Genomic DNA, 72,089 nt, shown 5'->3' with positions numbered 1-72,089 from the left:
GTTGTGTTTTTATGCAATCAAGAATTAGCATTCAGAGGACATGATGAGGGTAAAGAATCAGCTAATAAGGGAAACTACTTGGAAATACTGGATTTCTTGGCTGAGTATGACAGCACGTTAAACTGCCATTTGGCTACGGCTACCATGTTCACAGACACTTCCAGCAAAATCCAAAATGACCTGATACACACGGTCGCGAATGTAATGACAGATGTTATGAAGGAAGAATTTAAGAAAATCATTGTAGCCCAAATGTCTTATGTGTTGCGTTACACTACCGACGGTGGTGTGAAGGAAAAGTTTTTCAAATTTGACGATATAACTGAGGATAAACGGGCAGAAGCGGTTGCTGCCCAAATAATCATCTTTTTAGAGGAGTGTAAATGCACGGCCAAAGTTGTGGCACAGTGTTACCATGAGTCATGGCCTCTGGTATAAACGGAGTACAAGCCAAGGTGAAAGAAACTATCCTGCAAGCTCTGTTCATTCATTGCTATGCACACACTCTTAATCTGGTGATGTCACAAGGTGCTGGTAAACTAAAAGAATGCAAGATTGTTTTCTCTCATCTTGGTGGCCTAGCAGTGTTTTTCTCAAGATCTGTCAAACGAACAAAACTACTGGATGAAATATGCCAGCGAAGACTACCCAGAGTGGCGCCAACACGATGGAACTTATCCTCACGGTTGGTTTGCACTGTGTATGAAAAAAAGGCGGAACTCATTGAACTATTTGAATACATAGTGGACCATCCCGATGACTTTGATGAAGACACCGTTCACAACGCAGATGGATACATGATGCACCTGACAAGCTTTGAGTTCTGCTTCCTGCTATCCACGTTCTATTCCATATTTCTATACTCCGACGTGCTGTTTGGAATATTGCAGAACAGAGAGTTTGACATGCAGTTCTGATTGTCCAGGGTGGATGACTTCTGCAACACCACTGAAAGGGAAAAGGAACATTTGATTCCATCTCCGAAGACACTGTGAGTGAGACCAGAGTTCCAAGGGGGCGCGGGACACATATGCGGGCAGTACCAACAGCTACACAGTGCGATCATCGACAACATTGTCACTCAGCTAAGAAACAGGTTCAACGACCATGAAAGGCTCATGTTCCTTGCCCTCCTTGACCCACAAAAATTGCCAATATATAGGGAAACGGCAAACTTTCCAAACGCTGAGTTCTCAAGTCTCGAGGAAAGCTATGACCCTAATTTTGATTTGCCGCTGCTTAAAACAGAACTCACCGTACTCAATGTACTCAATGTCTGAGTTCGAGGGTAAGAGCTCGGCTGATCTTCTCCACTTTCTTCAGCAGAAGAGACTAATTGATAGTATGCATCAATTATATCTGCTTACCTGTCTATTTTTGACCATTACAGTGTCCACTGCAACAGCAGAAATAACATTTTCTGCACTAAAAAGGATCAAGACATATTCCAGGAACACCACTGGACAGGCCCAACTTTCAGCCCTGGCTTTGATCTCAATCGAAAATAACTTATTTCGGATTTAAAATCAAAAGACAAGCTATATGAACCTGCCATTGCCCATTTCATAAAGGACAGGAGAATGGACTTGGTTTTTAAATGATAATCATAATGGTGAGTGGACTTTGTTTTCATCTACAGATTATTTTTTGTTGCTATCTCATTCATATAATTTCGAATACAATGTGTAAAATATTATTTCAACTTTAGATCACTGGTTGTGTGGTAAAAACAAAGGCAATGACGTTGCAATTGGAAGTACTGGGTACATGACATTTCGTGTTGTGGTGCATTCTTTTTATGTTACAGGCTGGAGATAGAAAAAAGTTACGCTGTATTCGATGTTCTCTTTGACAGAATATACTGTCCGTGGTCTTGAAACAATGTGAGTAGTTGTGTGGTTGATTTTATTACGCCACTATTTGAGTGACTGTTTGTTTTGGCAAATGTTTCTTTGAAATGACGCAACCGTATTTTCTTGTAACATGGTTCCTGCTATCGATATTTGCAACCATTGTGTACGTGTGCTGCTTCTGTGAGCCACAGCCGAAGCGTGGCTTAGGACCGTTTGACTCTGTCATCAAAGAATTGCTTCTCCTACATAGGTCTGCAAAAGAAAGATCTCAAGTCATGCTCTGTATACACAGGCATTCGAGTTCTCTATCTATATGTATGACGTCAGATATTTTTCCGCAACTGAGCCAACTCAGGGCCTAGCTCCAATAGTCACGGTTCGCCACTGCTCGTTACTTATTTCAACAGTAACACGTTACTTTACTTATTACTCCTTGGCAAAAGTTTACACTTAAGCAATATAAGGCCCGAGGGGGTGTGGTATATGGCCAATGTACCACGGTTAAGGGCTGTTCTTAAGCACGACGCAAGGCGCAGTGCCTGAATACTGCCCTTAGCTGTGGTATATTGGCGATATGCCACAAACCTCCGAGGTGCCTTATTGCTATTATAAACTGGTTACCAACGTAATTAGAGCAGTAAAAATAAATGTTTTGTCATACCCATGGTATACGGTCTGCTATACCCCGTCTTTCAGCCAATCAGCATTCAGGGCTCCAACCACACAGTTTATAATACTTGTTATATTACTTTTGCTTAACACCCCAAAATGTTGTGCATCCACAATCAATGTAAATGTCAATGTCTACTCCATACCCAGCTACAAGCTTGTTCAGCTCTCCCTGGGTTACAGCCTGTCCTCCTCAATGATTAAAATCAAGCCTTGGATATTTGGATGAGGTAGGCCTAAACTAATCTTCAGCAGCAGTGGTCAGGCCTCGGGGGTCTTTTGCTACAAGTTTTGTCTTGGTGTGTTGCTTTTGCAGGTGCTTCAAGAGATTGGAAGTTGTGATTCTAGTAGTGGAGAGATGTTTCTCACCTGGGCAGTTCACATTTTACAGTTTATTCTTGTAATCTTGTCCTCCTACCGAATCAAAGTAATGGGAGTACTTCCACATTGAGAAACTCCTTTCCTCTTTTGTTCTCTATTGTTGAATTTGTAGGTTGTTTACCACAAACATCTGTGAATAATCATCAAATGCTGTCTCGCCACACGTTTTCCAGCGGCTCTGATTTCCAATTACTTTTCAGGGAGTATCCACATGTGGTTAGTCTATTTCAGTCTTCCCATCATAGTGCGCTATGTACTAAGAATGCTTCAAACATGCCTTCCAGTCCCTTTGTCACACATACTTACTTTCCATTATAAAATGGCAGTAGCGTGAACTATGACCACTGGCAAAAAGATGTGCTTGTCATACACAATAAAATCCGCCACCTTCCTTCCAGCTCCATTGAGACAGACATTAGTAGAGAGGCACAAACTTCTGAAGGATAATGTTCGCATTAGAGCTTGATTCATCGAATGTCCCCCATTCATTGCCCTCCGTGAAACAAAGTGAATATCATAGCACAAGAATTACATCCTGCATTAGACAGGTCCCCTTTTATAGGGAACAAACGCCCAGCATACATCACCAAACAAAGGCCCTCCATGAAAGACCTTGATTAGACTGTTGATTATTCTCTATTGAAAGAGCAGACTTAGTCCAATATGAATAGCACTATTAACCTTGGGATTATTGAACATTTTTATGAGGTTATTGTTACGTGAACACACTTGATGTCACATGGACATGGACATTGGTCCAAAGATGGCTAGTGGAAAACAGGCTACGGGTACGTGTTCAGGAGGAGGGGCAGCCAACAATGTAAACTGTGAATGTGTTTTAAGACACTAGAATCTAATGGTGTTTTCTCACACATACACTTTAGCAGTGTCGCCACAGTACACTATATGCAAAATATACTATATGTCAATTTCGTCACCACTACAACAGTTTGTGGTAGGATCACAACATTCCTAATTTGACAATAGATATTTGTTCCTGTGGAAATATACAGTGCCTTGAAAAAGTATTCATCCCCCTTGGCGTTTTTCCTATTTTGTTGCATTACAACCTGGAAATGTAATTGATTTTTATTTGGATTTCATGTAATGGACATATGTATATGTATTCACATATGTATGAAGCCCCTAATTAAGATCTGGTGCAACCAATTACTTTCAGAAGTCACATAATTAGTTAAATAAAGTCCACCTGTGTGCAATCTAAGTGTCACATGATCTGTCACATGATCTCAGTATATATACACCTGTTCTGAAAGGCCCCAGAGTCTGCAACACCACCAAGCAAGGGGCACCACCAAGCAAGCAGCACCATGAAGACAAAGGAGCTCTCCAACCAGGTCAGGGACAAAGTTGTGGAGAAGTACAGATCAGGGTTGGGTTACAAAAGAATGTGGGAAACTTTGAACATCCCACGGAGCACCATTAAATCCATTATTAAAAAATGGAAAGAATATGGCACCACAGCAAATCTGCCAAGAGAGGGCCGCCCACCAAAACTCATGGACCAGGCAAGGGGGGCATTAACCAGAGAGGCAACAAAGGGACCAAAGATAAACATGAAGGAGCTGCAAAGATTGGAGTATCTGTCCATAGGACCACTTTAAGCTCCACAGAGCTGGGCTTTATGGAATAGTGGCCAGAAAAAAGCCATTGCTTAAAGAAAAAAATAAGCAAACACGTTTTGTGTTCACCAAAAGGCATGTGGGGGACTCCCCAAATATATGGAAGAAGGTATTCTGGTCAGATGAGACTAAAATTTAGCTTTTTGGCCATCAAGGAAAACACTACATATGCCACAAACGCAACACCTCTCATGACCCCGAGAAAACCATGTTTTTCATATTTTTCAAATACACGGAAATCTGTTTCAGTCTTCCAGAGATCTGAGACTGGGGCCGAGGTTCACCTTCCAGAAGGACAATGACCCTAAGCATACTGCTAAAGCAACACTGGTTTAAGGGGAAACATTTACATGTCTTTGAATGGCCTATTCAAAGCCGAGTTCTCAATCCAATTGAGAATCTGTGGTATGACTTAAAGATTGCTGTACAACTTGAAGGAGCTGGAGCAGTTTTGTCTTGAAGAAGGGGCAAAAAATCCCAGTGGCTTGATGTGCCAAGCTTATAGAGACATACCCCAAGAGACTTTCAGCTGTAATTGCTGCTGTTACGGATACAGGTATCCTGTGTATGTATCCGGTGTGTGTTTTCTTGTCTCTCCTTCTCCCCTCACAGGTGACAATCATCACTCCCCAATCAGTCATCAATCAGAAGACACCTGTTCCTTTTCCCTCAACCTATCACAGCCCCTTTCCCTTGGTTTAAAAACCCAGTCAGTTGTTTTCTCCCCAGATCAATCTTTGTGTTCATTCTCTCTGTTCAATCTCGCTCTCTGACCCTAGCTCTACATCTCTGTGTTGATCTCTTTTGTTTTGAAACCTCATGTCACATTTGTCCGGTAATCCTGTGAGTATTGTTTTGTTGTTTGGTTGTTTGTTTGTTTGGTGGGAAAAGGGGGTACCAAGACAAGTCGCCCATGGGCATACATTACCCGTAGGAATACTGTGTCTAAGTACCCTAGTTAGAACTGGGCGGACCACCCTCTGTATTTTTGGTTAGTTAGCTAGCTGTTACTGAGGTAGGCTAGTCTAGCTTAGGGGTGTTTTTGATTATTGTTTCTTTGCTTGGGTCCAGCTCAGCCCCTTTTCTCACACCCCTTTACCGTGTGTTTAAAATAAACCTTTTGAGTTTGACGGTAGATTTCAGTTGTCTGTGGTTTTTGGTTCTCACTGTTCTTTATCACTATTATAATTTGCATGATTTATGTTACGGTCTCGTTGCCATCCCCCCTAGACTGCAGGGCCAAAGGGATTCGTAACAGCTGCAAAAGGTGTCTCTACAAAGTATTGACTTTGGGGGAATGGTTATGCACACAAGTTTTCAGTTTTTTTTGTCTTATTTCTTGTTTGTTTCACAATAAAAACTATTTTGCATCTTCAAAGTGGTAGGCATGTTGTGTAAATCAAATGATACAATCCCCCCAAAAAATCTATTTTAATTCCAGGTTGGAAGTCAACAAAATAGGAAAAATGCCAAGGGGGTGAACAGTTTCATAAACCACTGTAATCTTACCCAGATTTAGATTGACCTACTGTAAACTAGCCTTGGGATATTTTTTTAAGTTGTTTTATTCCACCTTTATTTAACCAGGTAGGCTAGTTGAGAACAAGTTCTCATTTACAACTGTGACCTGGCCAAGATAAAGCAAAGCAGTGTGACACAGACAACAACACAGAGTTACACATGGAATAACATGGAATAAACAAGCCAATAACACAATAAACAAGTCAATGACACAGTAGAAAAAAAGAAAGTCTATATACAGGGTATGCAAAAGGCGCGAGGAGGTAGGCAAGAAATAGGCCATAGTAGCGAAGAATTACAATTTAGCAGATTAACATTGGAGTGATAAATGAGCAGATGATGATGTGCAAGTAGAGATACGAGTGTGCAAAAGAGCAGTATGGGGATAAGGTAGGTAGATTGGTTGGGCTATTTACAGATGGACTATATACAGCTGCAGCGATCGGTGGCTAGATGTGCCAAGCTTATAGAGACATACCCCAAGAGACTTTCAGCTGTAATTGCTACAAAAAGTGGCTCTACAAAGTATTGACTTTTTGGGGGGGGGGGGGGTAAATAGTTATGCACGCTCAAGTGTGGGGGGGGGGGGGGGGGTAAATAGTTATGCACGCTCAAGTTCTCCGTTTTTTTTCTCTTATTTCTTGTTTGTTTCACAATAAAACATATTTTGCATCTTCAAAGTGGTAGGCATGTTGTGTAAATCAAATGATACAATCCACCCAAAAATCTATTTTATTTCCAGGTTGTAAGTCAACAAAATATATATAATATTTTTGCTAGCCACTGTACCTTATATCTGCCTTCAGGAACAGGAACCCAGTGTAGTATGTGTAGTAGACGATGAAGATCTAATATGGATGTTATTTTGAGATGAGATGAGTCAATGAGCAGTTGGTAGAGTATTATTTGAAGAGACGGGAGTGAATCACTTTTTGGCTAATGATCCAAAACTCCTTACTGATGTGTGGACGTCAAGTGGCACAGCCAACCAAGAAAATACATGAGCAGAACAAAAACATTGTTTACAGAAGGAGTAGATATTACATTGCTGGTAACACTTTGCATCAAAGTATCATTCACAAAGGATTTATAAAGGGTTAATATGTCACAAATGACACTGACTCGTGCTAAATTAGACTGCCATTCTACCTTGTATTTATATTATCCGCAAGTTTATTGTAGTATTTATTTTGCTCTCATCCCGTATTCTACGAGTGCCTTTCAGTCATGTGTGCTGTGTTGGTTACAACTATTGCCTTCACTTAACTTCTGGCATTCTCACGTGTGAAATTGAATTGCATCAACTATTTGCTTGCTTGCATGATGTGCTGTGATTCCTCAGATTGGCATGGACTACATTGACGAAGAGACAGATGTTGCCAATTCGCTTTCAACTCCTCGAACTAATTACTAAATGCCCTCAGAAAACTCTGCACGGATGGATGTCTGACTCCTCGCTGCTCCTCGACCACTGTCCCTCTCAGCTGATCACCTGTGCCTGTGGGGAAAAATACTAATTTACAAAGCTCTCCATAAAGGAACTTATTTTGAATGTGTGAATATGACTCACATTGTAGATAAGTACATACTCTCATGTATGTTTTTTGTCCCCTGTGACTGTAGACATAGGGGACACGCTCAACGCAGCTGCGAAAGGCTATCGACAGTACAACACAACCCAGCAGGCCCGTTCGCTGAGCGAGGGACAGCCGGCATCCATCGAGCCATCTAGTTGATGGCTACCATACAACGCTTGCTGTAGCACTAATAAGCGTGTGAGTGTGAATCCAAGTTGTAGATCAGTACATGTTCTAATTGTATGTTTGTTGTCCCCCGTGACTACAGACATGGGGACACATCCGGCTCAGCCAGGCTTGGAGTGGAGGGGAAGAGAGCCCATTAGCCAGCCATCGACTACCGGACCAGCCATCGACTAATGATCCCAGCTGGGGAGGAAGAGCCGAACCCTGCTCGGGTAGAGACGAATGAATGAAACTTGCTTGGGTAGAGCTCAACGAACGAACCAACATTGGCCACTGCTCTGTGAATGAAGCAACTTCTGTATTAGTTTTGTCCCTGTGCTCATTGTGCTAGTCTGACTTACAGTCCTAACTCCTAGCCTCCCTATATGTTTTTAACTGGGCTCTTAGTAGTTTTAAATCAAACCATTCAAACAAATACTTTTTACGCTATTGTCACCTTTTGTATACTTTGAATTTAATAAAGAACCTTTGATTGTACATTGGCCTGTATCTGTTGTTGTTTGACGTGGGATCTTAGAACCAGTGGTGTAAAGTACTTAAGTAAAATACTTTCAAGTACTACTTAAGTAGTTTTTTTTGGTATCTGTACTTTAATTAACTATTTTTATTTTTGACAACTTTTACTTTTACTTCACTACATTAAACAATGTACTTTTTACTCCATACATTTTCCCTGACACCCAAAAGTACTTGTTACGTTTTGAATGCTTAGCAGGACTGGAAAATGGTCCTATTCACATACTTATCAAGAGAACATCCCTGGTCATCCCTACTACTGTACCTCTGATCTGACAGATTCACTAAACATAAGTGCTTTGTTTGTAAATTATGTTTGAGTGTTGGAGTGTGCCCCTGGCTATCCGTAAATAAAAAAAACAAGAAAATGGTGCCATATGATTTGCTTAATATAAGGAAGTTTTTATTTATACTTTTACTTTTGATACTTATGTACATTTTATCAATTACATTCACTTTTGATACTTAAGTAAATTTAAAACCAAATACTTTTAGACTTGTACTCAAGTAGAATTTTACTGGGTAACTTTCACTTTTACTTAAGTCATTTTCTATGAACGTATCTTTACTTTTACTCAAGTATGACAATTGGATACGTCTTCCAACACTGCTTGTTTTTGACAAATACACTGTTTATAGTCTTATTCAGGAACCATTTCTGATTACTTTAAACTGGGCTGTGTTAGTTAAGGTATGCAACAGACAATGTTTAAACATGTTTTGCAATAGAAACTGGAAATAAGTGTTTGTTGTTGGACAAGTTCAGGTTACTACTGCTAGTTTCAGTCTGTTTTCTTCTGTTTTGTGCCTAATAAACACAACCCTGGACTCATGCAAGCTCTGTCATGTTGCCTTATATTATTAGCTGGTTCATATTAGGTTAGTTCCAGTGGTGATAGTAAACTCAGCAAAAAAAGAAACGTCAACTCACTGTCAACTGTGTTTATTTTCAGCAAACTTAACATTTGGAAATATTTGTATGAACATAAGATTCAACAACTGAGACATACACTGAACAAGTTCCACAGACATGTGACTAACAGAAATGGAACAATGTGTCCCTGAACAAAGGGGGGGTCAAAATTAAAAGTAACAGTCAGTATCTGGTGTGGCCACCAGCTGCATTAAGTACTGCAGTGCATCTCCTCCTCATGGACTGCACCAGATTTGCCAGTTATTGCTGTGAGATGTTACCCCACTCTTCGACCAAGGCACCTGCAAGTTCCTGGACATTTCTGGGGGGAATGGCCCTAGCCCTCACTCTCCGATCCAACAGGTCCCAGAAGTGCTCAATGAGATTGAGATCCGGGCTCTTCGCTGGCCATGGAAATCACGCACAGAACGAGCAGTATGGCTGGTGGCATTGTCATGATGGAGGGTCATGTCAGGATGAGCCTGCAGGATGGGTACCACATGAGGGAAGAGGATGTCTTCCCCGTAAGGCACAGCGCTGAGATTGCCTGCAATGACAACAAGCTCAGTCCGATGATGCTGTGACACACCGAACTAGACCATGACGAACACTCCACCTCCAAATTGATCCCACTTCAGAGTACAGGCCTCGGTGTAACGCTCATTCCTTCGACAATAAATGCGAATCCGACCATCACCCCTGGTGAGACAAAACCGTGACTTGTCAGTGAAGAGCACTTTTTGCCAGTCCTGTCTGGTCCAGCGACGGTGGGTTTGTGCCCATAGGCGACGTTGTTGCCGGTGATGTCTGGTGAGGACCTGCCTTACAACAGGCCTACAAGCCCTCAGTCTAGCCTCTCTCAGCCTATTGCGGACAGTCTGAGCACTGATGGAGGGATTGTGCATTCCTGGTGTAACTCGGGCAGTTGTTGTTGCCATCCTGTACCTGTCCCGCAGGTGTGATGTTCGGATGTACCGATCCTGTGCAGGTATTGTTACACATGGTTTGCAACTGCGAGGATGATCAGCTGTCCGTCCTGTCTCCCTGTAGCACTGTCTTAGGCGTCTCACAGTACGGACATTGCAATTTATTGCCCTGGCCACATCTGCAGTCCTCATGCCTCCTTGCAGCATGCCTAAGGCACGTTCACGGAGATGAGCAGGGACCCTGGGAATCTTTCGTTTGGTGTTTTTCAGAGTCAGTAGAAATGCCTCTTTGCTGTCCTAAGTTTTCATAACTGTGACTTTAATTGCCTACCGTCTGTAAGCTGTTAGTGTCTTAAAACCTGTTAGGGCTAGGGGGCAGTATTGACACGGCTGGATAAAAAACATACCCGATTTAATCTGGTTACCACTCCTACCCAGTAACTAGAATATGCATATACTTATTACATATGGATAGAAAACACCCTCAATTTTCTAAAACTGTTTGAATGGTGTCTGTGAGTATAACAGAACTCAAATGGCAGGTCAAAACCTGAGAGATTCCTTTACAGGAAGTGGCCTGTCTGACCATTTCTTGAACTTCTTTTCCATCTCTATCATTTACTAAGGATCTCTGCTCTAACGTGACACTTCCCACGTCGTCCATAGGCGCTCAGAGCCCGGGAAAAAACAGAATGTCGTCATTCCAGCCCCAGGCTGAAACACATTATCGCCTTTCTCAAGTGGCCGATCAAGGGACACTGGGCTTAGGCGCGTGACCCGACCGCCCCCGCCTTTGGGATTTTTTCCTCTGTTTGCCGAAAAGGAGATTCCCTGTCGGAATATTATCGCTTTTCTACGAGAAAAATGTCGTAAAAATTGATTTTAAACAGCGGTTGACATGCTTCGAAGTACGGTAATGGAATATTTAGAATTTTATTGTCACGAATTGCGCCATGCGCGCGACACTTCTTTACTATTTCGGATAGTGTCTGGAACGCACGAACAAAACGCCGCTATTCGGATATAACGATGGATTATTTTGGACCAAACCAACATTTGTTATTGAAGTAGCAGTCCTGGGTGTGCATTCTGACGAAGACAACAAAAGGTAATCAAACTTTTATAATAGTAAATATGATTATGGTGAGTGCTAAACTTGCCGGGTGTCTAAATAGCGAGCCCGTGATGCCTGGGCTATGTACTTAGAATATTGCAAAATGTGCTTTCACCAAAAAGCTATTTTAAAATCGGACATATCGAGTGCATAGAGGAGGTCTGTATCTATAATTCTTAAAATAATTGTTATGCTTTTTGTGAACGTTTATCGTGAGTAATTTAGTAAAATGTTAGCGAATTCCCCGGAAGTTTAAACTGGGCTGTGTTATGCTAGTTCTGAACGTCACATGCTAATGTAAAAAGCTGGTTTTTGATATAAATATGAACTTGATTGAACAAAACATGCATGTATTGTATAACATAATGTCCTAGGGTTGTCATCTGATGAAGATCATCAAAGGTGAGTGCTGCATTTAGCTGTCTTCTGGGTTTTGGTGACATTATATGCTGGCTTGAAAAATGGGTGTCTGATTATTTCTGGCTTGGTACTCTGCTGACATAATCTAATGTTTTGCTTTCGTTGTAAAGCCTTTTTGAAATCGGACAGTGTGGTTAGATTAACGAGAGTCTTGTCTTTAAATAGCTGTAAAATAGTCATATGTTTGAGAAATTGAAGTAATAGGATTTTTAACGTTTTGAAAATCGCGCCACAGGCTGCCAGTGGCTGTTACGTAGGTGGGACGCAAGCGTCCCACCTAGCCCATAGAGGTTAACGACCATTCCACAGGTGCATGCTCATTAATTGTTTATGGTTCATTGAACAAGCATGGGAAACAGTGTTTAAACTCTTTACAATGAAGATCTGGGAAGTTATTTAGATTTTTACAAATTAGCTTTGAAAGACAGTGTCCTGAAAAGGGGCCGTTTCTTTTTTTTACTGAGTTTACATGACTAGTTTACATACTTCAACAAAACCCATGAATATTCAAGACAAAACTAACTCTTTAGCATGTTTCACAAAATCTACAGAAATTCTACATCCATTTCCATTATCCAAATCCTATTGTATAGATCACATATTGCGCTAGTGAGAAATCTGCACTTGATTTTGCCTCCCGGTGGTATATTTGTTATTATTACCCAAGCCTGTGTATCATAGTAATGCAAGAACGCAAGTTTCTTATTTGCCATCTCTCCTTTATATCTTTGTGTAATGATATTCTGTCAATGTGAAAAATTAGCAGTCCATTATACCACTGATCTTCAGTATGAAGAGCAAACATTGTATTAATACCTAGGGTAATTAAAGGTGCATAATATCCAGAGGGGGAGAAAACCATAATCTATTCATATCATGACTTGCTGAGAGGCTACTTACTACAGCTTTAACACTATTGGGGAACAACATTTCTTTAATGGTGCATTGAGTGGAATGACCACGGGCGTCAGTTTTCATAAGACTAACGGACTGTTATACCTCAAGTACTGATACTCAATTGTATGTGTGTGTGTGGCGCAACTGTGTGTGTGTGTGTTATGCAGAGACTAGGCAGAGAGTGAGATGATTACAAAATAATGTTGGTAATCAGCAGAGAAGACACAGACAGATTGAAAGATAACAAGAGACACAGACATAGACAGAGAGGATAGTGTAAGACTCAAGGCAAGACTCAACACAACAGTCCCATATCTGCCTTGGCGGTGACTGATGGACCCTGGGCTGGTGTCTGAAACTCCATTAAAGATTAACCATCATTAAGAGTTTCAGACGGTCTTAAGAACATTTCCCCCCTTCTTTTTTTTAAACTTAATTTATTTAAACCATTGATTTACCTATTGATCAAAGCACTCTGTTAGATAAAGCCTCTCTAGATTCCCTCTAAGACTTTGATTCCCTCTTTTCGCCACATGAAGACGACAGATCTTCAATTCAACAATTCATGTCTTGAAACACCTTTTTCTCTTTTCTAAATTAAAGTTTATTCATACTGTAATTTACATAATTTGAACATGAACATAATCCGCTGATATACTGCCTGGATAGTTTTGAGTAAGGCCTCTTGACCACATTGGCTGATTAATACATGTTACCCCGACTTCATATCTAACCATTATGTCTCTCTATATTACAAATAACAAAATCCTGCTGGAGTGAATTAAATAAACAAGGATTTCGTCAGCATTGAGTATTCATCAATCGCCCATCCTCTGAATATTAATTTAAGTGCTTTGATGGAGGGAATCACGTGGATGAAGCAGACAGGTTCAGGTTCTGTGAAGAAGAGTGGTCAGAAACTTTGGACATCACCCTCAGATGTTTCCATTAACTTGTCCAATGATTTTTTTTTTGGTCTACATTTAGAAAGTTCGCACAGAAAACGGATGCGACAACTGACTGATAGGGTGTGTTTCCATTTAACTATCTTGTGTTGATAAAAATAGCTGGATGTAATATCACACCAAAAATAAAACTACAGTGTCGAATAGAAATGTAGTGGTTGAAGTGTCTCCATTTAGGCAAATTCTGCAAATAATTGGTGACAGCATATATGACATCACGTGCCCCACGTATCTTTGAAAGTATTCGGCAATCATAATGCAATTAAAAAACAGTTTCCATCATCATTTGTCGCAATAATGAAACTTGGACAAAAGAAAAATCCACCCCTGTCGAACGGGATAAATATATTGTCGCACTTTAGAAAATGTCATCTTATATCTGCCGTTTCCATTACACATTACACAATTATTTTGTTGAATACATTTTGTTGAATAAACCTAGGTCAATGGAAACCTGCCTAATGTCTACACTGATAGCTTGTTATACCATCAATGCTGCTTATTTTTTTTATAGCAGTTTCACTGATGTATGAAAGATTTCATGAGACTTTTAATGTGTTTGCAAGTATAAGCTAAATTAATGGAATAAATAAATTGTGCCAAAAAATATTATATTTTTAAGTGTTTATTAATTAATTAACAGTCCAGGTGGTAAGTCACTACAGGAGTCCTCTAAGGACATTTCAAATGCTAGTATGTAAAAAAACATTAATCGAAAATAAGACTTACAAGAGCGAGAACCCAAGGAGAATAACCAAACAAGACAATCAATATGCAACAGAATATTTACCAGGTGCAATCAATAAAGCATTAATAATTCAGGTTAATAACCAGAAGTCTAAGAGAATGCAAAGTTGGTGAGATTATACTACCATGACTTGAGAGCAAGGTCTTCACTTGTTTAAGAAATTGTTTTTTGGAAAGAAAAGCAAGAACATGAATGTGAGTTTAAAAAAAAAATCTATTAAATGTATGTTTTACTTTTTTATCAAATATGTTTGCTTTTCTTCACACTACTGTATACCAGTGTTCAATAATATCCACAAGTAAGGGTTTATAATACATCCACGTAATTTACTCTATTCCGCAACTCAGTTAGCTAATTATACTCTACTCCTGAAGATGTATTATAGTATTTTGTTTACCTATTACTTTTAGATTGTCATAGTGCGTCACAACGTCAGCCAGAGTACCTGTAGGGCTGAGCATGCACTGTTTCTATCGATTTTCTTCTTAAGTAGCAACGGTGTACAATTATAGCACCAAAACAAAATTAAGGCGAACGGATGACTTGTGTTTAACAACAGTGTGCCTCATATGAAAATGTAGGTCAGTCTTAAGTTTCCCACTAACAACTATCAAAAGGGGAAATCAATAGACAATTTTGGGGATAGACTAGAGTGACTAGAGACTATATCCTGGACCAGGCTATCTATTTGGGAGCCCTGAGGAGGCCTGGTAAAAGGATTAGCCTTCTACAATGGAGCTCCCTAATCCATAATTGTCTTTGAAGAGTGATGAAGATGACAAGCAGGAGCATCATGGTGTCATCCAACCCTGTCATCAGATATCCTTCAGAAAATCGATATGTGCTAAAGCTGTAACACCACAACTTGGCTGCCCATAACTTATTTACAGCATGTTTTAGATTTAAATGATGTTTTGCAATGTGATAAAGGAAACCCTGGTGTCCAAGCCAAAATCCCATATCCTGGCCCTCATTCAAAATTACACTACCTACAGTGCCTTGCAAAAGTATTCATCCCCCTTGGCTTTTTCCTATTTTGTTGTATTACAACCTGGAATTTAATTAGATTTTTATTTGGAATTCATGTTATTGTCACGGGTGTGCGTACTGGTAGCGAAGTCAGGTGCAGGAGAGCAGAGAGTTGTGAACAGACGCACACTTTATTTAGGCAGGAGCAAACAGCAGACGGACGCAACTGAGTCAAAACCTCCAGCAAAAATGGTAAAAGTGCAAAGCGCGAAAACAGTCAAAAAAGCTATAGTTTACCAAATAATCATACTTCGTGAAATAAACACGGATCATGGAATATCAGCCTGGCGCGTCACATAAAACAATTCCACACAAAGACATGGAGGGGGAACAGAGGAATATATAGCAGTGTAATTAGGGAATGTAAACCAGGTGAGCAGGGAACAAGACAAAACAAATGGAACAATGAAAAATGGAGCGGCGATGGCTAGAAAGCCGGTGACGTCGAACGCCACCTGAACAAGGAGAAGAGCCGACTTCGGCGGAAGTCGTGACAATAATGGAAGTGGTGAAGTGCAATGAAAAAAATAACTTGTTTCAAAAAAATGTAAACGGAAAAGTGGTGCATGCAGATGTATTCAACCCCTTTGCTATGAAGCCCCTAAATAAGATCTGGTGCAACCAATTACCTTCAGAAGTCACATAATTAGTTAACCTGTTTGGGATAGGGGGCAGTATTTTCACGGCCGGATAAAAAACATACCCGATTTAATCTGGTTACTACTCCTGCCCAGAAACTAGAATATGCATATAATTAGAAGATTTGGATAGAAAAACACTCTAAAGTTTCTAAAACTGTTTGAATGGTGTTTGTGAGTATAACAGAACTCATATGGCAGGCCAAAACCTGAGAAGATTCTATACAGGAAGTGCCCTGTCTGACAATTTGTTCTCCTTCTAGGGCACCTCTATCAAAAATACAGCATCTCTGCTGTAACGTGACATTTTCTAAGGCTTTCATTGGCTCTCAGAAGGCGCCAGAAAGTGGAATGAGAGCTCTCCAGTCTCTGGGCGAAGGCCAGCAGGAGTTTTTGTGAGTGGTCCTGCTGAGAACAATGACACTGGAGCGCGCGTGCATGAGACGACTCCATTTTTTTCTTTCAGTGTTTGAACGAATACAACGTCGCCCGGTTAGAATATTATCGGCATTTTACGAGAAAAATAGCATAAAAATGTATTTTAAACAGCATTTGACATGCTTCGAAGTACGGTAATGGAATATTTTGACATTTTTTGCCATGAAATGCGCCGGCGCGTCACCCTTCGGATAGTTACTTGAACGCACAAACAAAACGGAGCTATTTGGATATAACTATGGATTATTTCGAACCAAAACAATATTTATTGTTGAAGTAGAAGTCCTGGGAGTGCATTCTGACAAAGAACAGCAAAGGTAATCCAATTTTTCTTATAGTAAATCTGAGTTTGGTGAGGGCCAAACTTGGTGGGTGTCAAATTAGCTAGCCATGATGGCCGGGCTATGTACTCAGAACATTGCAAAATGTGCTTTCACCGAAAAGCTATTTTAAAATCTGACACCGCGATTGCATAAAGGAGTTCTGTATCTATAATTCTTAAAATAATTGTTATGTTTTTGGTCAACGTTTATCGTGAGTAATTTAGTAAATTCACCGGAAGTTTGCGGTGGGTATGCTAGTTCTGAACATCACATGCTAATGTAAAAAGCTGGTTTTTGATATAAATATGAACTTGATTGAACAAAACATGCATGTATTGTATAACATAATGTCCTAGGAGTGTCATCTGATGAAGATCAAAGGTTAGTGCTGCATTTAGCTGTGGTTTTGGTTTTTGTGACATATATGCTTGCTTTGAAAATGGCTGTGTGATTATTTTTGGCATGGTACTCTCCTGACATAATCTAATGTTTTGCTTTCATTGTAAAGCCTTTTTGAAATCGGACAATGTGGTTAGATAAAGGAGTGTCTTGTCTTTAAAATGGTGTAAAATAGTCATATATTTGAGAAATTGAAGTTTTTGCATTTGAGGTATTTGTAATTCACACCACGCTATGCCATTGGATATTGGTGAGGCGTTCCGCTAGCAGAATGTCTGTCCCTAACAGGTTAAATAAAGTCCACGTGTGTGCAATCTAAGTGTCACATGATCTGTCACATGATCTCAGTATATATACACACCTGTTCTGAAAGGCCCCAGAGTCTGCAACACCACCAAGCAAGGGGCACCACCAAGCAAGCGGCACCATGAAGACAAAGGAGCTCTTCAACCGGATCAGGGACAAAGTTGTGGAGAAGTACAGATCAGGGTTGGGTTACAAAAGAATGTGGGAAACTTTGAACATCCCACAGAGCACCATTAAATCCATTATTAAATAATGGAAAGAATATGGCACCACAGCAAACCTGCCAATAGAGGGCTGCCCACCAAAATTCACGGACCAGGCAAGGAGGGCATTAATCAGAGAGGCAACAAAGAGACCAAAGATAACCCAGAAGAAGCTGCAAAGCTCCACAGCAGAGATTGGAGTATCTGTCCATAGGACCACTTTAAGCCGTACATGTCGATGGCAGTATCATGCTGTGGGGATGTTTTTCATCGGCAGGGACTGGGAAACTGGTCAGAATTGAAGGAATGATGGATGGTGCTAAATACAGGGAAAGACTGGGGCCGAGGTTCACTTTCCAGAAGGACAATGACCCGAAGCATACTGCTAAAGCAATACTCGAGTGGTTTAAGGGGAAACATTTAAATGTCTTGGAATGGCCTAGTCAAAGCCCAGACCTCAATCCAATTGAGAATCTGTGGTATGACTTAAAGATTGCTGTACACCAGCGGAACCCATCCAACTTGAAGGAGCTGGAGCAGTTTTGTCTTGAAGAATGGGCAAAAATCCCAGTGGCTAGATGTGCCAAGCTTATAGAGACATTCCCCAAGAGACCTTCAGCTGTAATTGCTGCAAAAGGTGGCTCTACAAAGAATTGACTTTGGGGGGAGAATAGTTATGCACACTCAAGTTTTCAGTTTTTTTGTCTTATTTTTTGTTTGTTTCACAATAAAAACTATTTTGCATCTTCAAAGTGGTAGGCATGTTGTGTAAATTAAATAATACAATCCCCCCCCAAAATCTATTTTAATTCCAGGTTGGAAGTCAACAAAATAGGAAAAATGCCAATGGTGGTGAACAGTTTCATAAACCACTGTAATCTTACTCAGATTTAGATTGACCTACTGTAAACTATCCTTGGAATATTTTTTTTATTTGTTTTATTCCACCTTTATTTAACCAGGTAGGCTAGTTGAGAACAAGTTCTCATTTACAACTGTGACCTGGCCAAGATAAAGCAAAGCAGTGTGACACAGACAACAACACAGAGTTACACATGGAATAACATGGAATAGACAAGCCAATAAAACAATAAACAAGTCAATGACACAGTAGAAAAAAAGAAAGTCTATATACAGGGTATGCAAAAGGCACGAGGAGGTAGGCAATAAATAGGCCATAGTAGCGAAGAATTACAATTTAGCAGATTAACACTGGAGTGATAAATGAGCAGATAATGATGTGCAAGTAGAGATACTGGTGTGCAAAAGAGCAGAAAAGTAAATTAAAACACTATGGGGATGAGGTAGGTAGATTGGGTGGGCTATTTACAGATGGATTATATACAGCTGCAGCGATCGGTTAGCTGCTCAGATAGCTGATGTTTGAAGTTGGTGAGGGAAATATAAGTCTCCAGCTTCAGCGATTTTTTCAATTCGTTCCAGTCACTGGCACCAGAGAACTGGAAGGAAAGGCGGCCAAAGGAGGTGTTTGCGTTGGGGATGATCAGTGAGGTATACCTGCTGGAACATGTGTACAGGTGGGTGTTATCGTGACCAGTGAGCTGAGATAAGGCAGAGCTTTACCTAGCATAGACTTATAGATGACCTGGAGCCAGTGGGTCTGGCGACGAATATGTAGCGAGGGCCAGCCGACTAGAGCATACAGGTCGCAGTGGTGGGTGGTATAAGGTGATTTGGTAACAAAATGGATGGCACTGTGATAGACTGCATCCAGTTTGCTGAGTAGAGTATTGGAAGCTTTTTGTAGATGACGTCGCTGAAGTCGAGGATCGGTAGAACAGTCAGTTTTACTAGGGTAAGTTTGGCAGTGTGATTGAAGGAGGCTTTGTTGCGAAATAGAACGGCGATTCTAGATTTGATTTTGGATTGGAGATGTTTAATATGAGTCTGGAAGGAGAGTTTACAGTCTAGCCAGACACCTAGGTATTTATAGTTGTCCACATATTCTAGGTCAGAACCGTCCAGGGTGGTGATGCTAGTCGGGCGGGTGCGGGCAGCGAACAGTTGAAAAGCATGCATTTGGTTTTACTAGCATTTAAGAGCAGTTGGAAGCCACGGAAGGAGTGTTGTATGCCATTGAAGCTCGTTTGGAGGTTAGTTAACACAGTGTCCAAGGAAGGGCCAGAAGTATACAGAATGGTGTCGTCTATGTAGAGGTGGATCAGGGAATTATCCGCAGCAAGAGCGACATCATTGATATATACAGAGAAAAGAGTCGGCCCGAGAATTGAACCCTGTAAGACTGCCAGAGGTCCGGACAACAGGCCCTCCTATTTGACACACTGAACTCTGTCTGCAAAGTAGTTAGTGAACCAGTTGAGGCAGTCGTTAGAGAAACCAAGGCTACTGAGTCTGCCGATAAGAATATGGTGACTGACAGAGTCGAAAGCCTTGGCCAGGTCGATGAAGACGGCTGCACAGTAATGTCTCTTATCAATGGGGGTTATGATATCATTTAGTACATTTACATTTTAGTCATTTAGCAGACACTCTTATCCAGAGCGACTTACAGTAGTGAATGCATACATTTAATTTCATACATTATTATTATTATTTTTTTCCTACTGGCCCCCGTGGGAATTGAACCCACAACCCTGGTGTTGCAAACACCATGCTCGACCAACTGAGCTACAGGGAAGTACCTTGAGTGTGGCTGAAGTGCACCTGTGACTGGCTCGGAAACAGGATTGCACAGTGAAGGTATGGTGGGATTCGAAATGGTCAGTGATCTGTTTATTAACTTGGCTTTCGAAGACTTTAAAGAGGTAAGGCAGGATAGATATAGGTCTATAGCAGTTTGGGTCTAGAGTGTCACCCCCTTTGAAGAGGGGGATGACCGCGGCAGCTTTCCAATCTTTAGGGATCTCGGATGATACGAAAGAGAGGTTGAACAGGCTGGTAATAGGGGTTGCAACAATGGCGGTGGATAGTTTTAGAAAGAGAGGGTCCAGATTGTCTAGCCCAGCTGTACAGGTCCAGGTTTTGCAGCTCTTTCAGAACATCTGCTATCTGGATTTGGGTGAAGGAGAAGCTGGGGAGGCTCGGGCGAGTAGCTGCGGGGGTGTAGGGGGGGGGGGAATCTGCAGGATGCAAATTTCTGCTTGAAAAAGCTAGCCTTTGCTTTCCTGACTGACTGCATGTATTGGTTCCTGACTTCCCTGAACAGTTGCATATAACGGGGACTATTCGATGCTATTGCATTCCGCCACAGGATGTTTTTGTGCTGGTCAAGGGCAGTTAGGTCTGGAGTGAACCAAGGGCTATATCTGTTCTTAGTTCTGCAATTTTTGAAAGAGGCATGCTTATCTAAGATGGTGAGGAAATATTTTAAAGAACGACAAGGCATCCTCAACTGACGGGATGAGGTCAATATCCTTCCAGGATACCCGGGCCAGGTCGATTAGAAAGGCCTGCTTGCAGAAGTGTCTTAGGGGGCGTTTGACAGTGATGAGGGGTGGTCGTTTGACCGCGGACCCATAGCGGATACAAGCAATGAGGCAGTAATCGCTGAGATCCTGATTGAAAACAGCAGAAGTGTATTTAGAGGGCAAGTTGGTCAGGATAATGTCTATGAGGCTGCCCATGTTTACGGATTTAGGGTTGTACCTGGTGGGTTCCTTGATGATTTGTGTGAGATTGAGAGCATCTAGCTTAGATTGTAGGAATGTCGGGGTGTTAAGCATATCCCAGTTTAGGTCACCTAACAGAACGAACTCTGAACCTAGATGGGGGGCGATCAATTCACATATGGTGTCCAGGGCACAGCTGGGAGTGGAGGGGGGTTGATAACAGGTGGCAACAGTGAGAAACTTATTTCTGGAGAGATGAACTGTTTGGGCATAGACCTGGAAAGTAAGCCTGCAAAGTTCTGTCAATCTCTGCAGTAGATTGCAACTCCTCCCCCTTTGGCAGTTCTATCTTGACGGAAAATGTTGTAGTTGGGTATGGAAATCTCAGAATTCTTGGTGGCGTTCCTAAGCCAGGATTCAGACACGGCAGGTACATCAGGGTTGGCGGAGTGTGCTAAAGCAGTGAGTATAACAAACTTAGTGAGGAGGCTTCTGATGTTAACATGCATGAAACCAAGTCTTTTTCGATCACAGAAGTTAACAAATGAGGGTGCCTGGGGACACGCTGGGCCTGCGTTTACCTCCACATCGCCCGAGGAACAGAGGAGGAGTAGGATGAGGGTACGGCTAAAGGCTATCAAAACTGGTCGTCTAGAGCGTTGGGGACAAAGAATAAAAGGAGCAGATTTCTGGGCGTGGTAGAATAGATTCAGGGCATAATGTGCAGACAGGGGTATGGTGGGGTGTGGGTACAGCTGAGGTAAGCACAGGCACTGATTGATGATTGATAGGTTGCATCTCTGGACATGCTGGTTATAATGGATGAGGTCACCGCATGTGTGGGAGGTGGGACAAAGGAGGTATCAGAGGTATGATGAGTGGAACTAGGGGCTCCATTGTAAACTAAAACAACAGTACACAAGACATATTGACATTTGAGAGAGACATAAAGCGAGGCATAAAGCAATCACAGGTGTTGATTGGGAGAGCTAGCTAACAACAGGTAAGACAACAACAGCTGATCAGCTAAGACAACAACAACAGGTAAAATGGCAATGAATGGGCAGAGAGGGTCGGTTAACTACACATTGAGCCTGAGTTTGCGGCTGGGGCCGACAGATAAACAAAAATAACCAGAATGGAGTACCGTGATTAATGGACAGTCCAGCAGGCATCAGCTATGTAGCCAAGTGATCATAGGGTCCAGGGGACAGCAATAGATGAAACAGGGGAGCTACTATGCTAGCACGCGGGCGACACAGCGTTTAAAGTTAGCAGGCCGGGGCTAGTAGAAGTGTCTGCTCCGACGTCCGACAGAGGCCGGTTGAAGGCACAGTGGATGGAGTAATTCGTTGGCAGACCAGCCTTGGTGGCGGGGCATGGCGCCGTGTTGACAAAGGGTCCAAGCCAGATGGTGAAAGAGGTATTTTAGTTGTAGTAATTTAGTTTGCTAGCCGGGAGTTGCGCCTGGCTCACGGCTAACTGGTGCTAGCTTCGGGGCAGGGGCATTAGCCACTATAGTCACTCGGTAGCAGCGGTGTTCCGGTGCCAAGGTCCAGAGCTTACCGATCCGGTGGAGTAGTGGATTCTAGCCGTGTTTGGGTGGAGTCCAGGTGAACAACTGAGTAGGCCGGGAGGTGGGCCTGGCTCAGGGCTAGCTTCGGTACTGGGTCACTCGGTGACAGGTAGCTAGCTGTGAAGAACAAGAGTAATGGTCCAGGGTTTACGGCAGGAATTCGGCATTGTAGTGGAGAAACAGTCCGATACTGGTAGGCTGGCAGGTATTATCCAGGCTAAAAAAAAGGGCTGGTATCTGTGCAGAAGGTAAAGGCCACTAGCAGTGGCTAACAATGACTAAATAGCTTGTGACGAATTAGCTGGTTAGCTGCTGATGGCTAGCTTCTGATGGCTAGGTGGTTCTGGCTATAAGGTCTAAAAAATAAATAGCAGTTCCGTATCATATTGGGTGAGGCAGGTTACCGGAAGGTGTAATTGATTAAAATGGAAAAGAGATTGAAATAAATACAAAAAAGGACGAAAAATACAAAAGTACACGAGAGAACGAACAAAACACATCTTGGTGTCACGGGTGTCGTAGGGTGTAGAGGACCAAGACGCAGCGGGAAAATGTATACTCATCTTCTTTTTATTGAACATAGAAATATACTAACATAGAACAATGACTAACAAACCCCGGACTAATAAATCAAATACCCCTCTACCTAAACTCATACACAAAACACACCCTGAACCACATAAAACAAACACCCCCTGCCACGTCCTGACAAAACTACAATAACAAATAACCCCTATACTGGTCAGGACGTGACACTTGGAAATATATAAAAGAGAATTAAGTTACATTTTAGAGTTCTTATCACATCTCTGTGCTTATCGTATGTAGCCATTGCAACTAAAGTTGTATTATGTCATATTGTGTGCACCTGTTAAGGACAGACGTTCCGCTGGCGGAACCCCTAGCCAACAGCCAATGGCATTGCACGGCGCGAAATACAAAACCAACTAAAATACCACAATTCAATTTTCTCAAACAATCAACTATTTTACACCATTTTAAAGACAAGACTCTCTTTAATCTAACCACATTGTCCAATTTCAAAAAGGCTTTACAGCGAAAGCAAAAGATTAGATTATGTCAGGAGAGTACCCTGCCAAAAATAATCACACAGCCATTTTCAAAGCAAGCATATATGTCACAAAAACCAAAACCACAGCTAAATGCAGCACTAACCTTTGATGATCTTCATCAGATGACACTCCTAGAACATTATATTATACAATACATGCATGTTTTGTTCAATCAAGTTCATATTTATATCAAAAACCAGCTTTTTACATTAGCATGTGATGTTCAGAACTAGCATACCCAACACAAACTTCCGGTGAATTTATTAAATTAATCATGATTAACGTTCACCAAAAACATAACAATTATTTTAAGAATTACAGAACTCCTGTATGCAATCGCGGTGTCAGATTTTAAAATAGCTTTTTGGTGAAAGCACATTTTGCAATATTCTGAGTACATAGCCCGGCCATCATGGCTAGCTAATTTGACATCCACCAAGTTTGGCCCTCACCAAACTCAGATTTACTATAAGAAAAATTTGATTACCTTTGCTGTTCTTTGTCAGAATGCACTCCCAGGACTTCTACTTCAACAACAAATGTTGTTTTGGTTCCAAATAATCCATAGTTATATTCAAATACCTCCGTTTTGTTCGTGCGTTCAGGTCACAATCTGAAGGGTGACGCGCGAGCGCATTTCGTGACAAAAAAATTCAAAATATTCCAATACCGTACTTAGAAGCATGTCAAACGCTGTTTAAAATCAATTTTTAAACAGCGTTTGACATGCTTCTAAGTATTCCAACCGGGCGACGTTGTATTCATTCAAAGGCTGAAAGAAAAAAATGGAGTAGTCTCATGGACACCCATCTCCAGTGTCACTGTTCCCAGCCTGACCACTCACAAACAGAGCTGCTGGCCTTCGCCCAGAGACTGCAGACACCCCATTACACTTTCTGGCACCTTCTGAGAGCCAATGGAAGCCTTAGAAAATGTCACGTTACAGCACAGATGCTGTATTTTCGATAGAGATGCTACAGAAGGACGATTAATTGTCAGACAGGGCACTTCCTGTATGGACTCTTCTCAGGTTTTGGCCTGCCATATGAGTTCTGTTATATTCACAGATACCATTCAAACAGTTTTAGAAACTTTAGAGTGTTTTCTATCCAACTCCACTAATTATATGCATATTGTAGTTTCTGGGCAGGAGTAGTAACCAGATTAAATCGGGTATGTTTTTTATCCGCCCGTGAAAATACTGCCCCCTATCCCAAACAGGTTAAAGGCAACGTCTGTCATGCCCTGACCATCGAGAGCCTTTTCATTCTCTATTTTGGTTAGGTTGGGGTGTGACTAGGGTGGGTAATCTAGGTTGTTTATTTCTATGTTGGCCTGGTATGGTTCCCAATCAGAGGCAGCTGTTTTTTCGTTGTCTCTGATTGTGGATCATATTTAGGCAGCCATTACCCCACTGTGTTTTGTGGGATCTTGTTTATGTGTAGTTGCCTGTGAGCACTTCATTTGCTTCACATTTCGTTCATTCTATATTGTTTTTTTTGCGTTTTCATTCAATAAACATGTGGAACCCATATCACGCTGTGCTTTGGTCCGAATGTTATTACGATGATCGTGACAACGTCAATGAGTAAGTGCAGTTCTAAACAGCCCCAACGTTTTTCTGGGGGAGGGGCTCACGGGGTGGTCGGCGGAGCCGAGGAGTGAACCAGAGCAGGTCTGGGAGAAGATGGAGAAATTGGAGGAGAGTGAACGGAGGGAGTCAGAGACCGTCAGTGAGTTGATGGAGAAATTGGAGAAGAGAGAAAGAAGAGAGTTGTTGTGTTGGTGTATGATGCACGACATTTGCCCTAAGGAGCGTATTATCAGTTTGATGCCACCTGAGTCAGCTCTCCGTACTCGTCCTGAGGAGCGTGCTATCAGTCTGGTAAAATCTGTGCCAGCTCCACGCACCAGGTCTCCAGTACGCCTCCCCAGCCCTGTGCGTCCCATGCCAGCTCTCCGCACTTGCTGTGCGAAGTGTGTAATCGTTCCGGTACAATTTGTGCTGGCTATACGCACCAGGTCTCCAGTGCGCCTCCACAGCCCAGTATGTCCTGTGCCAGCTCCCCGCACTTGCCGTGCGAAGTGTGTCATCATTCCGGTACAATTCCTTCCAGCTTTACGCACCAGGTCTCCAGTGCGCCTCCACAACCCAGTACGTCCTGTGCCAGCTCGTCGCACTCGCCCTGAAGTGCGTGTCACCAGTCCGGTGCCCCCTGCACTGGCACCACGCACTAGGCCTTCAGTGCGCATTCACAGTCCAGAGCTTCCGGCGACGGTTCACAGTCCAGAGCTTCCGGCGACGGGCCCCAGTCCAGAGCTTCCGGCGACGGTCCCCAGTCCAGAGCTTCCGGCGATGGTCCCCAGTCCAGAGCTTCTGGCCCCCAGTCCAGAGCTTCCGGCGACGGTACCCAGTCCAGAGCTTCCGGCGACGGTTCACGGTCCGGAACCTCCAGCAACGGTCCACGGTCCGGAACCTCCAGCGACGGTCCACGGTCCGGAACCTCCAGCGACGGTCCACGGTCCGGAACCTCCAGTGACGGTCAACGGTGCGGAACCTCCAGCGACGGTCAACGATGCGGAACCTCCAGCGACGGTCCACGGTCCGGAGCTTCCAGGCAAGGTGTCCAGTCCAGATCCAGGGCAGGAGCTTTCCTCCACGCGGGTGTCCAGTTCCGCTCCATGGCCGGAGCCCTCCTTTGCGCCGGTGCCCAGTCCAGGCATGGCGTCCAGTCCCGCTCCAAAGCCGGAGCCTTCCTCTGCGCCAGTGCCCAGTCCAGGCACGGCGTCCAACCCAGCTCCATGGCCGGAGCCTTCTTCTGGTCGGATCCGGGGTCTGGGCGGGGGTTACGACCTGCACCGGAGCTGCCACCGATGCTAGATGCCCACCCGGACCCTCCCCTATAGAGTCAGGTTTTGCAGCCGGAATCCGCACCTTTGGGGGGGGGGGGGTTACTGTCACGCCCTGACCATCGAGAGCCTTTTCATTCTCTATTTTGGTTAGGTCGGGGTGTGACTAGGGTGGGTAATCTAGGTTGTTTATTTCTATGTTGGCCTGGTATGGTTCCCAATCACAGGCAGCTGTTTTTTCGTTGTCTCTGATTGTGGATCATATTTAGGCAGCCATTTCCCCACTGTGTTTTGTGGGATCTTGTTTATGTGTAGTTGCCTGTGAGCACTTCATTTGCTTCACGTTTTGTTCGTTCTTTATTGTTTTTGTGCGTTTCATTCAATAAACATGTGGAACCCATATCACGCTGCGCTTTGGTCCGAATGTTATTACGATGATCGTGACAACGTCAATGAGTAAGTGCAGTTCTAAAGCATTAATGGACGACCCATCATCCATCTGCATTATGCAAACAAACATAGATAGGGAAAAGTTATAATCTTGGAGGCAGAGTGTAGTATAACTATAATTAGGAGATGATATCTGGGCATCTGTAGCTCTGCGAGGCTACAATGTTGGAGCTTACAGAGATGACAGGTGTTGTTGCTGACGGCTTATGGCTTACACAAGTACCCGCAAAGAGATTGGGATGATAAAATAAATTACCTTGGTGACAGCTTAAGAACACTTCCTCATTACTTTTTTCCCTTTTTTCTGTAGTTCAACAAAGAGCCTCTATCGTGTTTAGTTTGGGATCAGTCAATATTATATTTTACCCCTACATTTAAGGTGCCATTACATTTCAACCAAACCTCCATTTATTTCAGTGTCGCTGTTGGGCTCACTGTTTGACTTTTCAGAGCATAATGCAAAACATACAAGGACCACCAGCTCAACAACCAATTACATAAAAATTACACATTTGTAAGTTTGCCATAGATCTACTAGTTCAATACAGTGTGAAAATGACCCTGCTCATAGTCTCCTCATAGCTCTTCTTTCGTTGAATAATTAAATAACTGTAAATAACCTGATTCACTCTGAAATGTATGGGCCCCAAGGTCAGATGACATTTCACCACCCGATAATCTGAGTGCACCTCTGGTTAGGGGTAAAACGCAGTTTGTGGCTGCTGGGCTCTGCTCTCCTGCAGGGTTGTGGTGTTCCTGTATAATGCCCCCCCCCCCCCCCCGCACACTGAGCCCATGGACCAGAAGTTTAAAGGAGAGGCCTTATCAGTGGCCACCAGGTCTGGATTCTCAGCTGTAGCCTGCTTCCATGGGGAAATGGGAAGGGCAGAGAATGTCTGACTAAGGGAAGAAAGAGGAGAGTGAAAAGAGGGGGAAGCAATGGAAGAAAAACATGGACATGATTCGAGGGTGAGACTGATATAAAAGGCAAAGAAATTGAAACAAACTGAGGAAATTAATAGAGAAAGAGAACATCTGAGAGAGAGAGGGAAACAGAAAGAGAAAGAGACCATCTGAGAGAGAGGGAAACAGAGGGAGAAAGAAAACATCTGAGAGAGAGGGAAACAGAGAGAAAGAAAACATCTGAGAGAGAGGGAAACAGAGAGAGAAAGAAAACATCTGAGAGAGGGAAACAGAAAGAGAAAGAGACCATCTGAGAGAGAGGGAAACAGAGATAGAAAGAAAACATCTGAGAGAGAGGGAAACAGAAAGAGAAAGAGACGATCTGAGAGAGAGGGAAACAGAAAGAGAAAGAGACGATCTGAGAGAGAGGGAAACAGAGAGAGAAAGAAAACATCTGAGAGAGGGAAACATAAAGAGAACATCTGAGAGAGGGAAACATAAAGAGAAAGAGAACATTTGTGAGAGAGGGAAACATAAAGAGAACATCTGAGAGAGGGAAACATAAAGAGAAAGTGTGAGTGTGGGGGGAGTCAAAGCTAAGTGAACTTCTTTCTCCCATTCCAGCTGTGAGACCTTCCATTTTGATTGACAAAGTCAACACACCCACTGTCTACCTGTCCAGAGAAAGAATCCTTACTCTAAGTCGATATAGTTATACTGAACAAAAATATAAATGCAACATGCAACAATTTCATTGATTTTACTGAGTTCATATGAGAAATTCAGTCGATTGAAATAAATACATTAGGCCCTAATCCATGGATTTCAGATGACTGGGAATACATATATCTATCTGTTGGTCACAGATACCTTAATAAAAAAATGTGCCTCACAATGGGATCTCGTCACATTATTTTTGTGCATTCAAATTGCCATCGATGAAATGCAATTGTATTCGTTGTCCGTAGCTTTTGTCCGTAGCTTATGCGTGCCCATACAATAACCCCAACAGCACCATGGGGCCCTCTGTTCACAACATTGGCATCAGCAAACTGCTCGCCCACACGATGCCATACATGTGGTCTGCAGTTGTGAGGCTGGACATACTGCCAAATTCTCCAAAACAACGTTGGAGGCAGTTTATGGTATAGAAATGAACATTAAATTCTCTGGCAACCGCTCTGGTGGACATTCCTGCAGTCAGCATGCTAATTGCACAATCCCTCAAAACTTGAGACATCTGTGGCATTGTGTTGTGTGACAAAACTGCACATTTTATTCAGATTCTTGATATGCACCACCTTTCAAGAACATTTCTGGGATCTTTTATTTCAGCTCAGGTTATATAGGATGTCTATATTGGGATAGATATATGAACTGAAATTGGGCTGCCCCAACACTTTACATGTTGCATTTATATTTTTGTTCAGAGTACAATGCCTTCTCGCCCCTGCACTGTCAGTGTCTGCTGCATACAGTACGCTTTAACTGCAATTGTACTAGTTCATACACATAGAATCTAATAGAATATCTGTGTTTATATTGTCCTATTTAGCTACTGAATGCAGATAGGAAACTACTAACTTGATTTGTACTGCAATCAAAACCATGGTAGCTATGATTTTGTCCATAATTGTTCTCACAGAGAGAATGGGATGACTTCATAGGACCCCGACATGCATTACACAGTACATACTGTATCTACAAAGGCAGGAAATAGAAGGGCCTATGCCCCACCACTCTGAGGTGACACTGGCAGCATGAGTAGGGTTAGGGAAGGACTAGAGCCCTCCGGCCTCGTAACTGAATCAGAGTCAATGTGGGTCAGCGTTACCGTGTTCTAATTCAGACATCTCTCCAGGGCCAGATTACCTACCACAACTCTCCCAGAAAGTCTTTCTTTCAAATTAGTGCTAGAAAAACAAGCGGTTCCATCATTTCCAGAGGTCATGGACGTCCATGAGTTCACTACAGGCCTGAGAACAGACAGGTTCTATTTTTAGTGTGTTTTTGAGAGCTGCGTGAAGGGCAGCAGTCAGAAAATCAAATTCAGTTGGACCTTTCCTACATGGCAAAATCACATTTGTGTTTGCATCCGGTGGTTTTTCTAGAATATTCATGAAAGACAAACAATATTATTGTATAAACTGCCCTTTGTAACTCATTTATAACTGTGATTGTTGTTTTTTTTCTATTAAAATCTACTTTGAGATTGCGGTGGTTTTCATTATAGTATTATATTGTCAGCCACATGTTGCATTTTAAACTGCATAGCACACGTTTTATTTTATTTTGTTCTTTTGATATGGCATATCCTTTCAAGAAGAAGGCTTTGAGCAGTATAAGAACAGAACTATGTGATCATAGTTTTCTAAGGGGAGTGGGAAGTACAGAGAGAAAGTAATTATTTTCCTTACTTTGACTGGAAGAAATTAGCTCTAAAAAGAAGAACTGATAAGACTCACAAAAAAATACAAAAAGAATGTGAAAAGAGAATGGGCAAACAGCACTAACAGTTTGGAGATTTTATCTGGTAAGTATTGAACATGAGTTTGAAAATATTTTAAAATTATATCTGGGCTGTCTTAAAAATACTGGATCATATTTTACCATCGACAAATCAGTGAGTAACGATTTATGGAAAACACTATCAAGAATAACTATTTTGTGTATAGCTAGAGGCTACTTGGAGTTAGCGATATGGCATGTAGTAACCCGCAAGCAGGGTTCAGCAGTAACAGAATAGGACTATGGGTAACACATATGAAGTTGCTCATCACAATATACTGTACCTGAAGCAGATGGACAGCATGTACAGCATAGAATTACATATAGATATATTAATTGTAGGATCTCCATGATGTACAGAACGTGCGTACGTGTGTGCGTGCATGTATGTGTGTTGGTGTGTGTATGTGCACTGTGCACATATATGTGTGGGTCTTTGGTTGGTTGTTTGTCGATGTCAAAGAGCTGAAGGAAGGTCAGAGCCCCCACATTAACGTTATGAGTTTATTCATATCTCCACATCTCGCAAACAGCAAGAAACCAAGGTGACTTTCAGGGACACTTGGCACCCGCCCATAATTACAGGCTTTTATGATGGTGCAAAAGCAGCCTTTAAAGGAGGCCTTTACGGCAGGGGACCCAATGAGGGATGTGTTCTCGACAGTAGATGGGGAAGTGTTTGTTCAAACCCCCGTTTAGCTGCATTGTTAAGGACATATTGCGGTCATTATTTTAAAAGTTGTGACAGCATCCATTCAATTAGACCAACGTTATTATGTCTTATGTAAGTAACCAGAGCAAAATCGCCCATCAGAGAATCTGGGTCTTTTTTGCCCTCTAAATTCTGAATGAAGTCATATTTAAGAGTGGTAATTTTGGTGAAGGTGGCAATTGTGTAGTAAATTGCTGGTGAAGGCATTTATCAGGGTGGGTGGCATTTCTGTAATGATGTGTTGAGCTGTTTAAGCAGTGGACAGATACACTGGCCCATTCTGCAGGTGGCCTTGAGAATGCACGCAAACTCATGCATGCAAAACCTGTTCAAGGCACTCCAAGAGGCACACCTAATGTATCAATAATACATGTGGTGTAACCTTCAGAGGCAAGTAACACTGTCACATGGCTAATTCTAGGTTATGCAACTACTATTGGTCTTTAGCTGTAAAACATTTCAACACTATTTTCAACACTATTTTCCCTCCAAAACACATAAAGCCAGCCAGGCACCGGTCACAGATGCACATAAATCTGTCCAGTTGGGGAAGCGGTGGCATCTCGCAGCCACCTCCTCTTGAAATGACAAAGTAGGAACCATGACACATCAAAATGCTGCGGCAGGTGAGCCAAATCATTAGATTAGGCAGATTTATGGGTTCATGAAACTTGTTATTACCCACATCGCGCTCCATTGATGTTTAGCCTGATGTCTTTATGAGGGAGCGGCTGTTCCCCTTGCCCTGACAGACAGTAGGCTATGTAACGATTAAAGCCTAGATCGAATGTGAAATGTGACTCACTACTCAAGTCAGACAGGGTGTTCCTTTGAGCCAAACACTCATCATAGCAAAGTCCCCTGTCTTTATATTTCAAGGTGGGTAAATATTTTGGGAATGCTTCAGTTGAACCTTCTGTCATAAAATAATGATAATGCTGTCATAATGATGACATAAGACATAGAGTCTAGACAGTCATGACAGATGATGTCGGCAAATGGTCAGATCAGCTAATTGGCAAGGGCATACCACTAGCCAGCTAACTTGCCTAGCTAATAGTTTGTGACATTATTCATGCCAAGTCAGTTGCCATAAGCTGACATGGCTTCATGACCTTGGCATTGTCATTTCTATGACAGCACTATCTAGACCTACGGAGGCTCTGAGTTTAGGCCTGAGTGATCGACGTAGGAGCTCATCTTCCTCCAACTCTTTAAAACTGATGGCCCTCTTATAACAGTATTAATCACCCCCCCATGTTTTGGTCTCCATTGTGCAGCTAGCGAGAGCTAATCTATTACCCCAGCTCATGCCTTTGGGTTTTTTCTATGCTCGGAGAGGCTCAACGGATGGATCGCCGAGGCTTAAATTAACACAGCAAACAATGAAAAACAGCCACAAATAACGACACCCATCATGTGCTTATCAGCCTGAGCAGGGATTACAAGGGAAATTAATCATTAACACTATTGCCACTTGGATGAGGCTAAAGCGTGATTGGCAGGTTGAACGCTGGGAGCTGGGAGGGGAAGGGAGGAGAGAGAGAACGGGCGGGGCGGCGGTCTGATACCCAGCGAGGCGGGTATCATTATCAGATCAGAGCTCCGGGAAACACAATCAAAACTACCGTCTTTGTGTGAGAGGAAGAGAAAGAGAAAGGGAAAGGCGGAAGGGATGAGACAATCAGAGGGAGAGAAAGAAAGCGAGAGAAACGGAAAATCGAAACTGCTAGTCCGCTTGGCCTTGCTGAATTGAACACATACTGACACATGCTCTAAGACACATCAATGGAATCAGCTCCAACAGTATACCAACAGCTGGTTAGGAACGTGATCCTCCACTCTTTTCTATTTACAGTTTACCCTCGGACCCTTTTCATATAAAGAAAAAGTATTTCAGACACAAATGGCATAGCAGTGCATTGCGACCCCTGACTCTAGACTCCCAATATGACACCAGGTAGATTTTAATGGCTTTATGGAAAATGGGTGAATGTTGGTGAAGGGGATTCTGGGTCATAGAGGGATTTGTTAAGTTATTACAGTGTCTGGAGCGAGGCCTTTATCGGCACCTGCCAAGTCTTTGGCGGACCCAGTGGGATTGCACTGACCCTTGTGGAAGTAATGGATATTAGAAAATCTGCCCGCTGCGATCGAGGGGGATTGGGTGACAGAGCAGGGGAAAGGCATTTGAGGAGAGGAGAGATGGATTGAGCCTCAAGGACACAACGTCATAGCAGCTCCATAACAGAGAAAGAGATCTCTCCTTTAAAAATGTGAAGATCGTTGGAGAAAATGCTGTACTTGTGCATTGTAAACCAGCCACTTTGTCACTCCACAGGACAAGAACTGCAGCAGATGACCTGGGCAAGGATATACAAACAAACACAGCTGTAACACACATATGATGGTTCGGGTCTCATTACATCCCATTGGAATATTCATTATGTTATAATGTAATGAAAGCTAGGCTTAGTGCTGAAGCACTCTAAGTATTACAGGATGTTAATGTATGAATTGACAGTGAACACTAAGCAGTTCTTATTGTGAAAGATACTACAATAACAAGCTCAGATCACCAAATTACCTGAGAAATTACAGTATTAGAAAGTACTCAAGGACAGACAAGTAGATTGATTTATAAAATATGTTTTATAACTGAAAACGCATTCTATCTCTGTACCTGTCCTGTCTAAATGAAGACGGAGCACTGGTGGTGACAACGCACTACTCAGATATAGTATATGGACAGTTGAGCTGAGGATGGCTTTTTTTGGAGCGCTTTATTATCTTAGTCTGCCCTCTGCAAGTTTGCCAATGCAAACAATGCAACTAATTTGCTTACAGATGCACTTTGGTCATGTATGACAATGTATTGAATGTATTGACGGCATTGGAGAATGCAGAACTCATTCAAAAGCAATATGTTTCAAATCACTGTCTCTTTTCATTTGAGATCGCATTCAGAAATATGTCGACAAAGCTAAAGGAATCAAATGCAGCATGATGTTCTTCCTGAGCATGTCATATTTCCTATCGTGTTGGCTTCTTGATTGTTAAGCCTTTCATAATGCCTGGCTTCTCAGTCTAATCTTATAGCCACACATAAAAATGACACTCCCAGTCTGAAAAAAGGAGGTAGATAAAGTGAATTCAAACTGTGATTCAGAAAATGAAAATAAATAAAAAGTGATTTGAGGTCTGGATGATTTAAGGTGGGTCTGTCACAATGCATGCTAGGTAAATTTCGATTTACATAAGACTAACAATGTAATGAGATCAAGCCAGGCTAAATACGATGCTCAAAATGGCATATGCCATAGTGTCACAATTATAAGAGAGCTAATGTGGGCTGGTGGGATATAGACTGATGTTTGAGCCATTTTCAACATAGCCAGCATTATCAATTAATTTATGGTAATAACACTGGACGACTACTGATTCAACACAGCCAGCTCTTACATGGTGAGCTTGCCCAAATCACATTGTGTTATGCTTAGCAGTGGCTAAAGTCAGTTCAAGTTAGCAGTGGCTATTTAACTCTTGCCGCACGGATCCCGCTAGCGGGATGAAAATCGACAACATCTGGTGAAGCTGGACCGCGCCAAATTCAAATGACAAAATTGTAATATTAAACATTCATGAACATACAACTATCCTACATATTTTAAAAGCTTAATACATCTAGACGTTCCGCTAGCGGAACACCGCTCCAATATCCAATGATAGGGCGTGGCGCGAAATACAAACTCCTCGAAAATCCGAAAAATTCAATTTTTCAAACATATGACTATTTTACACCATTTTAAAGACAAGACTCTCCTTTATCTAACCACACTGTCCGATTTCAAAAAGGCTTTACAACGAAAGCAAAACATTAGATTATGTCAGCAGAGTACCCAGCCAGAAATAATCAGACACCCATTTTTCAAGCTAGCATATGATGTCACAAAAAACAAAACCACAGCTAAATGCAGCACTAACCTTTGATGATCTTCATCAGATGACACTCCTAGGACATTATGTTATACAATACATGCATGTTTTGTTCAATCAAGTTCATATTTATATCAAAAAACAGCTTTTTACATTAGCATGTGACGTTCAGAACTAGCATTCCCACCGAACACTTCCGGTGAATTTACTAAATTACTCACGATAAACGTTCACAAAAAAACATAACAATTATTTTAAGAATTATAGATACAGAACTCCTTTATGCAATCGCGGTGTCCGATTTTAAAATAGCTTTTCGGTGAAAGCACATTTTGCAATATTCTGAGTAGATAGCCCGGCCATCACAGGCTAGCTATTTTGACACCCACCAAGTTTGGTACTCACCAAACTCAGATTTACTATTAGAAAAATTGGATTACCTTTGCTGTTCTTCGTCAGAATGCACTCCCAGGACTTCTACTTCAACAACAAATGTTGGTTTGGTTCCAAATAATCCATAGTTATATCCAAATAGCGGCGTTTTGTTCGTGCGTTCAAGACACTATCTGAAGGGTAACGAAGGGTGACGCGCGGACGCGTATCGTGACAAAAAAATTCAAAATATTCCATTACCGTACTTCGAAGCATGTCAAACGCTGTTTAAAATCAATTTTTATGCGATTTTTCTCGGAAAATAGCGATAATATTCCGACCGGGAGTCGTTGTTTTCGTTCAAAGACTGAAAGTGTAAAATGGCCTCTTCACGTGCACGCGCGCACCCGTCTCATTGTTCTCAGATCAACCACTATCCAAATAAGCTACTGTTTTTCAGCCATGGACTGCGAAGTCATCATTCAACGTTCTGGCGCCTTCTGAGAGCCTATGGGAGCCTTAGAAAGTGTCACGTTACAGCAGAGATCCTCTGTTTTCAATAAAGAGAATAAAGAAGGCCAAGAAATGGTCAGAGAGGGCACTTCCTGTTTGGAATCTTCTCAGGTTTTGGGCTGCCATATGAGTTCTGTTATACTCACAGACACCATTCAAACAGTTTTAGAAACTTTAGGGTGTTTTCTATCCAAATCAAACAATTATATGCATATTGTAGTTTCTGGGCAGGAGTAATAACCAGATTAAATCGGGTACATTTTTTATCCGGCCGTGAAAATACTGCCCCCTATCCATAACAGGTTAACTTCTTGTTAATCCAACCACATTGTCAGATTTCAAAAAGGCTTCACGGCGAAAGCATTAGCATGCGATTATCTGAGGACAGTGCCCCACACCAAAATACTTTTCCAAACCAGCACAGGCGTCACAAAAGTAACAAATAGCGATAAAATAAATCACTTACCTTTGAATATCTTCCTCTGTTTGCAATCCCAAGGGTCCCAGCTACACAATAAATGGTTATTTTGTTCGATAAAGTCCTTCTTTATATCCCAAAAACTTCCGTTTAGTTGACACGCTTGATTCAGTAATCCACTAGTTCAACATGCATACAAACGAATCCAAATTGTTACCAGTAAAGTTCATCCAAACAAGTCAAATGATGTTTCTAATTAATCCTCAGGTACTCTAATATCTAAATAAACAATAAAATTTAAGACGAAGATTAGTATGTTCAATAGGGAAGATAAATAACGAAGAGCGCGCACCTCATTCACACGCCACAAGACTACATTACTAATGACAGACACCTTGGAAATACTACAACTACTCAATCATTTTTCAAAAAACAAGCCTGAAACCCTTTCTAAAGACTGTTGACATCTAGTGGAAGCCATAGGAACTGCAATCTGGGAGGAATTCCTTTGAATATCCCATAGACAAGCATTGAAATGGACTGTGACCTCAAAAACTATTCTGGATGGATTATTCTCGGGTTTTCACATGCCATATCAGTTCCGCTATACTCACGGTTTTAGAAACCTCAGAGTGTTTTATATCCAATGCTACCAATTATCTGCATATCCTAGCTTCTGGGCCTGAGTAACAGGTAGTTTACTTTGGGCATGTCGTTATCCGAACTTCCGAACACTGCCCCCTAGCCCTAAGAGGTTTTAACGTGGATGACAGTCTATCCTGGCCCCATATAGACTATGGTCTATAGGAGACAGTAAACCGTGAAATGGGTAAACAGTGAAAGTTTACTTTCAGGCTGGAAAAATAGATATAAGTCTAGAGCTCACCCTTCACTGTTCTAACTGTTCATAAGCCTATGTTGGAATGGCCTGTTCAGGTCCACAATGTATTACATTTGTTTGATGATATAGTGTACAACAAGCTTGATGAGGAGAGAGAAAAAGGGAGAGAAAGGGGATAAATATCCCTTCGCTTTAGAGGTCTGAAAATGGATGGAACAAAAACCCTCTTCTTCGTCTTGCAAGAGAGAAAATAAGAATTAGCCAGCAGTAAATAGATGAGTTGGATAAGAGTTCCTAAATATAATTCTTATCTCTCGTTCAATTTGAAACAGTCGGGAAAGGAAAAGGCAACATTGTCACTCGTGTTTAATTAAGAGCAGCAAGGGCGAGAGATTGAGAAAGGGTGTGTGTGTGTGCGTGCGTGCGTGTGTGTGTGTATATGTGCGCATGTGCATGCTCAAGTGTGTTTTTTTTCACAATATGGTTACACAAAAAGATAAATCATGAGTCTGTCTCCAGGCCTTATTATTATTTTTGTCTGTCACCTCCAAATGCCCTCTCATACACTGAATTACCGTGATAATACACACATCTTCCTGTTTCATAATGTGCTCTTCAATCTCTTCCTCCCTCTCTGTGTCATACCCAGCCAGAGCTCCAGGCAGCCCCAGACACAGCTCTGTGTCTATTAATCACCGACTCAGCTAGTCTCACAACACCAGATCAGATAAGACGGCCTGTCGTCATACAGGTGGAAGTAATGACTGGGATGCGGCGGCGTCCAATATGGGCTTGTCCGATGCCAGAGATCTGGACTGACAAAGACCCGCGTGGCCCTGAAAACAGAGAGCCACTGTCAGGCCTTTGACTGATTACAGCTTGAGTGAAAAGGGTGTGAGGGAAGAGGAGGAAGAAGTACAGAGACAGTCCAACTCAAATGCATCAGGTCTGTGTTTTGGGTTCACCATTAGGGTTAGGCACAAAGTACCAGCATTAACAGTTCAAAGTACAATACATGACTACGTTACTTGATTTATGGCCCATGTCTACTGTTCATATTTGTCACTAGAAGTCCCAGACCTTATAAAAGGGCAGCAGGTAGCCTAACGATTAGAGTGTTGTGGCAGTAACTGAAACATTGTTGGTTCGAATCCTAAATTCCCCGAAATCTGTCAATGTGCTGTTGAGCAGGGCTCTTAACCCTAATTCTTCCATTAAGTCGTTCTGGATAAGAACATCTGCTAAATGACTGTGGATTTGAGCCTTTGTTACGGTGTGCATATTAGGACTTAAATGTGATGTTTTGAATGTATTGTCTGATGCCATGAAGGATGCATTATTTGGACTGCTTTTGTTGTTTAACTCTCTTTCTTTGTGTCTGTCTCTTGTTTATTGGTGACATAAAGTCAGATATTACTTCCTACCCACTCCCTTTTCCATGAATCTGTGCCAACCCCATTGTTTTAATTTCATGCTAGACATGTTCTTGTGTATGGGGTAAATCGAAAGTATATTTAAAAAGGAAATGCATTTTGGATGGCAGGAAAGCAATTTTCATGTTAAGTACACAACTTTAATCAATCAAACATCGCCTTCATTCTGTATGTTTCCTCTGGAGAATATTTAAATAAGTAGAGACGGTGAGCATAAAGGAATGGGACTCCTTGATGTTTTGGAATGTTTCATCTATGGACTGGAGACAAAATTTCACATTTGCATGCTTGCTGCAACCACCCACTCCATATATCAAGCCACCGGGTGATCAAACGTTGTTTTAACAGGGATACTGCACCAGGAGGAGTTTAATTACAAACCTAAAATACTTACAAATGATGGTGGTGATAAGAAGGATAAGTCGCAAAGGGATTGCTCAGCCTGAGCATGGATTTATTCAGAGTTCATGGAGTCGCTGCCTTATTTGTGTTGGGCAGTTTAGAAACCAAGCAATAGCTTGGAGACACAAATCAATGAGGTGTAATAGGTCTGAGAATGAAGCAATGCCAGTGTCCCCAATGTCAATGAATCTGCTTATCTGTATCTAGCAAGCTACAGTCGGCATGTCCATGTGACGCCAACCCACTTGTAGATCAGTGAAATTGGAACACAGTTTCTGTGTGCCAGGCTAAACACCCTAGAGTTCCATCCTTTGCCATAGAGTCACCATGGATATTTTCACTGCAGGTAGTTCTACAGGGACAGAGGTATTGGGCTTTAGGGGCCATGCTTAAGTGAAGGGGTAGATACAGGACTTGACTTCAACCATATTCTAATAAGATACAGTGAGGGAAAAAAAGTATTTGATCCCCTGCTGATTTTGTACGTTTGCCCACTGACAAAGAAATGATCAGTCTATAATTTTAATGGTAGGTTTATTTGAACAGTGAGAGACAGAATAACAACAAAAAAATCCAGAAAAATGCATGTCAAAAATGTTATAAATTGATTTGCATTTTAATGAGGGAAATAAGTATTTGACCCCTCTGCAAAACATGACTTAGTACTTAGTGGCAAAACCCTTGTTGGCAATCACAGAGGTCAGACGTTTCTTGTAGTTTGCCAGGTTTGCACACATCTCAGGAGGGATTTTGTCCCACTCCTCTTTGCAGATCTTCTCCAAGTCATTAAAGTTTCGAAGCTAACGTTTGGCAACTCGAACCTTCAGCTCCCTCCACAGATTTTCTATGGGATTAAGGTCTGGAGACTGGCTAGGCCACTCCTTGACCTTAATGTGCTTCTTCTTGAGCAACTTCTTTGTTGCCTTGGCCGTGTGTTTTGGGTCATTGTCATGCTGGAATACCCATCCACGACCCATTTTCAATGCCCTGGCTGAGGGAAGGAGGTTCTCACCCAAGATTTGACGGTACATGGCCCCGTCCATCGTCCCTTTGATGCGGTGAAGTTGTCCTGTCCCCTTAGCAGAAAAACACCCCCAAAGCATAATGTTTCCACCTCCATGTTTGACGGCGGGGATGGTGTTCTTGGGGTCATAGGCAGCCTTCCTCCTCCTCCAAACACGGCGAGTTGAGTTGATGCCAAAGAGCTCCATTTTGGTCTCATCTGACCACAACACTTTCACCCAGTTGTCCTCTGAATCATTCAGATGTTCATTGGCAAACTAACTTCAGACGGGCATGTATATGTGGTTTCTTGAGCAGGGGGAACTTGCGGGCGCTGCAGGATTTCAGTCCTTCACGGCATAGTGTGTTACCAATTGTTTTCTTGGTGACTATGGTCCCAGCTGCCTTGAAATCATTGACAAGATCCTCCCGTGTAGTTCTGGGCTGATTCCTCACCGTTCTCATGATCCTTGCAACTCCATGAGGTGAGATCTTGCATGGAGCCCCTGGCCGAGGGAGATTGACAGTTCTTTTGTGTTTCTTCCATTTGCGAATAATCGCACCAACTGTTGTCACCTTCTCACCAAGCTACTTGGCGATGGTCTTGTAGCCCATTCCAGCCTTGTGTAGGTCTACAATCTTGTCCCTGACATCCTTGGAGAGCTCTTTGGTCTTGGCCATGGTGGAGAGTTTGGAATCTGATTGATTGATTGCTTCTGTGGACAGGTGTCTTTTATACAGGTAACACACTGAGATTAGGAGCACTCCCTTTAAGAGTGTGGTCCTAATCTCAGCTCGTTACCTGTATAAAAGACACCTGGGAGCCAGAAATCTTTCTGATTGAGAGGGGGTCAAATACGTATTTCCCTCATTAAAATGCAAATCAATTTATAACATTTTTGACATGCGTTTTTCTGGATTTTTTGTTGTTATTCTGTCTCTCACTGGTCAAATAAACCTACCATTAAAATTATAGACTGATAATTTCTTTGTCAGTGGGCAAATGTACAAAATCAGCAGGGGATCAAATACTTTTTTCCCTCACTGTACATTTAATTGAAAATCATGCCAAGGTGTGCATCTAAACTGGATTCAATACATTAATTACATACATTGCTTGCATTTAGAACTTAAGCTGGCCACCTTCTTGCCATCTGTCTTTTTTTGTAACTGTATGTATGTGATTTTGTGTGTCTGTTTTTTTATTGTATGCATGTGCTGAGGCGTGTACATGTGCGTGTGTGTGTGTGCATGTGTAGGTGTGCGCACAACATGGAGTAAGACTAAGCTCACAAGCCTTAATCATTGCCCCAACACCACACTGTCAAGTCGTTCTCCAACAGACATAAACAGGCGCAATTCAATACATAGTAATAAGTTACCTATTTGGAACACATGCACCTCTCCCACCCCTGTACGGTATACATTTTTTTGTGGTCGTAGTCTTTGAGGTTGTAGCATTGTTAAAGGCAGGCGTTACGCTCTCCTGGCAAGGCATGATAAGCCATGTGAACATGCACCCTGTTATTCTCTTATCACACTGACATGCTCACAACGCCCCCATGCCAGCGCCAAGCGCAACACCCCGAGCGTAACATTATTAGCATGCTAAGAACAGGGGTCTTTTGTTCAAGGACGTGACAAACACGCTAACGACAGGCCGACGGCTGGCAAGCCGACCAACGTAAGCCACTGCAATCACTCTAAATTAGTTTTCACTCTTGCACAGAATAAGGTGTCCATATTATGACATCCTTATAGTCACAAGAAGTTGGTGTTAGAGTCAGAAGGAATCCAACTCCTGAGGCTGAGGCTGTCCTAATATGGAAACCATAAAGGTTGACGTGCTAGCTTCTAATATGAAAGTTGCAGTAGATCTGCAGTTTAGTGTAGGGAATTGGAGGTTAAGTGAGTGACAGGTTGACACCCCTCACCCATGGTAGGAGCAGGTGCTGATCCACTGGCCCGTCTCGTCTAACGTCCCGCGGCCCTGATGGAAGAGTGGTGGAGGGAGTTCGACCTGAACTGATGTCCTCTGATATCTAGATACGCGTTGCTCTTGGAAACACATCACTAGCCGTATATTTATTTATTTGCCAGTTAGATATATCCCTCCTCAGGAGGAGTCATATTGTAAGTTCTGGCTCGTATCAAGCGAAAATACTAGGCATCATGTCCATTTCCTAATGGAAAATATTAGAGGTAGTAGTGAGAGTTGAAATGCCCTTCCTGATATACACACTAGATCTATCCAGTTATACTGTATATTCACAGTGTGTTTCCCTCATATACTAGTCTAAACACAATTGCTGCCTTAACATTGCTTAGTCTCACCTATAATTCACTTCTATGGATGGATGAGTTCTGAAATGGCTCAGTAATTTACACAGTATTGCCTGGAGCTAAAAAAATACTATATTTAGCTAGCAATGCGTCTTACAAGTTTTTTTTAAATGTTATTTTTATTTAACCTTTATTTAACCAGGTAGGCTAGTTGAGAACAAGTTCTCATTTGCAACTGCGACCTGGCCAAGATATAGCATAGCAGTTCGACACGTACAACGACACAGAGTTACACATGGAATAAACGAAACATACAGTCAATAATACAGTACAAAAAAAGAAAAGAAAAAGTCTATATACAGTGAGTGAAAATGAGGTAAGATAAGGGAGTTAAGGCAATAAATAGGTCATGATGGCGAAGTAATTACAATATAGCAATTAAACACTGGACTGGTAGATGTGCAGAAGATGAATGTGCAAGTAGAGATACTGGGGTGCAAAGGAGCAAGATAAATAAATAAATACAGTATGGGGATGAGGTAGTTGGATGAGCTGTTTACAGATGGGCTATGTACAGGTGCAGTGATCTGTGAGCTGCTCTGACAGCTGGTGCTTAAAGCTAGTGAGGGAGATATGATTCTCCAGCTTCAGTGATTTTTTTCAGTTCCTTCTAGTCACTGGCAGCAGAGAACTGGAATGGAAGGCGGCCAAACGAGGAGTTGGCTTTGGGGGTGACCAGTGAGATATACCTGCAGGAGCGCGTGCTACAAGTGGGTGCTGCTATGGTGACCAGTGAGCTGAGATAAGGCGCGGCTTTACCTAGCAGAGACTTGTAGATGACCTGGAGCCAGTGGGTTTGGCGACAAGTATGAAGCGAGGGCCAGCCAACGAGAGTGTACAGGTCACAGTGGTGGGTAGTATATGGGGCTTTGGTGACAAAACAGATGGCACTGTGATAGACTGCATCCAATTTGTTGAGTAGAGTGTTGGAGGTTATTTTATAAATGACATCGCTGAAGTCGAGGATCGGTAGGATGGTCAGTTTTATGAGGGTATATTTGGCAGCATGAGTGAAGGATGCTTTGTTGCGAAATAGGAATCCAATTCTAGATTTAATTTTGGATTGGAGATGCTTAATGTGAGTCTGGAAGGAGAGTTTACAGTCTAACCAGACACCTAGGTGTTTGTAGTTATCCACATATTCTAAGTCGGAGCCGTCCAGAGTAGTGATGCTGGACGGGCGAGCAGGTGCGGGCAGTGATCGATTGAATAGCATGCATTTAGTTTTACTTGCGTATAAGAGCAGTTGGAGGCCACGGAAGGAGAGTTGTATGGCATTGAAGCTCGTCTGGAGGTTAGATAACACAATGTCCAAAGAAGGGCCAGAATTATACAGAATGGTGTCGTCTGTGTAGAGGTGGATCAGAGAATCACCAGCAGCAAGAGCGACATCATTGATGTATACAGAGAAGAGAGTCGGCCCAAGAATTGAACCCTGTGCCACCCCCATAGAGACTGCCAGAGGTCCGGACAACAGGCCCTCCGATTTGACACATTGAACTCTATCAGAGAAGTAGTTGGTGAACCAGTTGAGGCAATCATTTTAGTCTGCCAATAAGAATGTGGTGATTGACAGAGTCGAAAGCCTTGGACAGGTCGATGAATATGGCTGCACAGTAATGTCTGTTATCGATGGCGGTTATGATATCATTTAGGACCTTGAGCGTGGCTGAGGTGCACCCATGACCAGCTCAGAAACCAGATTGAATAGCGTAGAAGGTATGGTGGGATTCGAAATGGTCGGTAATCTGTTTGTTAACTTGTTTTACGGTCAAACAAATCAATTTTTTTCACCAGATTTCTGCATGGTGTGACCACCATGTACTGTATATATAAACATTTACAATTACAGACAGATGAAGGTGTTTGAAATTACATTGAGTCTGTGGAAGAACTGAGTCCGCATTTTCCCCTAGATATTAGATTTTTGAACTGTTATCATACAGTGTGACCGCAGTGAGCTTTGATTACCTACACTTGTCCTTGCCCAATTTCTCTGCTGACTTGACAAATTAACAGCTACTTGAACATTATAATGACAGGTTAGGCTGCTAGAGGCACTATACATGGGAGATATGTCGTGATTTTGATTCTGTTGTGGCCACAAGGGCTGTTCTGTTCTGTAACCGGTTTCCAGTTGGCCTTTCACATTAGTTATTTTCTAACCCTAATTAATATGTGGGGCCATAATAACCAAGCATTGACCTTGATGAACACCATATGCAAAAGGAGTTCTGGAAATACTTAACATTACAATGTTTAACTTTGAGTTGAAAAACAAGTTATTGATCAAAAGTGGTGCTGAAATATTTGGGAAACAAAACTAATTTGAGTATTGGAATGTATTTGGAAATGTTTGTAGACAGTATTTTTAGGTGGAACTCTGCATTGAGAAAAATACATTTTCCCTAAATTGAGTGTCATCTAGTCTTGAGTCTATACTAGAGGGAAAACAACACTTGGAACATGTTCCCTCCAGCAAAGAATGACCTCACCTGGTGATCACTTCTCACAGCATGGCAGCTTTTACACACAGGTTAAATGTTCCAATCAGTTGAGACTAAGGAAGCCCTTGATGTTTTTGCATATTAACAAGAGATTACCCTGCAGTCTTGTGCTGCTCATTAAGAATTGGTCAACTGGCCTAGAAAGTCCATTGTGGTATTCATTTTAGCATCACTTCAAATTTAACATCAAGAACAATAATTCACTAATGCTGTATACATTTGAGGAAAGATACTTGAAGATAATTAAAAGATACTGTAATTAAATTCCTCAAAATCACACCAACAGTCTTAAACACTTAAGATTAATGTATGAGTGAAAGGTTGAGGGTGATATCACCAATGTAAGGGGTACAAAAGCTGTGAGCGATATTCTTCAGTTGTAAGAGGATTTATAGAGGGGATTTGGGTACCAGAAGATGGAGAATGAATAATGGAAAGGAAGTATTACAAGGTATTTCTTTCATGATTGGAGAGATCAGGAGAATGGGCAATTCCATTACATACATGGCTCATGGTTCAACAAGTAGATTTTTCAAGTAAAATGTGTATGAGGAACGTATCTACGTTGTACATATTAGGACATACAAGCATGTGGTCAAAAGTGATATCAGGGAGCTGATAATCTCAAACAAAAAGTCAGCAAGCACATATTTTAACAGAAACAAAAATTCTATAAATGAATAGGGCATACACCCTCAAATACTCAACATACGGTATACCATTTTTGTAGAACCAAATTATCTTTGTCAGGTCTGGGTAAAACAAAGAGAAGAAATAAGGAGAAACATTTTCTTTTTTTTAAATAAAATTAAGCAACCATATCTCATATTAAGTGTTTTGGGACAATGTTATTTTTAATTCTGCACGTCTTCAGATGCCCTCTGTTGTGATCAGAAAACACACAAACATGCACAAACAAGTAACTTTAAGGTTATTTAAGGGACAACAATCAATAACGTTCTCGTAACTCCTACTTAATCTCCATAATGAGTTTCATTGCCCCAATTAATCATGTCTTAAAGTTCATGAGGTCTACTGATTTTTTTATTTTTTTAACCAGGCAAGTCAGTTAAGAACAAATTCTTATTTACAATGACGACCTAGGAACAGTGAGTTAACTGCCTTGTTCAGTGGCAGAACGCCAGATTTTTACCTTGTCAGCTCGGGGATTCGATCTAGCAACCTTTTGGTTACTGGCCCAAAGCACTAACCACTAGGTAACTATGAACCACTTGTGGTTAATGAAATATGATGAAAATATAGGGCCTTCAGCCTATAGTAAAACACAACCATAATATAAATACTTGAGAAGCATGATGGTATATTGTCAAACGCCGCTCTTTGAAATTGGCATGCCAAATTTCTCCTCAGAGACCAACTTTTTCAATATAAACAAATACACAGAAGATGAAAGGTACATGTACATATTTGATAATGCTGGAAGTTTGTACTGTATAGGTTCATTCAGTAGAAAAGCATATTTAAATTTGATTAGTAAATCCTTGAAAATACTTTTATCTATGCAATGTTTTGGTACCGCCGAGCTAATAACTTATCTCTAACAGACACATTTCTTTAAGACAGAAACCATGTGGTTCAGGATATTATTTCGAATGTATATAAAAAAAAATCTGTGTTCCAGGTGAAGAATAAAGCAAATCAATTAAGATTAGCGAGCAAGCGGCCACTCGTCTGATGTCTTAAGATCTGGTATCTTGCTAAGGTATCTGCACCGCTAGGAGGGCCAGAACGGTAAAACTGATAACACATCAACTCACCTCCATCAAGCTCTTTCCCCCAGGGGCATCACAAATGGAGACTCAATTGTTCTGAATCTTCTGAGATCTGTAGAGGAGAAACGAGTGTGAGATGGAAGGTGGAGGAGGAGAAAAAAGGAGGACGCAAGTCCTATTATGATGAACGATTCTGCTACTTTTAGAAAACTATCGATTCCGTCCCGCGCCCTAATAGAAGGCGATGATTGCATGGAGGTGAATCCATTACCGGGGAAGGAGGGAGGGAGGCTGCGTGGGGTATGGAGGAAGGCTGTGTGCCCTTTCCCATTTGTCACTGCTAGCGTTGCACACCTGTAGCAGGAGAGGAGTGAGGTGGCATAAGGCTCCGCTCCTGTCCTATGCCCCGGAGGTGGAAAACGAAGAGAATTGTCTATTAATCTCAACTGCAGCCCAAAAGGCAAAGACATTCAGCCATGCTGTGTCCTCCCTGCCTCCTGCCAGAGGAATCTCCAGCTCAGAGCAAAAAAACAACCCAAGACAACAGACAACAAAGCAGCCGTATCAAGAGGCCCAGAGGGAAAGCTCCTCTATGTGTCCCTCCTTTGAGGGAGTGTTCTCTGGCCAGGGGCAGAGAAACGGTGACACCACAGCAATCGATAACTCCTCAGGAGAGTTTTGTGAGTTACTGAGCAAATAAGCACATCTCCCAAAATGACATTCAGTAGTGTAGTGCTCTGCCATATATACAGTAGTATGCCTGATGCTATGTTGTAGGCCTATCAAGCGTATCTCACTTAGCATAGTGCTATATTTTTGTTTTATTCTCTATGGCAATGGGGAACTGAGTAGCCTATATAATACAAGCATAGAGTGTGAAATCACAAGACAGAAGCTTAGACGACATGGATCAGTTTATGTCTGGATGCTCGAACCAGGCTACTGAGCATTGTCATGCCCATTATATTGTGTATTCTCGCCACAGTGTGTCGTCCTCAAACTGGAAGCTCTGCAGGTAAAGGCATGTGTTTAGCTTCAGACATTTTCCATTTTACTCCCATTGCCATAGGCAGAGCAGTGACACTTTCTCACTTTTTATAATGGTCTGTAGCAGAAGATTGCATAACCCTAGGCAAATTCTGGAGGCCTTTCTTAGATGTCTTAGAAGACATGTAGAATAACGGAAGAATGGGACTGTATCAACAGCCACTTCAAACCCTTGAAGACTCCTCTTATTTTGAGTCCAAACGATTGCACTCCCAAACTTGAAATCTTCTAAGTTCTGTTATGCCTCCAGCTTGAAAGAGAATAAGGAACGGAAAAATGCTAAACTAAGATTGACTTCCTTTCTCCTATGTTGTACTCAAAAGGCAACTATGTACTGTATATCAAACAGCTCATCTCTTTTTGGAACACAGTTTCAGTATTACTGAAGTATGATTATCTCAATGTTTACATTTCCATCACGTCACGACTTAGTACCCAAATGAACTTTAAGATGATAAATAATACAACCGTAACTGCTATTTGCAAATTAATGTGGAACTTTTCGTTTCAGGTTTGACTATCGGCCTACATGTTGAAAGAGCATAGAGAAAACAAGTTTACGCCATTGCTCTTAATTCAGTTATCATCTGAATAATCTGGATCATTATTCTCATTACTGTTGTTCCTTTTCCCAGAGTCTAATTCAACATTCTCTGGCTTTGTAAGGTCTGTTCTCCTCTCTTTATCTTAACATGCAGCCGTTTGCTCAAGGGTGTAGTATTTTTAGCATGTGGGAAATGTATGCCGCTTATTTACTGCCATCATATCATCACAGCTGTCAAGAAGCATCTTTTACTGACTAAACCTTGCGCGTATCTGTGCACTCATAATTGATTCTCTGTTATAGCCCCACCGCAATGCAGCTTAGATAACTGAGCTGCCTCGGATGGCACACAACCCTCGGTGAGGTTTGATAGACTGTCCCATCTTACAGTATCACAGCTTTGAAACACTGAGAGAGCAAGAGAGAAATAGGCACTCTGGGGGAAATAGGCACTCTGCAGTTCCTCGTAGGTGTACCGGTGCTAAACATTATACAAAGCCCAGTGTCGTTAATATGCAATTTTCAATTGTCATAGGTGTAGATTAATGCATGATTGTAGGAAATATTATGTGACTTTACAAGCCAAACAACAGCATACTATTAAATGTAGAAGATCTCTTTGGTTTGCTTTTGATATAATTAACTTAACTTAATTTATTTTGCTTTCACTTTGTCCACTTTCAGTATTTGTGCTGGAAGAAAACAGTGTACACTGTACGGTGTACATTTTAGGACACCCTCAGCCTCAAGCCAGAGACTGTCTGCAACACCACCAGAGACCTTAGACAGATCAGGTCCATTGACAGCCCCAGACAATAGCTGTGCCTAAATGCATTACGCTCTCTTTGTTGACTCAAGTATGAGCTGGCATACTCAAAATAACAAGAGTTAATATGTTCTAATGTAGTGTTTCCCAAACTCAGTCCTGGGTACTGCAAGGGGTGCACATTTTGGTTTTTGCCCTAGCACTACACAGCTGATTCAAATAACAAAAATGTATTGATGAGTTGATTATTTTAATCAACAAAACATGCACCCCTTTTTACCACTTTTCTTTTCTTTCTTTTTTCTTTTTCTTTGCAGTCAACTTCTTTATCAGTTTAAAATTGTAGCAGACATTATTTCCTTTGGTTTGTCTGACAAAACAATTATATTTGAATTAAGAGATTTAGTTAGTCTTTCTCTTAAGTTGGCTTTGAACGGTAAAACATATTATCCAAAAAGGGGGCTGACGAATTCAGAGCCGGATTAATAAATACAGAGAAAATAACAATAAATTAATCTGACAGTATGGAGAAAGGGCCTTTGATGTTTCTTGCGAAAAAACATTCAACTGAAGGCTGGCTGTTTACAGCGGAAGCCTGGTGAAGTACTGCTGAGCTAAAATGGAGAGAATGCTCTCGAAGGTTCCCAAACTCCCTTTACACCGCCATCCCTCCCCCCAACAAATAACCCCATGGTTCTTGTACACCCTCCTCCACCTCCTTACTCTACACCAGCTTTGAACATCAGCAGCACTGGCGGTTTCCCTGGCACAACCAAGTCTCCTAGTCATGCGGACCCAAAAGCAACCCATGTCTGTCTCAGTGAACAATGACAATGACTGTCTCTGACCACACTGGACATCATTAACTGAGCATATTTCACATGAATTATGTCTTCAACTACCAAAGAGGTCCTCAGCCATTGAAAAAAGGAAATTGTCATCCTCCTGCCTATGTGTGAACCCAGCAAACACGGAACGTTTCTGCAACGTTCCCTCAAGGTTCTCCATTGGTTATTTAAAAAACAACGTTTTTTTTGCACTTTCACCACCAGTGACTAAAAGACCTCCGCTGAAGTAGGTTTTCTTTTTCCTCCCATGTTAGATTTTCCCCAGCGTGACTCACAGTGAGTCACAATGTGACCTGTCAGGAGGGATTAGAGGAGAAGTTGAGCATGGCACTGTCAGCCACGTTTTCCCCAGGGGGTAAGGGAGGTCGGTGGAATTGCGGGAGGGTGCGTGACAGGGTGTACTGCTAGTCAACACCATGGGGAAGGTTGTTGTCGGTGCACACATATGGGCACACACACTCACATGCACCCTTGTGAACAAGCAGCACACATGGCATGGAGCAAAGCTTGGCAGCTGTTTCAGACAATTGCTTTCAACATGGAAAGGTGTTGGTTGGGATTTAGAGGATTGCCAGACCATTCCCAGTTTGTTGTTATTTCTGTTGTTATTTTGACACGATTGACACCATTCAAATACAAATATCAATATCAGAATCACAGTAAAAGCATGGAAAGCAGGATGAACCCAGTGGATTGTGGATCCAGTGGGTTCAAAGATGAGTCTCTTCACACCGACCTGCCTGACCATATCAAACATCACAGGCATGATAATGACATGGGCTGTACTGTACATGTATGGGGGTATTTAAAAAAAGGTATCACTGATTATAAAAGACAGACTTAGAAAGGTGTAGAGGGATCTGAGAGAATTAAAGAGGGAGGTTTGTTCAAACAAAATGTGCTAGACTAGAAAACATTGGGTTTGGATTCTTTCGTCCACCCTACGTCTACACTCATGCAATCGCAGACAAGCGTTTTCCTTGGCACTGCTTACAAGGCTAGGTAATGAATTGGCTTAGAGTTGTTTCACCTCCCAGCAGCCACCTGGATAGCCACTGTGTGTCAAATTGGCTGAGGAGGTTGAGCTTGCACCACCCGGGTGTGTTTCACCCCATTTCAGACACTAATGACAGAATTGAGAGGGTTACAGTCCAGGGGCGTTCCCAGGGCACAGACTACTCCACACGCAGGGAAAAAGAAGTGGAGTGTTCCAGTGGTCAGACAGCCTATCAAAAAACTCTATAGAGGTTGTCAGTGATGACCCAAAGTTAGTATAGACTTGATTAGGATCACTGACACCCTTTCCTCTCAAACCCTTCTGAGTTCAGGGTTCACGCTGACCCTTTGTATGGTGTTCCTGTCGGGACATAAAAGGATGGGTTTATGCTTTGAAAGACCTCACTGTATATCTGTGTCTGTGTGACTCACTGACTGTAACGTCTCCAAGGCCTTAGAATACACGTCTTCTTTCTCTCCTCCTGTAGTGGAGGTGAATAGTGGATTGGATACAAAGACACATATGCAATGAGATCCCAGCCCCCCAAAGGCTCCAAAGGAAGTTAATTGTTGAGCAGGAACATTTTGAATGGGAAAAGCTTCCCTCCAATGCACCAGGGTAGCCTATTAGTGCTTACTCCAATTGACGGGGCTAATGGCAAATTAAGTTTGAATTAATTCACCCAGAGGACAAGAAGAGGAAGAGACAGCAAAGGGAGAAAGAGGCGCCCTATCTTTGATTTAAAGGTTCATTTTGAGTGGGGGGACTATGGGAGACACAGTGAGTTCCTGACAATATTTTGATGTGCCTGGATCCAAGCCAGCTGTTCCACTGGGTGGGGGGTCCCTCCACATGAAAAAAGAAGAGAGAGACAGAGAGACAGCCAAATTCTAGTTGAACCTGCGGAGTCACGCAGTGGTAATTATGAGCATTGGCCTCATCAATAACGTCAACGGCTAGACTCTGCCTTATGCCAACAGTGATCTGAGCTCCTTTTGGAACTCTCATTCAGGGGTGCAGGCATTAGCCGCTCAGCTCAGCACATGACTTTGACAAGGTCAGCCTTGAGGAGCAGCAGGCAGGCTGGCATGATGCTGAATACCTTATTCTAGCAACCTGGCGACCTTGCCACGCTCAGCACCAGTGTCCACGTAGATAACGTTAAGAATTATTTACAGTACGGAAGTCTTTCCATCACATAAACTGTACTCTCATCATCTGTTTGTATGAGATTTCGTAGTAGTCAATTCAGTCATGTTTTGAGACTTAGATGTCAGGTACACAGTGTCCATATTGGGACAGCTTCAGTGTCACTGACACCAACTCCTTGTGACCAGGGGTGAAAGTAGATTTAATTTCTTCCCGGGTACAAGACCTCCTATATTCGGCACCCCAAAAAGTATGGGCCTAATCCTAGAATGACATATAGAATCCCTATTAATTCAATAGGATATCTGTGGGCTTAGTCGTTAAGATTTCTCATTTAACTTTTAAAATGGTTTACCTTTTATTGTGGCATAAACACAACCAGTCATGATGTTTTCATCTGATTGTCAAACACTTACTTCAAAGGGCTCCTTTACTAGGCTACCTGCAAACGTTCATCCACTAGCAACATATTTCCAGCCTCCAAACAGTGGATTCAGCCACTCACATCTACCTTGGCTAAATGTCACCTGGTTAAGTCACAGACGTGATCTTCCTGTCTGGTTTTGCGCCGCCTCAGGCTTGTGCGGTGGAGGAGCTCTTCATAGGCTATATTCAGCCTTGTCTCAGGGTAGTAAGTTGGTGGTATATTGATATCCCTCTAGTGTTGTGGGGGCTGTGCTTTGGCAAAGTGGGTAGGGTTATATCCTGCCTGGTTGGCCCTGTCCAGGGGTATCGTCGGACGGGGCACAGTGTCCCCCGACACACCTCTGTCTCAGTCTCCAGTCTCTATGCTGCAATAGTCTATGTTGCAGGGGCTGTTATATCTGGTGTAATATTCCTGTCTTATCTGGTGTCCTATGTGAATTAAATTTTCTCACTCTAATTCTCTCTCTCTCCCTCCCGGATGACCTGAGCCCTAGGATCATGCCTCAGGAATACCTGGCCTGATGACTCCTGGCTGTCCCCAGTCCACCTAGTCGTACTGCTGCTCCAGATTCAACTGTTCTGCCTGTGGCTAGGGAACACTGACCTGTTCACCAGATGTGCTACCTTGTCCCAGACCTGCTGTTTTCGACTCTCTGTCTCTCTCTTTACCGCACCTGCTGTCTCGACCTCTGAATTCTCGGTTACGAAAAGCCATCTGACATCTACTCCTGAGGTACTGACCTGTTGCATCCTCGACAACCACTGTGAATATTGTTTGACCCTGCTGGTCATCTATGAACATTTGAACATCTTGAAGAACAATCTGTCCTTAAATGACCATGTACTCTTATAATCTCCACCCGGCACAGCCAGAAGAGGACTGGCCACCCGTCAAGGCCTGATTCCTCTCTAGGTTTCTTCCTAGGTTCCTGCCTTTTTAGGGAGTTTTTCCTAACCCCCATGCTTATTTTTATTTATTTAACCAGGCAAGTCAGTTAAGAACAAATTCTTATTTAAAATGACGGCCTACCTCGGCCAAACCCGGATGACACTGGGCCAATTGTGCGCCACCCTGTGGAACTCCCAATCACGTCCGGTTGTGAAACAGGCTGGAATCAAACCAGGGTTTGTAGTGATGCCTCTAGCACTGTGATGGACTGCCTTAGACCACTGCGCCACTCGGGGGCCCTTTTAGAGCTACATTGTTTGCTGTTTGGGGTTTTAGCCTGGGTTTCTGTATAGCACTTTGTAACATCTGCTGTTGAATTTGAAGTCCATTCGGCAATTTTCCATGCCTATGACATCGATATTGATAAATAATGGTGTAATAGCCTACAGTTTTCTTGACATTTTGTTGTAATTGTTGTGATAGGCTTATGTTTGACCAGTACGCCATACCCACACTATTTATTTTGCTGGGATGATCTACCGGACCATACCGCCTTAGCTTTACCCCTGTTTGTGACTTCGAGGTTGTCCTAATATGGACACAGAGAACTTGGGCCAAATGATTATCATAACAGGTACTTTGCGTAGATCTAAAAGGGACAAAGACTGGTGCGAACAACATGGGGAAAGGTTAATCTTGACCCTAAGCGGGCAAGGTGGATCTTCTAAGAGCGCAAGGTGGACTATTATAATAATGCTTATACCTAATCCAATCCTTTCATATCAAGATGAAGTGCCAGGGGCTAGGGGTGGATTTGGATTTGAGCATCTGTGATTAGGGTATAAGTAAGTCTTTAGGGTATTGGGGTATAAGTAAGTCCTAGCCATTTACATCCTGTGAGTTTTTCTTGTTTTTTCCCCGTTTATGTATCGTCAAGCCATCATCCTACTTTTATGTAGAGTAACACTTTCTCTTTAAGGAATTCATCTGATCTCCTGCAGCGTTACAACTGAATCCTCTCTCTTAGCTGTGTGTGTGTTCCGGTATCCAGAGTGCGAATTATACCGTGACATTCAGGGGTTTATAGTCTCTATTTCTTTCATGGGACCTCCTATTTATGGGCCTAATAGGAAAGACGTTAATTTGACGGTAACATTTTTTTTATTACCTTTTCATTTGGCATGAACACAACCAGTCATGATGTTTTCATCTTATTGTCAAACAAATCACTTCAAAAAGTAGGCTACCTGCGCAGTTCCAGCATCCAAACAGTGCACAGTGCACATGCGCCATTTGATGAATGGAAAGAGACATCTGTTACAAAACACCAAGAAGTTTAAGGACATTCGGCGATTGTCAATAGGTCCACACTCTTGTAGCTGAGTTAATTGATGCTTCTTGCTGACAAAAGGACTTTTTTTGTCGAAAAAAAAAGTTGGGACACCTTAAAAGGGGCTGAGATATGGGACTGTCCTAGGATGAGAAGTTCAACTTTGGTGGGGGTGGGGGCCACAAAAAAAAGCAGAACTCATCATTTAGGGGCTGCAAATCATTTTATAACATTTTTGACATGCGTTTTTCTGGATTTTTGTTTTGTTTTTCTGTCTCTCGCTGTTCAAATAAACCTACCATTAAAATTATAGACTGATAATTTCTTTGTCAGTGGGCAAACGTACAAAATCAGCAGGGGATCAAATACTTTTTTCCCTCACTGTAAAATATGTTATCTGACATGGGCTAACAGATTGACTGTCAGTGACTGACATAACAAGAAAAAAACTGCTGATGCACAACCAAAGTTTTTAGGGGGACTCATGACTAAATTCAGGACCACCCTGCCCCCCCCCCCCCCCTAATTTTCACTCTGACGGTATCCTAACACATTGCATGATCTATTTTGTAGTATTGGAGTGAATTGTTATGACAAAGATGCTTGTTTTACTCAGTCTGAGGTGTAAGCTTAGTAAGTCATTCCATCCCACCAGAGCCCAGAGTTGAGACCGCTACTGTATTACTCACTGTGACACGGACACCGATTGAAATGGATGTGTCAGAAGACGTTGTTTAATTACATTGCACAGGGCCCATTTATTTTATTTAAGTTAATTAAATATGTGCTTTGACTAATGAAAGTCTTATCCCTTGACATTTAACAAGCAAAATGGTGCTGTTCATAATAAAACTTCCTGATCTGTGAATGAGTTGACGAAAAACATGATTACTGTAGACAAGTCCATTGGGGTGGATGAAATGGAGTAAATGTTTTCAATACTTGTTTATAATAAACATTTGGAAGTGGGAGCCTTGTAATTTTCACTCCTGCCTGTTCCCATTTTAAGTAACAAGGCTCTATTGCAAAGTAAGGTTTACGGATAGCATTAGTATTGCTTATGTTTCCCTCAATCAATCTGGATATCTTGTAATTTATCTCTGAGGTCATAATCATCATTTTCGACAATCAAATGTTCGGTCAAAAGTCCCATTGATGTCAATGCATGATTTGAATTGAGGCTACAACTACCTTGTTTGTAAGATTGTCGACTATTCAGTTTCTTTAAAAATATTAGCATTGCGAAATATTATTGTAAAGAAATGAATGATAATTCAACAGCGTTTAGTGTCCTACCTATCATGCCTACATGCTAGTGAAGAGGTGAAGATGACTTGCAGCTATAGTGGAGTGAGTAGATTTGAAATAATTTCCAATAAAGGCCTGTGAGTGGCAAGTTAACAGTACCTTTTTATGAATTCTGCAGCTAAGTGCAAATGTCATTGATGGGTTCACTTTTGTGTCCACATCTCATCCAACAGTAGCCTAGATACAGTAGCCAAGCAACCCAAGAAGAATCTTAAAGCATGTATTTCCTTGTTAACAGAGCACTTCTGAGACCATCCCGCCAACTGCAGGGAGAAGAAAATAAATTATAACCATAATTCATGTTTCTACACCTTGTTAAATAACAGTGATATATATTTATTCACCTTGTTCAATAATTCACGTATCAAACTCCCCAATGCTGTGTGGATTGTTTTAATTGGGCTCCAAGAGAGAAGCCCCCATTAGAGAGGGATTGGAGCAAGCCGAGAGCGATGCTGCATGATTTATTAGACACCTTCATTTAGATGGAGACATCAACAGGGCGACACATTACGTCTCTATTCCCACCGCCGTGTAGAAACATACATGTAAGTATTAACCCCGGGTAGAGTGGGCCACATCATCATATTATTGAGATGGAATGGATGTCCACGTGTTTGTATTGAATGTTATCTGGCACTGGGGTGTGTCCTATCAGTGGCACTGGGGTGTGTCCACTTTAGATCATACATAGTTAATAGGATGGTATTAGAGGTATTATCCTATCGCCTGGTGTAATGATGAGGAATAACATAAACATGAGGAACTAACTGCTAAACACTCTGCCACACTGCTGTGACAGTTGCCAAACAATGTAGGCCCAGGTAGGACTTACAGTAGGACTTAAATCATCGTCCGACATTGATAATAGTGCTAGAAAGTGTCAAGGCGATCTCACCCGAATTTAGGCCGGGATTCAATCCGATCGCCACTTTTTGGCTGTGTACCTTTTAAAGGAAACCACATTCACAGTAAATGCTGCAGATATCAGCTCAATTGGAAATTAGCTTTAAATGTGGAGCACTATTGTGTATATTTACCATTTACCTTTAATGTTACACATTTGGGATGCTTATTATTGAGCTGGGTGACATTGATCTGGGCCACTCTGACAGAAGTGTGTAGTTATATGTGGTTACAATAGCATGTGCTGTAGCAGACAACCCATTTGTTTTTGTTCTAGGTAATGTTCTGTCCACTAGAACAGTATAATGTGCTGCATTTGTACTTACCCGGGCTGTACACTTTATCATCTGCTCAGATAAGGGGTTGGACACTGGACAGTTGCTTCTGATATAAGCAAGGCTCCTGGTAAGAATCCTCTGACCCAAGAGAGTTAACATGGGGCGGGGGGGTTGAAATCAGGGTCCTCCCTTCGTGGGTTGGAGCCCTTGACGGGATGGAGTCACGGACCGAGCAAAGGTGAGCGGCTTTCTCCAGCATGCATCTGATAGGACACACCCCAGTGCCGGTACCTCTACTCAGGGAAAGCATTAAAAAAAGGGGCCACGGAATCGGGCCACGGAATTCAACCTGCCTTATCTCATATTATTAATAGAGGCTCAGAATATATTGGTTTGATTCGAGTATAAGACTTAAACAACTTTCACTGGGGATGGGGGACATGTCCCCCCGACATTCTGAAATTGCATTTTTGTCCCCCCCAGTTTTATCACTGGAATGTGATATAAAACGAGGCAACGGTGTGCTTTTCAGACCATGCAAATGCCTCAGAGCGGTTGGGTAGGCTGTTTGGAGTGTTTATCCGACTGGATTTAAAAAATATATTTAAAAAATACATATGTCCCCCCACTTCTAAAACCAAAGTTGCGCCCCTGCTTACAGTACATACAGTAGTAATTGAGTTATGTGGATTCCTACACAGGGAATGGAGGGTTTCCACATATGTGATAGAGGGTTTCAAATGTTTTCTATCACTACCCAGTCTAGAGGTAAGCATGTTATCTAGCACTTAGAATTGGTGTGCATAATGTACAGTGCCAACTGAAAAAAACCCACGTCATTCTTTCTTTTTTACAGCATGTCTACAGTATTAACAATGCATACTTCACACACCATAATTGGGTATGCAAATAAACAGTGCTTCAATGTTTCATTGTGATGAGCTATTAGTGGGAAAGATGCTGGCAGAGCATTCCCCATCCATCCTTTAGCTGTGTGTGCTCCTGTCCCCAGCTATTGAAAATATTCACACTTTAATTCTGTCCTCATGGACATTTACATTAAAGCTGCAATATGTAACCTTTTGGGTGACACAACCAAATTCACATAGAAATGTGAGTTATAAATCAATCATTCTCATTGAAAGAAAATCTACGAAGCGGTAGATCTGTTCTATGTGCTCTATTTCTATGCTTCCCGTTCTTAAGTTTTGCGGAGCCATTTCTGCATAGTGCAGCTTTCTGTATTGTTCCATTCATATTTACATTAGTGTGTGTATTTTGTGTGTTTGTGTGTGTGTTTTGGAAATGCTTTTTATTTAACCTTTGAGTGAGCTTACCCCGATAGCTTCTTCACATTTACAAGGCAGTTAGGATAGAGGTTGTTCCTCTATCCTAACTGCCTTGCAAATGACAAAACACTGTATACCGCATTTAATGAATTAACCATTTCTATCATATCCAATTTCTTGGTTATGTAAACATTTGCATGCATACTCTTGTTGTTCTAATGATTCAGCATTACTTAACCTGTTTACCTTGTAATACACGCTGTAGGTGTTATATTTGTCTTAATTTACACCATTGTACGCCAGGAATATCAAAACAACTCAAGAAATCTCTCACAGTATAACATACATACACCAGCTCACCAAGGTGATCTTGCTGTTTTCAACTGTGCGGGGAAACTACTTAGTTATGACTGTTAGCTTGGGGGATGCAATGTTACTTTGTGCCATTGACATCAGCAGCGTTATTTCTGAGACAAAAGAAACCTCAATGCCAGGTTGTCCTGAGAAAAACGGTGCCATGCCGACTGTGTCCAACACTCCTCCCTTGGGAGCGATTGACAGGGCTTTACTCAGAGACTCTCTAGCTCTTCCTCTCAGCTTCCAAGATTCTGAGTGTTTCCAATTGGGATACCAAGGCCATTCGCATTCTGGGCCAGCAATCATTTGTGCTTTGGATGTGCCTGCACCAAAGCTTTAGCTGGGCAATACTGACTTTGAAAACGACTTAAGTTTGTGTTTCGGATGGGAAGTCTACACCCCTTCATCGGTGATTGGTCAACAGTAGGGATTCTTCAATTAAGTGTCTGTTGTTATTCAACGAGAGACGACTCGATTTCATGCAAATTCTTTCACTTGAGAAATACTGCACCAAACACCTTAGTTAGATGTAAACTTCTGCAAGTAAAATCTCTTCGCCAGAAACATCAAAATTAATGACAGATTTCTTAAATTATCTTAATTCAGACTATATTGAGGAAGTTTATACTGTCTATGGCGTCTTAAGATGGGCAAACATTACTATTGTCACTTTTTTCTCATTATTCAAGCAAAGGTCTATTAAGGGAGTATGCAAGGTGTAACAGTATAGCTTCTGTCCCTCTCCTCGCCCCTACCTGGGCTCTAACCAGGGATCCTCTGCACACATCAACAACTGACACCCACAAATTATCGTTACCATTACGCCACAAAAGCCACGGCCCTTGCAGAGCAAGGGGAACAACTACTTCAAGGTCTCAGAGCGAGTGACGTCACCAATTGAAACGCTATTAGCGCGCACCACCGCTAACCATTTCACATCGGTTACACTCACCCCCCTTTTGACCTCCTCCTTTTCTGCAGCAACCAGTGATCCGGGTCACGGCACCAATGTAACAGTATAGCTTCCGTCCCTCTCCTCGCTCCTACCTGGGCTCAAACCAGGGACCCTCTGCACACATCAACAACTGACACCCACGAAGCATCGTTACCCATCGCTCCACAAAAGCCACGGCTCTTGCAGAGCAAGGGGAACAACTACTTCAAGGTCTCAGAGCGAGTGATGTCACCAATTGAAACGCTATTAGCGCGCACCACCGCTAACTAGCTAGCCATTTCACATCGGTTACAAAGACACAGACGTTCACGTTGCCTAGCTGAGTTCTGCTAGGAGCAAACCAAACTTAGTATGCAGAAGACTTTAGAGATACAGTATGTGGCAGCAAACGTGCCTGTGATTTTTAACCTTTTTGAGATTTTTTAGTTGCTGTAGATATTTGGATGGGTTTTAAATTACTGCAACATTTGGACATGGATTGGGCATCCACCAGACAGACAGGAACCCTTTGCAACAAGACATTCATCCAGGACAAACATGCACAAAATCTTAAACATTGACACTAAAATGGTTGTAACTGCATCGTGAACTATTCAGGAAATACCTCAATTAAATCCCAAACACATGATGACAGAATTGCCTACAGTAGTCAGGTAATATACCCCTGATAAGTGTTCCAGAAAACAGTGTAATATGTTGCGCTCGAACACTTCACATCATTACTATAGTCACTTAAATGGTCACCCTTTTACATCTTGGAATTTGTTAGTTTGACAGATGAATTTCTCAAAGAAATGTATGAGTTAGCAGATCACGATCAGTACCAAGAGTTATACCAAGACAACTGGCTTTGCAGCAAGGTGCCGATGGTCTCCAAACTAGAGGGGGAGCCACTCGGTGAGAGGAAGTGATGCCATAATCTGCACGGTAAACACATCATGCAGCCCGCATTGATTGGGATGTGCCTCTCATCAATAATTAGGGGGTTGTTTGAGTTTGCTAATAATGGTGCCACCTGCACTCAGTAGGGGGGCACTAATTAAAGGGAGAAAGGTAAAAACATGGGCAGACTTGATTGTAGAGAGCATTGAGTTGGGAATGTATTTCCGTGTAGAACATAGCTGAACTATTACTATCAATGTGTATTACGCTTGCACAGGTATTCGGAACATTGAGGACATTTGAGGACATTTATTTTGACTTCAACCCTTAGTTTTTCCAGATCACGTGACCTTACCTCACTGTGGTATCTTTCCTAAATGTGGTATCTTTTGTTCCCCTATTTATTTTCACTTTAAAACAAATAAAGTACAGCTTCACTGGGGTAATATCAAGACCTATTCCCTGCTTTTCAGCTTAACTGATCTGTAATGACGTTTCAGTGAGAAGACATTCCCATTTTGCTTCTGGGTCCATTGAGCCACAGTAGACTAGAGTGCACATGCTCATACACAAATGAGTTCTACAGTCCCTCCAGATCATTCATTTGAAAGCTAGCTTCAAGGTAATGCATTTAAATACCTCTCAAATTAGATTATCTCACTGGTAGCTAACCTCACTAATCTATTAAAAGCTTGACTTCCATCCTGACTTTGCTGTGGTGACATTGAAATGCCATATTTCTGTCAATGACTTCTTGTCAATATTGTACTTCAGACTATCAACACAACCCAGGGACTGCGGTTGAAAATTAGCCGGCTGGCTAATACCGGCACTTTACTGAAGCGTTGATTCATGTGCTCTGTCCCTGTAAAAATAAAAATAAACTCAACCGGTTGTGGTTTTCTAGTCTTGGGGGAAAACCCCCAAAACAAAAATTTTAGACATTTCAGTACCCCTGGGCTATCTTTTGGGCAAACAACGTGAAGAAAATGGCCCTGCTTAAAGACACTCTGTGAGTGCACTTATCTGTCAAATATTAAAAATAGATTAGAGGGCCATTGGGAGGTAAGTGGTGCCATAAGCAGGATTGATTGTCGAGGGGAGTTTCACCAAGACTGTCTACATCACCTTGAGGGTCTCATCCACTTAATGATGTCATGTGGTGTGCTTTACCCCGCTTGAAGAATGGACACCATTTTGCATTGGGCTCTGACACTCCACTTAAACTGCTACTCCAAGCAGTTAACAGCTAGCGTCAGTGGCCGCCGCCAGACGGCTAGAAGATGGACAACGAGAGGTGATGAGGGTGAAGAATAAAAATGCTTGGCTGTCACACACACACAAAAAATTACAAGGGCAATGAAAATGGCTTTATTTTCCTGTCAAAGGCAACTTTCAGTGGTAATACTTCACGCCATACCAAGTCCTCCAGAACACTGTTAAAAAGTACTTTAGTAAAGTGGTTGATAGGTGAATGATTGCTTCACTTGTACTTCTTCAAATAAAGAAGCAACGGATATGTGCCTTTGGTGTGTATTTATAGCGTGGCATATTATTGTTCTCCTGCTCGCCAAAGAAAATATTGTGAAAATGACATTTCCATGACACAATATATAATGGATAAGAAAAGGTTTCATTTATACAGTTTAATTTATAGTCATTGAAAGATACATCACCCTTTGAGCACAATTAAACCACTCTGTTGTGAGACACAAAGCAATACATAAGAGTTGTAGCAATGTATTACTTTATAATTTGCAATATCACTGTCATATTGTTTATTTACCTTTATCAAGTCTGTAAAAAACATATTGCAAATCTGAGGTCCCTCCGAGGTGTTTTGCTAATGAAATCTAAAGCTGGCCGAGAGCACAAAAAGTTGCCTTTGTCAAAATTCTACTTCAGTGAAGTTTCAGAAATCTTGGAGCGGCGAGATGGAGAAAGCCTTTGTTTTGTGTCTCCCGACTCCTGAGTGTAATTTGCATAGAAGTGGAGCACTCCTGTACAGTAAGCCTGCTCAAGGGAAAGGTGTGGACAGCCGCCAGTTCTGTGGGTTTTGGAGACGCCGCATGCAATTAGGTTCCTCGACCGTAAAAAGACCGCCGCGCTGGTGCTGCCAGCCCCCTTCCCCTGGACCCTGAGCCCCTTCTCCGAGCCAGCCCATCAGCGGACAGGGTTGAAAGGTGCCATCTGACCATGGAGATGGTGCTACCTAACTCTGCCAGCAAGCTTCTGAGCGGATTTGGAGGTATGTCTGCGGACGGGAAAATGTTCCCCCATTCGAAAAGTCGATTAAAGCCAGCAGCTGCGTTTCAGGCTCTGCCAGGCATTCCTCGCTCTATGACTGACACACACACATGCACCACACACCACACACACTTCCGTCCTTGACATCAAGGAGCTGAGGGATCTGTCCAGAACACCAACAAGAGAGCCTTGACTTGAAATCAACTTTCCTTAATCAGTCCGAGGTGGACACCCATGGCATGTCCCATCAATTGGTGTAGTCTTCCTCGGCAGTTTGTAAGTGTTTCATGCTTTAGCAAACTTAATGGCTCATTAAAGAGGCACACCTGGATTGCTTGAGTAGATTATCGACAGGAAGACTAAAGGAGAGACAGGAAGGAGACAAGCATATTCTCCATGTTAGTAAACAGAAAGTCAATCATTTAAGTTGCATTTCTTTTCATGAAGTGTTTACTCTCTATTTCAGATTCAGTATAAGATTTCCCTTAAAATGCGTTTATGAATGTTATGACACATAACGACACTGTTTTTGTCTGTCCAAATAGTGTCCTTTAGAGTCTGCTAGAGTTTCCCTCCTTTTAGCCGCAATTTGTAATGTAAAGTTAGGCTTGTTTGTGTGGAGGAATTGAGCACTGCTCTGGCCCTTATTCCTCAGTGGCCACCAAATAAATTTCCATCTGCGGATGTGAAATCGATACGTGCATTCTGTCTTCCACCTCTTTTAGGGTTCTTGCAGACTATGCTCTGTGATTTAAAAAGTATGTTAATGTAATTTATTGGACCTCTTTCCTTAATCAAACACATTGCCTATAATTACATACCTTGATGGCCCACTGGACTTCTAATTGCTAATGCTTTTCCTGGAATTCGTCCTCTAATCCTTGTATGTGATTACTCTTAGCAAGAAAGAAAAGTGCTTTGCTGTGACTTTTAGCTGGCTTCTCACTGCAAAGGGCGATGGGGTTCAAAGCATGTCTTGGATGTCCTACTAGTATCTTGTTTGTCACTGTGCTGTTTAAGGGAGAGCAATCGGGTGTGGATGCTCAGGTATTAGCTATGAAACAAGACTATTATTACGAAGATTACTGTTATACCACACAACACGGTCTCATTGTGACCCTTTGATAATTAACGATAATCAACTGATTACTGATTAGTGCATAAGTGGAGATACAGTAATAAAGGGTGATACAACTGTGCATGACCTTTGAGTGGTACAATGATTTCAAAAGTAAATGGTGTTTTGTCTGAAATCAAGGCACGGGTGTGAGCCATAGAATGTTGCTATAAATGCATGAAGGAAAGAAATATAGAAAAATAAATTGGGGTGAGATATTTAAAAACCTTCTGTACATTTCTATGCCCATCTGATGACAATCAGATTGAGTCGAGATGAGTTTATTTTATCTCAGCTGGGTTGAAAGCACATTTAAGTCAAAAAGAAAATGAATGGCAATGCAAATGAACCGGCACATGAAAGTGTTGATCATAAAAATAAAACACATGAACAATTTCCTAAATTGCCACTTTATGTGAACAGTGGGGAACTAACACATCAGCAACTTAAAATGATTGTCCAATGAGGGAATAACTGCTTATTTCTCAATGCATTCCACGCTCCCCAAGACCCCAAGATTAGGACACAGATGATTCTTGGTTTTCCATGTTGTTTCTCAGTTACGTTCAGTAATATATTGGTATCACAAATGTTTTCTTTATGTTATGTTATGTTATGTTATGTGGTCCATATTCCACCAAGAGAAAAGTCTCCAACTTACAAGTTTTTATTATGTAAGACATTTCCCCCCACGAGTACAGTGATTCTTCCTGTAAAGGTTGTGTCAAACTGCAGCACACCTTGCGGGCTGCTGCAGAATTCTATGGCACGTTATTTAAGTGTCAGCCATTGTTGCCATTAATGCTAGTTAGTGCTAGTTTGACCACCAGAGGGCATCTTTGAGAAGTATTTTACTTTTTGGAATATTGGCTGTACTAGAGAATTTAAAACCTTTTTTTTATAAGAACATAGTATATGTTGAAGAAACTTGAGTGGACTTATGGAAAGGCTCTGTAAGACATATTATATATCAGGGATCGTCAACTAGGTTTGGCCACGAGCAAAAAAAATTAAATCGGAGACAATAGTCGGAAGCCAAACATAATAAGTTTATAACACTCCAAATGTAACATGTTTAACACATGATTAGTACATAATAAATTCAGTGACAATAAGATAATAATTTTGATCTGATTACGCTCGTAAAATCACTATGTGTCTATTCAATTATTATTTGTGTCTATTTCTCTGTGAGTTCATTGGTGGGGAAAAACAGGTCTACGTAGCCTACTGTAGGCTACACTACTTTTTTTACCTCAACATTTGTTCCAAAAAATAAGCTTGATAACAAGATATAATGTCGCTCTCAAAAAGTATCAACAAGAAAAAAAATGTACAGAGATATGAGTTCATCTCTCCATCTTTTCCCAATGCCAAGCCAGTGTGTCTTATTTGCAATGAAAATATTGCTGTTTGCAAATAATTCAATCTCAGACATAATAATGAATCTAAGCATAGAACTTTCAGTGGCCTTCCCGCCCCATATAGAGGCCCGATGCAGAAACATTGAATTATTAACTGCAAGCTGCACACAGAGCTTTTTTTGCGGACATATTCTGTAACTTAAACGGGTTGAATCTGCAGTTACAAGGAAGAGAAAAACAGTCGTGGACATGGTGGAGAAATTTGAGGCCTTTACTAGGAAGCTTGAGTTGTTCGATTTGGACTTGTCATCTGGAAGGCTACTACACGTCAGCACAATGAAAAAAACGACAAGCAGAGGGACCAGGCCGCAGCATTGTGACAGAGCTGAGGGACAACTTATCCACCAGATTTGAAGCCTATAGCATGCCCAAGGATATCATTGCGTTTGTACGTGATCCTCTCACAGTCCGCCCAGGTGGAGAATTCTCCTCCCTTGCTAAGAAAACGATACCCTCGCTGGATGAGGCCGCAATTCAAACTGAGCTGATTGAATTCCAGACATTGAGCCAAATCAGGGATACGCTCAGGAGTGCCAAGTCCCTGTGTGAGTTGTGGGTGGCATGCTCAGAGGAATACAGCACAATAAAGAAACTTGCATTTTATGTGATAACAATGTTTGGATCGACTTACAACTGCGAGTCCTCAGTTTCCTCTATGACTCACAACAGGAACTGGCATTCACATAAGTCAATCGAGGACTGCCTGCACATCAAAATCACATCCATCTATCACCCCGACATCCACAAGATTGTGCCCGAGGGGAAATGCAACTTTGAATAATTAAGTTAGTGGCCTATATGACTGTATTTAGTAAATACTAATATTATTGTGAGAGCTTATCCAGGGATATTTACGTCTCAAGCTGACAGTATGTTCTGTTTGTTCTGTCATTACAGGAGCCATTAAGTGGCAAAGCATTAACAAGTATTACAAGGCATTATTCTAAGAATTCGAAGAATATTTTAAGATAACACACAACGCAGAGGTCTAGAGGTCAATAGGGAATGAACAATCAATAGAAATTGTTGTTTTTCAGTTCAACATCTGTTTAGAATCTGTGTAGGAATTTCAGTCCTGGACTCATAGCTACATGTGTCAGGTTCTCATTGGTCCAAATCGTCTATACATTCAGCCTGATACGGGATACTTGTTATTTGGCCATTGGCCCAATTTTACTGCAAGAAATTCTAATTGGTCAACCACAGGCTAGAGTTGGGGGTTATAAATTACATCCTGTCACTTTGTTCTGGGGAGAAAATCACTGAGGAGAGGGGAGAATGAACATCGACCATCTACTTCCCAGCATGATTCGTTCTCTTTGAATACACCTATTTTTCTCCCCCTGATTTGCTCTGGGGTCTATGTTATTGAAGATTAACTTCAACTGCTAACGGCATGGTCAGAGAGAGAGAAAGAAACCAAAAAAAACATGACTTGTTGTGCCAGGGCCCGTAGCTCATGGGAGAAAGAGTGTAGGTATCTCACCAGCAAAGGTCAAGAACACAAGAGAAAGAGCAATGAATCTAAGACCCTTTTATAAGCATCTGAGATGTTTGGATTCAAAAACTGAGTTGTTGACCAATAGTATTACTGTAATGTTAACCTCCAATCAGATAGAGTTGGCAAGATCAACGCAAAGAATGCTGAATTCCTAAGACAACAGAGAGGAAATTATTGCATACAGTTGATAAGAAGAGTCCTCTACAAAACCAATGGGAACTGATTATCACGTTTTAAGGTATGACCCAGGAGCATACAGTGTTGAAGAAACAAAAGTTTATTCTTTAAACAGGGGCAGGCAAATGACAGGTCAAGGCAGGCAGGGGTCAATAATCGAGAGAGGGTGTTAGGCACCGGAACAGCAGGCAGGCTCAGGTCAGGCTGAGGTCAGTAATCCAGGATAGCAGGCCGGGTCAGGGCAGGCAGGAATGGTCAAAATCAGGAAACTACACAACAGGGACTATAGCAAAGACAGGCGCAAGGGAAACCACTGGTAGGTGTGTGTGATGAACAACATTAACTGGCACAGACAGAGAGAATACACAGGTATAAATACCCAGGGGATAATGGGGAAAATGGGCGAAAACCTGGAGGGGGGTGGAGACAAAACACAAGGACAGGTGAAACAGATCAGGGCGTGACACTGATATTGCTTTGGAGTAAAGCTCTGCAGCATTGCTGAAGATATGATCAGGCATTAGTCACAGTATGAAGCTTCCTCTTGAAAGGGACATATATTTATTTATGTGCGTTATTAACTTGAACCATTCCCTGGGTAGCTTATCTAAAACTGAACTCATAATGAACTCATAATGATAATATTTCTAATCATTTTATTTCTGATAATAACAAAAAAGAAATGAATGGATTTTTCTGTGGATAATGTTCAGCAGATAGAAACCTTATCTGGTTTAGCTCGGCTGCAGCAGGGTGCTCTATTCTTCATGCCACTTCTGCATAGCTGTCTTGCTGGACTGTTGGTCTTTTCTGATTGGGGTGTTGTCCTGTTAGCATGGGGAGTAGTGGGGTGGTGGGATGCTGTCCACTCTGGAAGGGGCCCGATGGTTCAGGGTGGTGTTGGCCACTCTGGATGGGGCCTGATGGTGTAGGGTGGAGTTGTCCTCTCTGGAAGGGACCTGATGGTGTAGGTTGAAGCTGGCCTCTCTGGATGTGGCCCGATGGTGCAGGGTGGTGTTGGCCTCTCTGGATGGGGTCCGATTGGGTAGGATAGAGCTGGCCTCTCTGGATGGGGCCTGGTGGTGCAGGGTAGAGCTGGCCTCTCTGGATGTGGCTGGTTGGTACTGGTCTCTCTGGGTGGGAGCTGGTGGTCATGATCTTGCAGAATGGATAGCAGAGTTCCTCTTGTTTAGATTTTTGCTTTGTCCCAGAAAATACATTTACACCCTGTTTGTTCAAGTGTACTAGGTCGTACATCTACTGGGGGTGAATTTCATGGCGCTTCACTTGCATGCAACTTTTTAAATAATGCACTTTTTATAATGAAAATACACTGAGAATTCAAACACTGACTAAGCTCTTTCAATGACATAGGCTGACCAGGTGAATCCAGATAAAAGCTATGATCCCTTACTGATGTTCATTGTTAAATCCATTTCAATCAGTGTACTGTAGATGAAGATGAGACAGGTTAAAGAAGGATTTTTAAGCCTTGAGACAATTGAAACATGGATTGTATATGTGTGCCATTTAGAGAATGGGCAAGACAACATATTGAAGTGCTTTTGAATGGATAATGGTAGTAGGTGCCAGGTGCACCGGTTTGTGTCAAGAATTGCAACGCTGCTGGGTTATTCACACTCAACCGTTTCAAATCAAAACCAATTGTATTTGTCACATGCGCCGAATACAACAGGTGTAGACCTTACCGTGAAATGCTTACTTACAAGCTAACCAACAATGCAGTTCAAGAAAGAGTTCATATTTACTAAATAAACTAAAGTAAAAAGTAACACAATAAAATAATAATAACGAGGCTATATACAGGTTAGTCGAGGTAATTTGTACATGTAGGTATGGGTAAAGTGACTGCATAGATAAGACAGTGCATAGCAGCAGTGTAAAAATAATTTGGTGGGTGTCAATGTACTGTAAAATGTCCGGGTGGCCATTTGATTAATTGTTCAGCAGTCTTATGGCTTGGGAGTAGATGCTGTTAAGGAGACTATTGGACCTAGACTTGACAGTCCGGTACCGCTTGCCGTGCGGTAGCGAACAGTCATTTGGTGATTGGAGTCTTTGAAAATGTTCCCTCTGACACCTAGTATATAGGTCCTGGATGGCAGGAAGCTTGACCCTAGTGATGTAATGTGTCGTGCGCATTACCCTCTGTAGCGCCTTATGGTCAGATGCCATACCAGGCAGTGATGCAACCAGTCAGGATGCACTCGATAGTGCAGCTGCATAATTGTTTGAGGATCTGGGGACCCATGCCAAGTCTTTTCAGTCTCCTGAGGGGGAAAAGGTGTTGTCGTGCCATCTTCACGACTGTCTTGGTGTGTTTGGACCATAATAGTTCGTTGGTGATGTGGACACCAAGGAACTTGAAACTCTCAACCCACTCTAATACAGCCCTGTTGATGTTAATCGGGGCCTGTTCGGCCCACTTTTTCCTGTAGTCCACGATCAGCCCCTTTGTCTTGCTCACGTTGAGGGAGAAGTTGTTGTCCTGGCACCACAATGCCAAGTCTCTGAACTCCTCCTTATAGGCTGTCTCATCTTTGTCAGTCCTACCACTGTTGTGTCATCAGCAAACTTAATGAAGGTGTTGGAGTCATGTTTGGCCACGCAGTATAAATGAGTGATGGCCGAACGGCATAGGCAAGATGCAGTAGATGGTATAGAGTACAGAATATACATATGAGATGAGTAATGCAGGGTATGAAAGCATTATATGAAGTGACATTGTTTAAAACCTCTTCAGCGTCTCATCCCGTCAGCGGGATCAAAATCCAGCGAAAAATCCTATCGCCATTAGCATAACAAAATTTAATAATTTGAAAAAAAAATGTTTTTTTTCTTTTTTTTTCGTTTTATAGATACACCTCTCCTGAATCGACCCACGTCGTCCGATTTCAAAAAGGTTTAACAGGAAAAGCAAATCGTTAGATTATGTTAGAGGAGTCCATCGTAAAAAGCAGCAACATAGCCATTTTCCGACCAAACACATGCATCACAAATAACCAAAAAACAGCTAAATGCAGCACTAACCTTTTACAAACTTCATCAGATGACACACCTAGGACATCATGTTACACAATGCATGCATTCTTTTGTTCAATAAAGTTCATATTTATATATGAAAACAGCATTTTACATCGGCGTCTGACGTTGACTAACTATTTTCCCGTCAAATGCATCCAGGGAAACAGTGCTACATTTTACTGAATTACTATTCGAAAACATTTTTAAAATGTAATATTGTCATTCTAAGATTTATAGATGAATATCTCTTGAAAGCACCTGTCATACCAGATTTAAAAACTTTACTGGGTAATCACACTTAGCGATAAAAGGGGATGCGATACTCAGAAAATTAGCAATTAAATACAGCTCGGCGCCATCTTGGAACAATCGCATTTCACATCTAATGTTGTATAATATTGTCAATAATCCCTTACCTTTAGTTGTCTTCATCATAAAGCACTTCCAGGAATCCCAGGTCCACAACAGATGTATTTTCGGTCGAAAAAGTCCATCCTTTATGTTCCATTAGCTTGCTGATGTTAGTGCGTCCGAAGGGCATATCCAACTAATCTGCCTTGCGTGCCACAGTGGTTTCGAAATAATACTTTTTTTTCACATTTAGGTTCGTCCAAACATGTCAAACGTTGTATAACATAAATCTTCAGAGCGTGTTTCAACAAGAGAGCCAATAAGATTCGAGGGGGACGATTTCAATGTGTTTCAAAACGTTTCCAAAGGTGGGGGTAGACAGGGTCGCCGGCGTCATAATGGTGATGGCCCTCCCGCTGTGACCAATTTCCAACGCGTCTCATTCACTGAGTTTCGACAGTAGTAGGATTAAAACACTTTGTAAAGACTGGCGACATCTTGTGGAAGCAATAGGAAGTGCTCAATAAACGATATCTCACGGTGTGAATTATAGGCGACGACGTGAAGTTGAGTCCACAATTCAGAATTCCACTTCCTGGTTCAATCGGTCTCGGGGTTTTGACTGCCATATGAGTTCTGTTATACTCACAGACACCATTCAAACAGTTTTAGAAACTTTAGGGTGTTTTCTATCCACAGGTATTAATTGTATGCATATCCTAGCTTCTGAGTCTGATTAGTAGGCCGTTGAAAATGGGCACTAATTTTTTCCAAAATGCGCTGTGGCGCCCCCTATCCTAGGGTAACGTCAAGAGGTTAAAGTGGCTAGTGATACATTACATCAAGATGGCAAGATGCAGTAGATGGTATAGCATACAGTATGTACATATAAGATGAGCAATGTAGGGTATGAGAACATTATATAAAGTGGCATTGTTTAAAGTGGCTAGTGATACATTTAATTACATCAGATGGCAAGATGCAGTAGATGGTATAGCGTACAGTATATACATAAGAGATGAGTAATGTAGGGTAAGTAAACATTATATAATATAAAGTGGCTAGTGATAAAGTGATTACAACAATTTTTCCATTATTAAACTGGGTGGAGTTGAGTCAGTATGTTGGCAGCAGCCACTCAATGTTAGTGATGGCTGTTTAACAGTCTGATGGCCTTGAGATAGAAGCTGTTTTTCAGACTCTCGGTCCCCGCTTTGATGCACCTGTACTGACCTCGCCTTCTGGATGATAGCGGGGTGAACAGGCAGTGGCTCGAGTGGTTGTTGTCCTTGATGATCGTTTTGGCCTTCCTGTGACATAGGGTGGTGTAGGTGTCCTGGAGGGCAGGTAGTTTGCACCCGGTGATGCGTTGTGCAGACCTCACTACCCTCTGGAGAGCCTTCCGGTTATGGGCGGAGCAGCTGCCGTA

This window comes from Salmo salar, chromosome 02 (genome assembly GCF_965601325.2).
Source record: "Salmo salar chromosome 02, fSalSal1, whole genome shotgun sequence".
NCBI classification, from domain to species: Eukaryota; Metazoa; Chordata; class Actinopteri; order Salmoniformes; family Salmonidae; genus Salmo; species Salmo salar.
Note: the sequence above shows the minus strand (reverse complement) of the source record.